The sequence below is a fragment of the Apis laboriosa genome, unplaced genomic scaffold (genome assembly GCF_014066325.1).
Source record: "Apis laboriosa isolate Shangri-la unplaced genomic scaffold, ASM1406632v1 scaffold68_cov148, whole genome shotgun sequence".
Lineage (NCBI taxonomy): Eukaryota > Metazoa > Arthropoda > Insecta > Hymenoptera > Apidae > Apis > Apis laboriosa.
Window position 1 is genome coordinate 7,464,973 of NW_025224135.1, and position 72,089 is coordinate 7,537,061.

At 33.7% G+C, this 72,089-nt stretch overlaps 1 protein-coding gene across 1 annotated transcript; it reads right to left on the reverse strand.

Annotated features, from left to right (window-relative positions):
* Positions 1-7,190: 7,190 nt before the first annotated feature.
* On the reverse strand, positions 7,191-58,750 carry LOC122718727 (head-specific guanylate cyclase). The gene is made up of 11 exons (XM_043944019.1): positions 57,596-58,750; positions 30,163-30,236; positions 28,930-29,012; positions 12,354-12,699; positions 10,655-11,027; positions 10,000-10,179; positions 9,211-9,349; positions 8,929-9,095; positions 8,690-8,833; positions 8,061-8,215; positions 7,191-7,879 (listed from the first exon to the last, which is right to left on the reverse strand). The coding sequence occupies exons 1-11, from the start codon at positions 57,833-57,835 to the stop codon at positions 7,681-7,683; spliced, it is 2,100 nt and encodes a 699-aa protein (XP_043799954.1). The 5' UTR covers positions 57,836-58,750; the 3' UTR covers positions 7,191-7,680.
* Positions 58,751-72,089: the final 13,339 nt, after the last annotated feature.

Here is a 72,089-nt window from a genome sequence, read left to right on the forward strand (position 1 = left end):
TTATATCGCTCTTACCTTACTTCGCCGAAGAAATTCTCAAGCCCTCTCGGCAAATATGGCATTCACACGACGGTACTCGGGACACGGTAAACAATCTCTTTCCAACTGTGAATACGTGTAAAGACGTGTATATGTGTACGCATTTGGCGAGCACGTGGCGCATTATCCCGAAAGCGAGTCGAATTCTACGTGTGATTGGATGAATTCACGGTTGACTATATTTTTCTATTATATAGGTACAAATATTTTCGATAAATATAATTTAATAGTTTCATTAACTTTAGAATTTATCGATCGATTCAAATTTCGGTTATGTATAACTTTGATCTCTCTTTTAATTTATACGAGAGCTCAATCAATGTAATCGATTCTTTGCATTCAATTAATCTTTGCTTTGCTCTTAATACACGCTCTTTTAACGTAATCTATTAAATCTAAAAATCTAAAAAAAAAATCTATTTTTTTCTAACATATTGAAATATTTTTAATGGAAAAAACTTGGACACCCCGTGCATTCTCATATAAATCAATAGTACGTGTCCATTCATTCGATATCGTCGATTTTTTTTCCCCATACAGGTCATACTTTTGCAATTGGATAATTGTATTTATTGCCATTTAAATCGTCGGTGAAAGCTTTGTATCGGTCGTTCTTCGGCCCCGCGAAAAGTTAATCGGCAAAATTGGCGGGCGTAAATAAACGCGTCAAAGACAATGGCCATTGTCGAACGAATAATCAGGGGAAAAAAAGGAAAGAGTTCGTTACGTTCGTTACGATTTATAACGCCTTTCTCTCCGTATGTTAATATATGTGTATATATTAATGTTCGAGCATCGAAGTTACGATTGATCGATATTTTGAACGAGTAGAATTCCTGCATTTCTCTGCATTGTTCCGAATGCAGAGGGCGTGGCAATGGCGGACGAATTTTTTAGTCACTCGTACCTACCGTGGTTCGGGTGTACGACATTTATTAGAAGCAATTGAATAAATTACGTTTCATTCACTGCGCTCCCCCTTGCTCGTGTATTTCGTGCTTCGTCGTTCCCTCGACCTCAGTCCCATCGAAATATCTTTCTGCCCGTAACGCCTCGCGTTAGAATAATTTTTAATACCTTTCCACCATTTCGCGCACGCCGACGAATTAAAACGAATCAGCTATGATTTCGCGCGTCTCCAAGAGACACGAGATAACGTTTTGTTATCCGAGTCCTCGCGAAATATTGTTCATGAAACGTTTTTCCGTGGAAAATTGCATACGGTATGCGCGATATACGGACAAACTAGAATTATTATGATTAAAATGTTCGGCGTTACATGAAAATTACGTTACGGTAAATCCGAACGCGAAATGCAGAATCACCATAAACGCGATAATTTTGCTGATTTGTGAAATATCGTGAACGTATACATTTTCTTTCCTTTTTTTTTTTAATGCATGTATTTACGTATACGCGTATTCAAGATGCGAGATGAATTTTTATTTCATTTTTGACTCTGATGATTCATCGGTAAAGGATGTATTAGCGTGAAAGAAAGGGGAAAAAAATCCAATTCTGGTACGTAGTATCCTGAATTTAATTGTTAAATCCTGAAATGCTTTCGTTTATTTATCCATTTTCGGGTTGATGACCGATGCATAACGTTTACGTTCATTTGTTTCTGTCCGAATGCAAAACGTCGGCGTTATGTATAGGTCATCAACTCTTGAACTGCTCTGCTGAAATAAAACTGACTGCTCTTGAAATAAAATTGTTACAGAGCGATTAAAACGAAGTTTCAGAGATTATATTTCTGGATTGGATTTTTTTATCGTTTAAAAATATAAAAAGTTCTAGTTTAAAATTAAAATAAAAAGAAAAAGAATTATTTTTTAAGGAATTCTTTTTACTTTTCATAATTTTTATAATACTTTTTTGTTAAACCATCAGGGATCAGGTCAAATATCATCGCGATATTTTTTTGTCAACAAGAGAAAAATAGTCATTTTAATGCATGCGACTACGTGTCCAAGCATATACCATATATTCGTTAAATATTTAATATTCGGTTTGTTTTTAAAATCTGTCGATAGTCATAGCTGTTTAATCGGGAAAAAGATAGTTAAATAAAATAACATATCTTTGCAGAATATATTTATGTTTGCATTATGAAAATATATATTTATATATTTGAAAGAATAGATATGATAGATATTTTGTGAAATTTTTGAATATTTTCTCCCATAAAAAATCAATATCAAACATTTTTTCTTATTTTATTTTTATTTTAAATATTTTGATTATTTTTCTCTTTTTCTTGTGTGTATTTTTTGTATTACGTTTGATTTTGTCTACCAAAGTTTGAAGAAAGAGAGAGAACAAGATGCAGGTGTGAAAATAAATTACGAAGTGTTTCTTAATGAAACTTTTGTAGTAGACAGTGCTGTGGTAATTTTTCAAGCCTGTCTCATACTTGTCCTATTCCCAGTAGAAAGAAGATGAACCTTGGACTGAAACGTGAAGAGTGAAAAATATTTATACTTCCTAATAAAAATCGCGTAGAAAATTAAAATTTCCTATTATTTAAACAAAGAAATCCAGTGTTTTACGAACGAAATATTGTATGTTTTTTATTAATTTAATTCTTAGTTATTTAATCTCGCACAGATCATATAATGTTTATATTCTTATAATTTTTTCTATAAGACGAATAAAAGTTGAATAAAAATTAACAGATATTTCATGCTTTTTCAAATTGTTTTAATTTTACAATTGAATACAATGCTGCATTAAGAATTATGTATAATTCAAGTCTTGATATTTAGGAACGCGATTAGTTAATTCGAAAGTATGAAAAATAAATACAGTATCTAACAAGTATTTTTTTTACCTAGTTGGTAAACTTTCATTACTTCAATTAAATACAGTGTCCACCCAAGTTTCCACTCATTAAGAGTAGTTTTATAACTACAGAACTCCGCGGTGCATAATTTTTCCTCGCTTTCTTTTCTTTTGTTCCTTAACCATAAATACTTTATTCTTATATTCATATTTTTACCGTTTCTCTTTCGAAAATTCGTCTCAGATATAGTTTGGTATATTTTTTAATTAATAAAAAATAATAACAAAAAATTAATTATCAATAATCAGAACAATTTCTAACCGATTCCAATGTTTCAAAGTAAATAAATGATTTCTTAATATCATCCAAACTCTTGGTGTCAACTTACTCGAAGCTGTTACAAACTATTAAGAGAATGTAATTAAACGGAGAATGTAGATAATGCTATGTATATTAAACTTGGGATAGTTGAAATATCCCGCCACCAGCGTTTAACCATGTGAATATCTTATTAAAATATTTACGTTATCTAGATAAAAATGAAGGTTAACTCGCTTGTTAGTTGCTATTAATTAACTTTTCATTTAACTTAATTTTCTCCGCCTCTTCTTCTTTCCTTCGTATTTCTGTCATAATCGAAATAATTAATAAATAATAAATTCATAGGACGGAGGGAAAAAGAAAGAGGAAGAGAAACTAAACCAAATTATTATGATTTAACAAAACGTATTTCACTCGAATAATTTTCATGGTAATAACATGGAATATTAAGGAAAATATATATATATATAGTTTCATTCAACGATTATGTTATTTAAAAGATATATTACGGGTTGAATTTCATTCACAATTCATTGGCAAATTCCCGTGTTCCCAGTTAAAATGAAACTTTTGAAATTTTGCATAGTCATATAACCACGTCTAATTAATAGTCTGGCGTTCGACGATTCTCGAATTGAGGAGAAGTGTTCGCTAATCGATTACCTACTTCGGTGCATTAGAGTACAACGAGCAATCTATCGCAAGGAGGCATCCTGTCACAGGAACAATACACTCGTTCAAATGGAATAATGTACATTTCGAGTGTGAAGCGGAGATACTGCAAACCCAAACAGAATATATTTACCAAATTCGAGTTATTACGAATCAGGCAGTGGAAGAAAGAAATTATCGCTCGCTCACGATCCTCCGATGTTCAATAGAGCTTAATTTCATTGTCGTGGATCTTCCGGATAAATGGACAAAACATTACGATTGTATGATATATAGTTGATAACTCGAACCAAAAATATGTCGCCATTCATCTCGAATAATATAAAATCTGATTAATTTTCGACGACCACTGTAGCTTCTATCTATACGTCGATCTCTCTTCCGTCATCTACCCTCTCTCTCGTCTGCTCGTCTCTCGCTGTCCCTCGTCATTTTGTACCATTAGGTGCAATTTCGTTCGACCATAGTCATATCTTTGAAGAGAGGAGAGATATTACACGACCAAAGTACTCGCGATACTCGTCCTGGATAACGGAAGACATTCTTCTCCATCTTTCTGCCCTATCTTTCTCTCTATACTTTTCAGTGCACGTCATCTAAGTTATTATTTCCCCTATGTCTATTCCTGCGTGTCCTCTTTTTCTTCCTCTCTCTTCCTCTCTCTCTCTCTCTCTCTTTCTCTTTCTGTATCCGTTTCTTATATTTTGATATCAGGCTCTGTCTGTCTCATCCCGCAAGCTGCTTCGTTAGTTTCAGCGGCGTTTGATTACGCGGCATAGCCGGAAGGCCCAATGTTTAATTTCTTTCTCTTTGCACGGCCGCGGGTCTCGTTGAGATGAATGGCAGCATAAGAAATAGTAAAGGTACGTTTATACAGGCGAGGCACGCGAAAAAAGCACGCGGCCAGATATATAGGAGTATGCTCGGCTCGAATGTATAGACTCCCCTCCCCTCCCCAGTTAACAGGCAACCGGTGCCTGTTCTTTTGTAATTTCTTTTCTTTTTCCGGCTTTTTAGTTTTTACACGCTGTACACGCCTCCGTTTTCTTTTGTGGTCACCGATGAAATAACACGTGCACCATGCGCCAAAAAGCCGGAACAATACGAGCCGGTGCAGGGACCTTTCGATCCGCCACGTGATTGCCTATTCCCGCGGGTACCGGAAACTTTGATCCATCGTGCGCCATCGTTTCTAAATTTCGAAAGTAAAGTTTGCTCGAACAGTTAATTTATGAAAGTGTGATAGATCATCGCGTTATTATATTTTGTTAACGTTATCGTTAAACGTTAAGCGATCTATTATTTGACGAGTAAATGAATTTTTAAGTAATGGAATTTTGTAATTGTTTATAAGAGATTAGTTTATGATTAATTATTGAAAATGTTCTTCATAGTTTTAATCAGATTATTATCGAAACGAAACTCCTCGTTTCATTATATTATGAGAAATTAATAATGATGTAATAATATGATGTATTGCAAGACTGTGATTAATTCTTCATCGTTTTCGTATTTTTGTGTTAAATTTCGTTTTGATATGGGTGATGTTTTAAAAGAAAGTTTAACAATAATAAAATCGAGGAAAATCGTACAATGAAATTGTATATAAATTGATTAAAATTGAAATTAAATTTTAAAGTGAATTATAGAGAACTTTCCCTAAATGTAATTTAGTTACATTATATTTTATTACTTCGTAATATGTCAATATATATTTTATTTACAATAAGCTGTTATTTTCATTTTAATTCTTAATGCAATTAATTGTATCGTATTCAAATGTTCACTATGTTATATACATTGATTATCAATATATTTTAATTATTGTCCGAAATGAAAAGTAAATTCTATCAAATGCGGAAAATATGTGTTCATATCGAAAACTCAAAAATCTCGAGCAAGAAGATCCAAAAATAATGACAATGATGTTAAGAGAATTTATTAAAATTGAATTTGTTCAATAACAGTTCAATAACCAAAAAAAAAAAAAAGCTATTGAATTTACGATTTGTAAATGCCTTATAAAATTATAATAAAATATCTCCTTGTTATATTTATCAAACAATACTTAATATCAAAAGTTTTTAATTGAACATCATAGAGAGAGAATTTTCGTTATTTATTATTTATAAATAAAAAGCAATTTTAAAATCAAATAAGTTGTTCAATGATTCCGTATTAATCAAAATTTTTCAATTATTTGAAATTAAATATATATTTTTCTTATTCTCTCGAATATTTTTTTTGAAAATATTGATAATTATAATATCGGATATCCCGTTACCTTTTTATTATAAAAGTTATTTTTAAAAATTTATTCCCACATCCTCCAATTTCCAATTTTTTTCCAACTTTGCTGAAAGTTATTTTCATCTTTTCAATATGGATGATAATCAATAAAAAAAAGCAGATGTCCAATATTTTTTTTAGAACCATCTCTCGCGAGAAAAATAAATTTTCATCTTGGAATTTTACAAAAGAATACATCCAATTCTCTGCCATCTCATTATTCGCCAAGAGAGTTCATACATAATTAACCATCGTGGAACGTAATTAAATTAGAAACTGATCCAACATAGATGTGCAGTTCGTAAGTTTTTAATGTTACAATTAAATATAATTGTTCCACTCGTTATTCCATTCGTTTTCCTTTTCGTTTCATCTTTCTTTCTCACCTACAATGGAATTCAGCCAAATAAAACGGCATCCGAGTATATTAACGTCACCGATAAACGTCTGAAATCTAGAAAAACCGCCGGGAAGGAAAGCGGAACGGACGTGTTCACGGGAACGTAACGTTTCATGGTAAATAAGTAATGTTTCCAGGAAAAATGCGCCACCGGTAGAACACACTCGTGCAGAGCAAAGAGAGGGAAAAGAAAAAGCTATGATCGGACGCAATGTGACAACAACAATTCGTTATGATAACCGGCTGCCTCGTTAAGGAATACGAATAGCTATTATTTCGGAGAATAAAGATCGGTGTTGTGCAAGATTCGAGTCTAGAGCGAGGTTTATCAAGAAATGAAAGAGACCGACTGGCTTCAAAGGGTTAGATAAAGAAGAGAAAAAGATTGCGACAGTATCGACTAGCGGTAACCATTTCTCGATGTTGAAAATGGGAATTGAGATATTATTTGCTGATAAAAATTGACTGCAAAAAAGTTGGATTAACAAAATTAAATGTTTTAAATTTGGACCGATTTAGGATGAAAGGAAATTGAAATTAAATTCTTTATTTCTTAACAATTTTAATTAGATAAAGAAATATTGTATGCATACGATAAAGAAATTATTGATTTCTAACTTTAGTTTAGAAGAATTATTAAATATAAATTATACATAGGTTGAATAATCATTTAATGTGAGTATTTTTGTTGTTAGTGAAGCAATACAAAGTTTTTTTTTCACTGATCTTTAATTTCTCTTTAACTTCGAATTCGACGGACTTAAGAATAACTTAATAATTCTCTTTATGCAACGAAATAATGATTATAATACAAAGAATCGATTCAAGGAGTAAGAAAATTAATCTAAACGGTCACATTAGATGGTGCACTTTACGTAATATTCGTTAAGAATAAAATAATTAGACGAATTATCATACAGATTTATTTGCTCATATAATCATAAGTATATAATTGTAACCTAAAACTCTGCGTATAAATATTATCGGGCCAGGTAATCGGCTGTTTAGGCTGGTTAGAATCAGCGTCGTTACACGGTGCCAGTTTTGTGAATTGATTGGAGAACAGACGTTTACCGAGAAATTGTTGTTATTATGGACAGAGTAGCAATTGGTACAGCGACATTCACGAACGACGCACATTCGTTGGAATGGTTCTTTTTTATTATTTAAATATCTACACAGTGCTTCCAAGACTGTATTCCCTGATCGCGCTCTGAATATGCAGATCCAACGGTAGAGTCGCATCCACGTCCTTGTGCTTGTAATCGTTCAGGAAATAAGACGTTCCTTCTATGTTAGCTGGGAATTCCTTGGGCAGAAATTCTTTCTGTCGTGGTTCCAAATCGAATCCTGATATAGGATATTTCAATAAGCTGTCATAAACAGACGACAATGTCAGTTATGTGAAATTTACTTTATGATAATATTAAATAATAGAACGTGTCAATATTTTTTTAATATTGTTTTATATAGTTAATTTATTGGAATGATAAATAAGTCGAAGAAATAAATTTTTGGATTATTATAATAAAAATTGAGATAAATATTACTTACATATACGTCGTTGGACTAACGTGTATACGAAGTGGTTCGCTTAGAGATTCGAATTTATTAGCTAAGGTAACATTGTGCCCGAAAAGGCAATACCTTGGCATTTTTTTCCCAACAACACCCGCTAATACCATTCCAGTGTGAATTCCAATACGCATCTAAAAAGATAGAAATACAGTTTAATATATTAATTTTCAATTTTATATTTATTATATTATCTAAAAGTGATAATATTCTTTTTCCAAGGCATTGTAAATACAACAAGAAAATTTAAAAACTTTAACAACTTGATATTCAATTATACAAAATGTAAATTGATACAAAGTGATAAATTACTAACTTAAATTATTAAATTATTGGGTATAACTTTTAATATTTGGTATAACTTTTGCTTTTAAAGTTAACTGCATTTACTTATCTCTGTATTATAACGATCAAAATAATTCAAATAGGAAAAGTTTTAATAATTTTAGAAATTAATCTAACTTAAATGTCAGAGAATTGTAAAATATAAATCAATATTATTTTAAGATTAAAATTAAATTACTTTTAACTGTTTGTATCTTAATGTATATTATCTGTTTGAAAGGGAAAGAATAAATTGATTATCTTACCCTATTTGATAATCTTACCCTAATTGGTTTGCCCTTGTGAGTTAGATGATGAGAACATGCTTGTATCATTTTTAAGGCCATCCAAGCTATTTGCTGTGCATGAATATAAGTGTCACGATGGAGGCCACATGCCACGCAATAAGCGTCTCCGATTGTTTCCACCTAAAATTTTGATTTTAATTAATAAAGGAAACTTGACGTTACAATATCGAATAGAAGTTATTATAATTTAATAGAAAATAAAATAAAATTCGCACCTTATAAACATCCAACTGACCGCAAAACGAGTCGAACTGTTCGTAAAGATTTTGAAGCATGTTAATGACCATCATCGGTGTCGCGGTGGAACAAATTTCCGTGAAACCGACGATATCGCTGAAAAGCATCGTTACCTCAGGATAAGTTTTTGCCTCGATTGTTTCTCCTGAAAGTAAAAATTCAATTGGAACAAAATTATAACTCCTAACAGATAATTATAAGAAAGGGAAAATTATTTGAATGCAAAGGAACTTTTCTCAGTTTCAAATTGAAATATTTACCCAACCATAAACGTTTCGCTATATCTGGAGGGAATATAAGATGAAGCAAGCTGACGTTCTTTTCTCTTTCTGCAGACACAGCAAGATTTGCCTCTTCTATGGAACTTTTCAATTTATCCATTCGTCTTCTCAAACCATCCTACGGGAGAAACTTTTATTTTATTTCATACTACATTTATGCATGATTAATTAAACAATTTGTAAATAAGAAAAAAAAGAAAAAATATTTAAACGAGTTATTAAGTTATATATCAATGTTATATATCAATATAATCAATGAATAAAGTTTAATAGAAAAATCCCTGTGCTTTCAAAAATTAATAATTAGTTGTATATTCGTGCAAAATTCATTTAAAAATTTCCTGTAAAAAAAGAATATAGTTGTGTATCGTTTTCCTACTGATAAGTTTATTTTTTTATGATCATCAAAGAACGACTTTATCAACGTATGTTTAATTCAACCCATTGAACACTAACGCCATCTGAAATGCACACTCTGCACGCTAACGCCCTCTAACTCGAGGATTCAAAATCTTTTCGAAGAGACGCGTTTTTTAAAATGCACGATATTAAATCTACTCCAATTGAAAATCCCAATGAATATTTTACGAGATTTATCCACAAATAAAATTTTCATCGAGATATGAAATTGCACGCTGAAAATCTCTCTCGTCCCGCTCCAAACATAATGCATCGTTTAACGGAACGGATAATATTACCCATTGTATGAATTCTATAAATATAAATGCTACGATACCAGAAAAAGATGATACGTGAATTTTATTATACCTGTGCCCTAGCCTGTTCCCCCACCAGGATAACGTCTCTCGTAGCGTCGTGTAATGGAATATCGGATATAAAAAGTCCTCGGCCAGTTAATCCTTCCAAGCCATTCAAAAATGGTGAACTCACGAACAGGATGGAATCTGATTCCGGACAATGGACCATTTGACCTTTCATCTCTAAACCCTGAAAATAATTGAAATCTTATCGGTTAACTATTTTAAAAATTCGATGAGAATTGCTATTTCTTATGTAAGGATAATGTATAATATTCGAGCATTTTAAATGAAGAATCTTACAACGCAATATAATTTTCTATCGATAAATAAAATTGTATGCCAATCTTCATTAAAAAAAAAAAGATTCAATTCGACCTAAAAATTTCAAATCTGTTATATAATTTTCTATTCTACGAATCGATTCGATTTTCTCTCTTATTTCAACGAGAGTGAAAAAAAAAAAAAAGCATTGGATTCTTTTATTTCGGGAAACGAGAAAATCAGAATATTCATTTGAAATGGAAATTACCATCACCACCTTGATTCTCGAAAATTAAAAGCTCGATTTTTTTCACTCGCATACGTGGACACATGCGACAAACGTTTGTTAAAACGTGTAACAACATTACTGATCTCCCGATAAGGGTAATGTATTCACGTACCTCTGCTGGATATTTATCGACATCCTGAGGTCTTTGGAGGGTGAGGACGAAGAGCGTGTTCGCACGTTTCAATATCTCGTGAAAGGTCAAAGTAATTCCGCATGGCCGTGTAAAGGTGAAATACGTCGATATTTCTCTTCCCAAACGGTTTAGATGATGGCCGAAAATCCTCATGAATCCGACTCCAAGCTGCACGAGCTCTAATTGCCGATCAATCACGAAATGCCATGGAAATGCTTTGCAAAAACTCGCTACCCCCATACGAAGATCCGTGGCTTCGGTCGACAATGGACGGAACAGGGAGGTCTCCAGATTGTCGTCGATCTCTGGTACTACCAAATGCTCGCTGTAGAGTTCTGGAGTGATACGATACCTGTCAAATAATTCGTTAAATTATTACAAGTGTACGATACAGAATGCCTTTAAGGGTAATTCTTTCATATAATTCTTTAACAAAATTTATATTTAATAAATTATTTAATAATTTATATTTAATAAATTTATATTATATATAATAAATTTATATATATTAGAAAAGTAAGGTGACTTTCCTTATACTTCAAAGTTGATTCGAATCTCTCATTCTATTAAAATGCTCTTAATTTTCTAATACGTAATCTTTAAGAATAAAAATTATTCTTAAAGGAATACGTTAATTAAGTCTAATCCAGAAACTAATCTCAGAACTCTTGAAGAAAGGCTCTTCTTAGGGAGTAAGAGAATCGAGGAATAAGAGAATTTCCCATTCGCCAGTTTTACAGAATTACAGTTTAATAGAATTTTTTATCATTGTCGAATGTGTAATGAACTCTTTAAAATCGATAAATTCGTGTGTTTACGATTTAAATGTCGGCAAACATCGTTATTTGTCCACTTCATAGTAGAGCGATTCCTAGAATTCTTTCAATATCGGTATGTAAATTGAACGATGTCAACACGGCTTACGTATCGAACGCGTAAATACTAAATATTGTTCTTTTCAACGTAGAGCTAGATCGATGCTTATCATACGTTTCAAACGCGTCGCTTTGAGATCAATGAATCGGCAATCGGCCAGATTTCGAATGCGCGTATCTTCGTTTCAACGATATAATCGAAGCGGAATAAAAAGTAATTAAACCGCTTTTCGGATTAAATTTCGCCCTTTCCATCTTTTCCATATATTTGGTATACACCAGTTTGCATACGAACTATATTAAAATTTCTATATTTAAACACACGGCATGTACACACGCTCATTTCATCTCTATATGGATTGTAACAAAGTGTAAAAAATATCTATAAAAAAATATTCATCCTTTAACTTGGTCACGTACAATTTTTCTCATTATTATGCGAATGAGCTGAACTTGAAAAAAAAAAAAAAGAAGAAAGAGAGGAAAGAATTATTAGATTTATACTACAAGTTAAACGAATATTGGCATATCTTTAATTGATTTGTTTTATAATTTGCATAATGCACATTAAATTACTCTACTTAATATTTTTTTCATCTTTTTGAAGATTCTACGTATTCTTCTACCTTTTAAATAAAACTTACAAACTTTACGAAATTCTATATAAACCTTTTGATTCTTTTATTTATTCTTAATATCCTATTATTTCGTATAATATCCTCGAATATTTCGTACAATAATATTTTACTTAGAGACAATCGATATAATAATATAGAATTTTGTAAGATTCGCGGGAAACTTACCTAAAAAATTTCGTATTGTAGGGATCGGGTAGAATGTATACATTGGCATCGTCGTTGTAAAACTGTCTTGCGATACCTTTCAGACTTCCAACCAGTAAATACGCGACAGAAGGGTGATCTGTCGTGAAATGGAGCTCGATCGCTTCCGGCGTGGCGATGCATACGAACTCTGCCTCCGCTTCGGATCCGGACTGATGTTGCACCACGTCGTTCACGCCGTCGAGAGTGGTCAGGAACGCTGTCAGATTGTTCCCAAGGCAGCGGAACGCTCGTTCCAGTAGACCAACGCAAGCTGTATAAATCACCTGCTGCCCAAGCTGATCGAAAAACGTGCTCACGTCCACGTCTGGAAGAGATATATCGTAGAAATTGGACCTCTTCCGTGCACGGCCATTTTTTCGGTTTTGTCGGATACAATACGCACATACATACGGCAGTTATGAGTAAAAATTCTTCAATCGGGTGAAAATTCTTGGATGGAGTGAAAATTCTTGGATGGAGTAAAAATTTTTGGATGGAATGAAAATTCTTGAATCGAATAAAAATTCTTGGATCGAATGAAAATTCTTGGATCGTGTGAAAATTCTTGGATCGAATGAAAATTCTTGGATCGAATGAAAATTCTTGGATCGTGTGAAAATTCTTGGATCGAATGAAAATTTTTGGATCGGGTGAAAATTCTTGGATCGGATGAAAATTCTTGGATGGAATGAAAATCCTTGAATCGTGTGAAAATTCTTGGATCGAATGAAAATTTTTGGATCAGGTAAAAATTTTTGGATCGAATGAAAATTCTTGAATTGTGTGAAAATTCTTAGATCAGGTAAAAATTCTTAGATCGAATGAAAATTCTTTGATTGAATGAAAATTCTTGGATTAAATGAAAATTCTTGGATGGAGTGAAAATTCTTGGATGGAGTGAAAACTCTTGGATCGTGTGAAAATTCTTGAATCGAATGAAAATTCTTGGATCGAATGAAAATTCTTGGATCGTGTGAAAATTCTTGGATCGAATGAAAATTCTTGGATTAAATGAAAATTCTTGGATTAAATGAAAATTCTTGGATGGAATGAAAATTCTTGGATTGTGTGAAAATTCTTGGATTGTGTGAAAATTCTTGGATTGAATGAAAATTCTTGGATCAAATGAAAATTCTTGGATCGTGTGAAAATTCTTGGATCGAATGAAAATTCTTAGATCGAATGAAAATTCTTGAATCAGGTAAAAATTTTTGGATTCAATGAAAATTCTTGGATCGTGTGAAAATTCTTGGATGGAGTGAAAATTTTTGGATCGGGTGAAAGTTGATCTTCTTTGCCCGATAAAGGGGAAAGGGTAGAAATTGCCTCATTCAAATGAACGTTCGAACGCTGACCTAGGCGCTCTAGGTTTTGAACAGATCTTGGGGATATGTAGGTCAGAAGTGACCTATAGGCTAGGCACTTACTCTTAGGTGTTCGGATGGATCGATGTCGGGCGGGGTGGGGGTGTAATTGGCGCCTCTTCGGATGTTTCGATTGTTTTAGTTTGGGATGTGATTTTAGGCGGGTTTGCGGGATTTTCGAAGATAAGGATTTAAGGAGAGAAATTTTGGACTAGTGTAACAGAGTCAAAGTTTTGCACGAACTAGCTAGCCGTAATTTTGAATGTATAGGCGGCCTGGAAATAAGAAATAGCTTTGAACCGGGGCAAAATTTAATTAAATTGCGAAGTTTTGTTCTATATTCAAAAGTTTGAGTATAATGTTATAAGAATGTATTAAAAGGATTACACAGTTTATATGTCGTTTCTTTTATATTGTTCTATATTGTTAATAATATCATTCAACAAATAAGATAACACATTTTCATTATCAAGAATATATATGTATAACGTAATAAATCGTACACAACTAATTTCTACTTCTTTTATCCGGCAATAAAATGTAACTACGACTTATTGATCGTGGATAAAACGGTATTTTATACGACTTTTATACATCCACGTGTTATTTCTGAATTCGTGATTTTATAACGAACAATATCAGATTTAATTACAGGGGAGACCGCGAAAAATCCCGCGACAACACATTCGTTAAAATGTTCTTTCAACTGCTATCCGACCACATTTGCAGAAAACTTCCGTCATATAAATCCTCGCCGTTGTAAAAACCGCATCTGGCGAACAATCCCTCGGTTTATCGGTGCGCTCTTTTTTTTTTTTTTTCTTTTTTTTCCTCGCCAATCGAATTTCCTCGCAATTACTCGTTTCTCGAAATCGCAATAACAATTCCAGCAACGAGATTCGCGATCGAGTTCGAAACGTTACTCGAAAATGGAAGATTTTCTTAGACGTTTCAACGATTTTTCCTTCAAATTTCTGCCGCGTTTCTCCTCGAATTATTCTCCAAATGCATTTTCTTTCCAAGCAGTTTACCCCGATTTCATTAATTATTTAGTTGTTACCCGATTCCACCTGTTTCAAGGGAATACGAAATATCTGGTAGCATCCTGCGACGGGCAAATATAATCTCATGGAAATTTCAAGAAGGGGATCGTGACTTCAGCTATTTGTATTTTCCAGAAGCGGATCTCGGCTTCGGCCATTCGTACACTTCTCGAGCGTTGTCATTTTTCTTTGTAGATCTTATGCATTTTTTACTCGGGAGTATATACTTTTCAGACGATTTTTCAAATGTGAAATTGTCGGGTAAAATTTTTATATATACAACGTTCTGTTTCGGGAAGATATGAGAATGTCTATCGTAAACCGCTATTAAATTTATTCACGTAACGAAAAAGGAATAAGAAAATTTTGACAAATATCATAATAATTATAAAACTTTAGAAGAAATTGATTGATACATTATCGAAAAGTTTACAACAATCAATTTTCAAATACAATTTCAAGAAAAAATATGATTTATATGATTCTCATTTACATCCTTAAAGTCGTTACAATTTCATCGATCAAAAATGGACTATATTAAAATTAAGAAATATTTTTAAAAAATTCCAATGAAAAAATTCTTTCTTCAAATGAAAATATCGTTTTAATTCATAAACATCGATCGAATATATACAAGATTGTTTTTCTACCTTAAAATCGTAAAGAAACGCGTGATGAAAAATATTGATTGGTCCAAGACCATTTCTTAATATCTCTTTTTATCCGAAAAATTTGAACGATCTCTGTGTATATGTGTTTGTGTGTGTGTGTGTGTACCAATAAATGGAGCAATTAAAAAAAGCAAAAAAAGGAAATCAGCATAGAACCGTTCGAATCTCTCGTTTCCAACGAGCTCTACGTCACAACGGGTTGAATGCGGGCGTAATTTTGCTGACGAGGCGGCCACCGACGAATTACTCGAATCCCTCCAACCCTGTGATAAAGAGCGGGCAAAAAGAAGAATGAAACAAATAAAAATTCCGATCGTTACAGCCGAGTGCTTCTAATCTCCAACGATTTCGCTTTGCCAAATAGTTGCTACGTATTGTAATTATAACTTTCGCATGTATTTTTTTTTAGATTGACAAAATCTCAAACGAGTTATGAGATGATTAATCGGCGCGTGATTGACCGCGATTGGAATAATTTTATCCCTGTATTTTTCGTTATCCGTGGAAAATATACGTTTATTATACACTCACGTTTGATTTTCTCTTTTTCTTTTAATAGTAAAATAAATTTACAATGTTTGGAAAAGAAATGGAGCAGTTTGTATATTTAAAAACTAATGAATATTAAATTGTATTTCTTTTAAATATAAAGAAAGTCTTGTACATTTTTCGGGAATGACGAAAATTTGCTTAAATCGAGCTTTCATTGCTCGTATTTGAAATAAAATAATCAAAATGGAAAAAATATAATTTGGACGAGAACTGCTAAGATTCGTATTACGTGTTTCTCCGCGATTGTACCAATCTCTCAAGTCTCAAGGACGTCGAAGATCCTGCGAAGATATTTTCGTGGGAGGGGAGGAAAGTGAGTTCGCGATTCCTAGAATCAACATTCCTAGACTTCCAGAGGAACTACTATCCTTGCATTAATTATAATCCTGTTCAAGGATCCCTTTTGTATTCCGAGAGTCCTGAACATTGCCAATATCTTCTAGTTCCACGCAATCGTCCCCCCTATTCCTGTATGAATATACATCACGTACGATCAAAATACATGGAATTGCAGTATCTGAAAACCTCGAATCTTTTCACACCGATAACACAGATTTCCTAATCGAAATCTTAAAATTTTTTTTTTCTTCAAATTATACATATTCGAAGTGAATTACGTTACATCTCGATAGAGATAGTTACTATTCTATTCTCGAGATCACGATTCCAATCGCGTGTTTCTTCCCCCATTCTTCCTTCTTTAGGAAATCCCAAGTTTTTCTTTTGGAGAACCTAAGTTTCTAGGAGAGGAAATCAACGTCGTGCACGCCAGGCATTAAGATAGGTAAGATAGGGAAGGTGGAGGGAAGAAAAAATTTGAACTGGAGATCGATAAAAGATGGCCGATAGAATGGTTAGCGATTAGCTATCTCTCTCTCTCTTGCTGCAAATCCGGAAATCGAGCCGACCTGGCCCCCGTTCGTTCTAATGGCCGCGCGTATCATTTCCCACCAAATGTCAGAAACTCGTGATAATCAATAGCGACGCGCATAATGTACGTGGCAAACCAATCGTCTGAAACATCGCGTGATGACAGTCTGGGGAATCGTTCAGCAAACGTTGACAAATCGATGATGTACCCCTTGTCAGTTCAGATTCACTAGTCGTCGATCAAAACGAAGCTAGTGTAGATATGGAGCGAAATATAGGGGAAAATTGAAATATTGATAAGAATATATTGGGTACAAGTGATGGTGAAAAACATAATATAATTAACAGAGGAAGAAAATATTTCGAGAGTTGTACGAGTTTTTAAAATAATTTTTAAGTAAAGTTGAGTAGGTGTGGGATTGGAGGATAGGGGATTTTAGGGATCTAGAGAATAAGGTCTAATTTATTACTAGGAAAAGAGGTCAAGAGAGAAGATTTAAGAAAAGTGAAGTTGGGTGAGGTTGAAGTTCGATCGCAGAAAAGTATCTGTATATTTTGAAGCGTGGAAATATTTTTCGAATCTTGTTTAGAATGTCTTGGGGAATAATAGAACCGTCTAGATAAATAGAGTTTTACATGTCCTCCTTTCTTGGAAAGAAGATGCACTTGTACCACTTTTCCGCTAAGCTCCTCGATTGATCCTAACTTGGACTAGCTTGGACGTCAGCTTTAACAGTTCTACGACAAACATTAGCATCTTTATCATTCAAGACAAATTTATAAATTTGAATCTATATTCTTAAACGTTTTATTCTTTACAAAGATTGGATACAAATATGTTTACAATTATCACAATGGAATTTCTTCCTTTCTCGTAAACCTTTCTCGTAAACCTTCATCTTCTTTTCTTTTACCAATAATAATAACGTATCTCGATAATAAAAGTATCCTTTATGATATTAATTATCAATGCATTCATACTATCTATCAAATTTTAATTCAATGTACACTTCGATTCATCCAATCTTTCATCCAATCTGATTAAACGATTGCAATAAAAATATTTCGATAACATTAGTTATAAAATGAACACGAAAAAGACACGTTTCTAAAACATTGCATTAGAACAGAATACTTTGAAGTATTCAATATTGAACATGTACACAACAAGAGGAATAATAATATATATATATATGAAAATATAGGTTGGATGTTTTCTTTCTGTTGATATTTGCCATGTTTGCGCAAGAATTTACGAGTTATTTGTATTCTAGCGACTTCGAGAAACTCGTTCATCAAAGCTAGAGCTTTGAACAGGTATACATAGTTGTTACGATGTTATCGATTGAATATTGTTCGAGTTGCTATTTCTATACTGCTGTGTCACTTTAAGTCTCTCGTTTATTTCAAAGTTACACCTATCACTGGAGAAAGAATGTAAGGATGGAACGTAGATCTAATTTGCAGATCGCTCTCTCGTTTCGTTCCGGGAAACTCCATGATCCACTTCAGATGAGAAGATATTTTTCTCGGGGAAAAGAGAAAAATATGAAAGAAAAATCAAAGTAGAATCGAGTTACTTTGATTTCGCTTCACTATCTTATATAAAATTTTTGAAAACCACATTTTCGTGACTCGTCACTTTTTAATATCGACGCGAAATCTCTTCAAACTTTGAAAATTTAATTTTCTCGGAAGAAAAAAAAAATATCCATCCTTGTGAATTCGTGATACGACTACGTATAAATGGCGCATTAAACGAACCTGTGGAAGGCCAACGAAAAATGTGATTTCGCCTGATTTGAGAGCACGCAGGGATATCTTAGAGAAGCTGCACCACCCTTTTTTTATTTTCTCTTCGTCCCGCAATCTAGTGAAACACGAAGGCATAGGAACACGCAACATCGTGTAGGAGGAAATTCCTTTGTTCTCAAACTGTGGAAATCGATATTTCTGAACGTCAGAAGAAACTACAATTTAATTACAAAACTGTTAACAATAACTAGGACACCGTTTCCTCGTTGAAAAAGATCCAAAACTGTGTCGTGTTTTTTTGGCGTATCTCTTTTTCCTTTTTTTTTTTTTTTTATTTTTTTTTTTCTTTTGCTCGAAGACGTAGTTCTATTGTCAAAGCAATGCCAGGGCAACAATACGGTCAAACGAAATACCACGAGCTTCTTCTTCAGCCTTCTCTTTGAGCCACGTTCTATTGGCAAGCAAGGGTAACAGTTCACAACAACGTTTATTCCTGAGTCGATTTCGATGAAGCTTGGGTCTACCGCCTTTGAGTGTAGGTTGTGATATTCATGATCGAATTGGGACAATGCATCGGGAGCGAACACTTTGGAAACCAAAGGCCTACCAACTATGATACACGCCTGTGCGAACTTGTGCCCTCCGGTAATGTTCAAAAATATTTGAGTTCAATGAGTTTATTAACAGGACGTTGTTTATTGATTAATCGTTTTTTCATTATTACAGTATTTTTCTCCCAGCAATAAATTTTTTTATCACAAATTCTATGCAATTATTGAAAATTTAAACGTACAAAAATTAAATGGAATGAAAAATATTTGATACATGGAAGAGGGAACAAAATATTCAAAGTAAAATTTACATAATTGATATTTAAGTGATAAGAGACAGATTTCTATTCAAATTCATCGTATTCATCTCCATGCTCATTTTACATGTATATTCTATTCATATTCAAATACATTCTGCTTAAATGCTATACTCTCTGCTTATTATATTTAACAAGGAACAAATCATCTTTAATTTTTTAATTGAAATACCAAACTTTTTTTTATATCTATATGACACGTACAATTTTCAATTCATTACGAATTGGAGATAAAAAAGTAATTATCTAAAATAACAATCATCTCTAATTTCAACGATCTTGAAATATATTATCAAGATTATCATTCAAAGTCATTGAAATCTTCCTATTCTGAATATTTATCAAAAATATACTTCATACCAATTCTCTAAATATCACTCAGAAGCGTTATCAATCAATTTTCCAATAGCGATATCAGAGATAAAGTAAATTTAATTTACAGACAATAAATTTATTAGTCAGCGATGTAAATAACTTCAATAGAAGAAGATTCATATCAAAAAAAAAAAAAAAAAAAAACGGTCACGTTATGTCACGACAAGTTTCTTTCTCTCTCCGGCAAAATGGTGTATCGATCGAGATTGTACGTGCACCGTATCCACGCGAGTCAATGCTAGAAAGAGGTCTAATACACGAGAAACGCCTTTTCAAGGCGAAACGTCTCGAGCCACTCTGAGAGGTTCCAGCACGAGAAAATCCTTTTTGCGCTTCGCCAACTCGAAAGAACGATCTCCCGCCACTCTCCCTTGTTATCTTTTATTTTTTTTTTTCCCCTCCATCCTTTCTTCCCGGTGTCCTTCTCCGTCTTTATCGCTCTCGCGGCGTCGTAACGTGGAAGAACCGCGCTTCCATCCCCTTTGGAAAATCATCATGGTGTGTTGTTGTTTTCTTTTTTTCCTTTCCAATAACGATTGTCGAGTTTTCGATTCGCCAATAAATAGCGATTTAACGCTGTAATAATGCGGAGGAGGGGGGAAATTGCGTTTTACAGTCGTTCGGAGATGGATCTTTCAGCGGTGGCTAAAAGTGGTTTTCCATCCTAATTGCGCGAGAGCCCAAGCTGTGCCGCGTACCGCAACGCGGTCACAAAAGGGTTGAGCCGTGTTATTGCATTATCGTAACACCACGTTGCGTTGAGCAAATATATTTTTCTCAATTTTCTTTCACCGATGTAGTTTCCATGATTTCTCTCGCGACGAAATCAAAAATTTTGCATTATCTTCTCGAACGATCTTAACAAAGTAAACTTTTTAAAATAGAAATTTGAAAAATATGAAGTTACAGAGTACCGAACGAAACATGTAATGAATAAAAATATGAGAAAAGAACAGAGGAAACTTTGGAAATTTTTCTAGAAATTGGATCGTAATATTATATATATAATAATATTTGATTTACTACTAGGATATATTTATATTATTTATATTTATTTATATTATATTCGAATCTTCGTCCATACAAGTCGTGACGGAAATCGTTGATAAGGTTCCGACAGACTAGTCGAATTTGAATACGTTGCCCCGTATATTGATTGTCCATGATGATTAATGAGACGTTCGCTGAACGTGCTCCAATGTAACTACGGTACTTGACAACCGAATGCAAATTAGGTTAACATGCCCTCGAAGATGAAGGATCGAAACCACCTGACAACATATATCGTATCTCATCGAATATGCTGCACTGGATTCTCAGTGGATCATTAAGATCTATCTGTGAAACCGTACCATTATTCAAAACGGGATCTTGGGGATTTTCTTTCGTATGTGAAACGGCCCGTGATTTCATAAAGTGGAAAAATTATCGTTTCATCCGTGGAGTCGGAATATAAGCTTTCTAATAATGCTTTAATTCGAATTACCGAATTACTAATTTGCACGTTGAGAGACTTCGTCAGACTAATTAATTAACTAATTAATTTTCTTCCTCGCAAAATGCTTTTCACGGTTTTTAAACAGTTTTAATATACAGAGTAAAGTGTGTTTGCTATGATATAAACAGAGGCGAGCTAAGACGTAGGAAAGTCGTAAATTAAATTATCGAAGAAGCGACGTCTGATATCTTGAGACTTGAAGACTTAATTAGGGTTGTACGTTGAATTTTCTTTTATGGTTCCTTTTGAGTAGAAATTACGGCTTGCGGTTAATGCTGTTTAATTTAATTACTATCTTGATACTAGTTAATTTTAATATTCTTAAAAAAAAAAAAAATTCGACATGATTTTTAGCCCATAACTTCGATCTATGATCTTCAAAATATTTACATAACGTCACATAGCGAACTTCTGTACATATCATCATACGAGATATCGATCCTGTATTAAAAATTCGTTGAAATTGATATCACAAACACGATTACTTCAACTTTGATTTTGCATTTTCTACGTTATCTCCCGCGTTATTTATATTCGAAAAATGTATAAACATCGTCCATCACGCCCATCACGTTCATTTGTTTGAATTATCCATGACCATTATCCCTTTAAACGGATTTTCAATTCAAAGGCGTTTGGATTGGTTTCTTTCCTACGTATCTGCACGGTCGATACTTTCATTAAGAAAGACAAAAAGCAAGAATTGGGCCACTCCATTGCAATCTTGCTTTCCATTACGGATTCCATCGTGTAATAAGTTTAACATGTGAACGGGAAATTAGATCGTAGCGTGGTGGTTAACGTTTCGAGCACGGCCATAGGTTTAAAAGTTTCTCCCTGGCCACGACTTACAACCACCTTTGAACGCGATAAATGTCTATCACGGTTAACTGGGTGGAGATAATTACGGTAACTACTTTCTAAGTGCTCTCGAACAATGTAGACTCATTTTAAAACCGGCTCTGACCCCCTCAATTAGCTCTTGCATAGATCATTGAATATCAATGATTTACGCGCTTGTGATGTAATGTATACGATCCTGTACGGATCGTAAAACGTTGAAAAAAGAAGAAGAAGAAGAAAAAAAATATGTAAAGAAACGTTTGACGATCCTTTTTCGTATCTTTTATGGACGTTGTAAAGAGAAAGGATTCGAAGTGGTATTGATTATGAATATCGTAAATTGTAAATATGTGTTTACAGTTAAGGATACGTGGAACACTATTCTAAGAGAGAATTATTCTCTCACTGAAAGTTAGTTGTTTCACGTTAATTTTAAGAACAATGTTAAACGCGTTTTTTCGATACAATTTATTTTATTTCAAGATCTGTGCTAAATCTTTATAAAATTAGGTTAGTGTATATATATATATAATTTTGGAAAAGAAATATCGTGTGAATATCACGAGTTTCGGTAAACGAGGCTATATTACGTCGAATCGATGTGATAAAGTAAACATGGTCTATGTAAATAAAATATAAATTTCTCACGACACGATATTACACGCGACTGGTGAGAACATATACAAACTTTATGAAGTACACAAAGTATGTATCTAGCCTAAAATGGATATAACTTAATATTGGATGAGAAATTGCAAGAATTATAAATCGTGATCGATTTCATAACACATAAATCGAATTTTTGAGATTTCCAGATTTTTAAATCTTCGGATTTTTTATATTTAGATTTTTCTCCAATTTTTTTGAGAATAAAAAGAATAAAGTTTGAATTCTTGGAATCTTAGACTTTCAGATCCTTAAATATGAAAATTTTTTAATTTTTTTTTATATTTTTGGATCTTTCTGTTCTCAGTCTCTTTTATTTTACAAAATATTTCGAATATTTGCAATCCTTGAATCGTTTTCGGATTTTTCGATTTTGAATTCGAATTCTTGAATTGTTTTTTAAATTCTTGAACTCTCGAATCTTGAATTTATATAATGAATTTTTTATGATTCCAGAATGTTTGAGGAAACCTTGGATTTTCTGGATTCTCAGACTTCCAAGTTCTTGGTTTCTTAAAGTTGAACTCTTGAATTCTTCGATCTTCGGAATTTTGCGTTCTTGGAACTATTTTAAACTTGCGATATCTTAAACCCTCTTAAACCCACGTATTTTAAAGAATTATTATAAATTTTTCGAATTATTCCTATTCATTATCATTATTATCATGTTTCATTCAATGTATCGGATTTTATATTACCAAATATTCCTTGTCATATTTACCAGATTAATAATAATAATTAAACGGGTCAATTTTGTTTGTAAATTACGCAATTGTGTCAAATATAGTTTTCATTGGATCGCTCGTATTATCAGACTTCATTTTTTAATATTCCGTTTTACGTTAGGTCAATGTATCTGGTAACATTCCTGTCGAATCCTATATATATTCAATAGTATCTCTAAACGGAACCCAATATCGTCTCTGTTGAGTCCTGTACGGTTCATATTGTCTTTATTGGGTCACACATGTGTCAGGTCATTTCAGAGAGACCATATGCGCTTCCTATTATGGGTTAGGTTAAGTTTACCACACCACCTAAACAAATGGCGATATAATTTGATCAAAAGTATCCGCCACATATAAGAAAAGCAAGAACAAAAATTCATATAAATAAATATGTATTAAATTCAAAAGTAAATCCTCCACTTAATTTTTGAATTCTTTCTTTTTTCTTCTTGCTTCTACATTCTACTTATACTTAAATATTATACATTCTACTTGTACTTAAATATTCTATTATACTTCTGTGTATTCTTCATTTTCTCGTTGTAGAAGAAGATCTCCATAAGGGAATAGAAAATATTACGATTTGATTTATTTCCCTTATTTTCATCTTCCACGTCTTCCGATGTTTCGATTATAAAATATTCAATTCGGATAACGTTCATTCGCTCCACTTTTCTTCCAAGGATACACAAGTTTCGGCCCCGAGAACTCTTCTAGAATCAATGGAAGGAAGAAGAACTTCCAAGGAGAGTTCAAGATCTTCGAAACATTTTTGTACATTCAATATTTTCAGTAAACAAATCAAAGTTCAAAGGAGTTACTGAACTAAAACAAAAATCTAATATTTATTCCATCGAAATTAAAATTATTTCCGAATTCAAATTTTCTGTATTTGCATGCGTTGTTACTTTCCATATTTACATTAACCACTTCCATTTCAAAGAGATTAGATTTGCAATATCCAAAAATCATTAAAATCGGAAATTCGATATCATTGACAATTCTTTTTTAAAGATCCAAGGATCCCGAGCGATTTTCTTGAAAACTTTAAAAAGTGAATCGTTTCGAGCGTAAGAGAATCGATTAAATAAGCTTCTCCTCTAAACGTAAATCGATAAACGTGGCCGATATCTCGTAAAATAGAATCGAGATTATGTTATTATCATGGAACACGATCACGGTGGACGCGAATGCAATTTTCTTGGACCGCGTTACCTGCTCTCATTAATCTTTCAGCTCAGGGATTACGTATACATGTATCGTTGGTCGTTACCGCATCGAGATGAAAACTTTGGCACACGGGATCGTTTGTTGCGGATCTACGCAACGGCCATCTCGTTAGAACGTTGCATCATCAAGATAACGCCATGAGCGTGACCGGCATAGTTGGACGAGTATCCTCGTTCTATCCGTGAAATTTGCATTTCTACGGATAATTACGGGGTCAGGTAGTTATATTTCGAATACTCGTCAGAGGGAAGAGATTCGAGGTTGTTCTCGACGAGCAATTCACGATGGGGACGCGTGTAATGTGTATGTATCCAGATATACAACGTTATAGAAATATATACAAATAAGTTTCTTCGAAAGCAAAAATTGTTTGCAAACATTTTTTTTTTTTTTTTCGTTTGGAATTAATGAAATTAATTAGGAAGAATATTGTATTTATTTATAGAGAGTATTAACTACAAAAAGTGACGGATATATTAATTTGTTTGCATCCTGTGTTTGGTATCCTGACAGTATTTATTTCGTACCTTCGTATCTAGAGAATAAAGGATTAATTCATCCGCAATTCAACTTCATTGCTCCGCGAACACGTGAAATTTACGTACGCATCTTGGGAATTGAACGAAGAAGCAATTTTGTCCTGGGTGTGAATTTAACGGGATGATGTGTGAAGTAGAAGAAAATACAAAACGTTCTTTCTTCCTCGCAAGTGTTTAACAAGATTTTTACGTGGAAAATTAAACACGAACGAAGCTAATTAACGCTGATTACCGTTGAATCAAATTACCATGAAATGAGATAACAGTAATGATTGTAATGAAATTTTGAAATTCGCGTAGAAATTTGTTTGCTACGGTTAAATCGGAAAAATTCGCCTTCGATCGAATGATGATAAAAAAATTTCTCTCAAATATCAAATTCAACCCAATAAATTTAATTCCATCCACCTAACCATACATATAATAAAACAAAACCCTACGACATCGCGTCAAATATATAAATTTCCCTCCCTTTTTCCGACGTAAGGGTAAAAAAATATCACGCGGATACCGCGTTTCAATTATAAATCGATATGTTATTCACAATAAATTTAACCCCGTCATTTTTCCATCACAAATTTCGAACAAAATTTCACATCATTTATTATACATATATATATATATTTTTTACACATGATTCAAATTCAGATCCTGCCACGAGAAATCCCATTTTTCTTCCCTTCCATTATTCCCTTCCCTCCTCCCTCGTGTCGAAATCATCGTTTTCAATATCCCTCCCTCCACCCTTATATTCGCGGCGATAGTCGATATATCGGACAAAACGCGAGAACCGCCACCGTTGTTTAATTCTCACGGAAGAGCGAGAGAGAGAAAGAGAAAGAGAGAGAAAGAGCGAGCGAGAGAGAGAGAGAGAGAGGAAGCGCGCGGTATATTTCTTCGGGCTTCGAGGTGTCGCATCGATCTTCCGATGAAGACGCGCGAAAACGAGCGGAACGGATAAAAGGGGATTACAAATTGTGCCCCTGTTACCCAAGATGGAAACGCCTTTGAATATTTTACGTCGGCGGTGGCGCGATATCGATTGGTTTTTCGCGCCATTCCCGCGGTCATTCAATTAAAAACTCGGTCAAGCCTGTATTAACGAACGGCGCCCAGCGTTATCAGCTTCCCCGTGTGAAAGAGTAAAACGGTCGAAGAAGACGCTTGAAGAGGGGGGAGACTTAAGAGGAATAGAGGAACTCAACGAAATTAGTCCTCGGATTCCCGGTTGAATGAAAAGATATATATATATAGTATATAGTATATAATATAGTATATAGTGTATATATATAGTATATATATATATACCTATTCTCTTTATTCATCGAGTTCCAATTTTTTCCTCCCCTTCGCCCTTTTCTTTCGCCTCTTTCATCTCCTTTTTTCTTTTCCCTCCCCCCTTTTTCTTTCTTTCTTCCTTTTTCCTTTCCCCCCCCCCTCCCCCATTAAAAAGTCGCCACGTCGTCGAACGAGGCGAGCACCTCGTTTTCGAAAAAAAAGGAATCGTTGGAGGTTCGGCGCCAAGTAAACTGCACATCGCACGCAAATTGCCGTCCATTCTTCGCTCGCACGGGGTAAAAAAGTCATCCTCTTTGGGACGAGCGCCGCCGGATAGAGGATATATATCGATTTTATTTTTTTACGACCCGCTCGTCGAACTGTATAACTCTGAATTGTGCGAAGCGTCTCCTTTCAAGGAATTGATACCCGTATCAATCTTGTTCCTGTTACGGGACAACAACAAAGACGGATTCCTTTTTGGGGGGGGGGGGGAGGGGGATGATCACGATAGCAGGAATACAGGGAAGAAAGGTTTCGTCTCTTTGTCAGCGATCGAGATAAGGTGGTGAGGTGGTTTCGAAAGGGGATGAAAGGAAATGGAAATGTTTCGAGAGTAAATACGCGATAAAATAGCTAAGGTTTTCTTTATAATAGAATTTGAATGCATAGAATTTGAATCGAGTGTTGTCTGTTCTTTTTTTTTTTTTTTAAACATTTATTTTATAAATAGATATTTATATATAGAGAGATGGTGTACGAGGATGATTTTTGGTTCGAGAAAAGTTTCACGCGCACAAATCTAATATTTTTATAGGTTCACGTGCAAGATATACAGTGGTTCGATTGTGTAAAAGCAACAGAGGGATCCGTAAGTGGACGGCGTCTTGCTACTTTCGTACGCGGAACACGAAGCCCGAGAAGTATCGCATAACTTTTCGAGTGTAGAGATTCGAGGGAAGATTTGCCGGGTACGGCTTCTGAAAACGGCGAAACGCCAATAATCATCGGCGCGTTCTTGATCTGTTGTAACGATTCTTGAACGAAAGATGAAGGAAGGGAGAAACTGCTTTTGAACTGAATGAATTAATTAATTAAAGTTCTCTCTGCCTCTCTGATTACCACGCAGTTTAATAATTTTTGCACGCGATTGATTGATGTATTTAATGATTTTTATTCAAGGTTTGGATTAGTAGTAGAGTGTGCGTGATATACGTCGAATATTTAAATAGTGACTCAAATTTTTTATAAACACGTATAACGATTAGAAGAAATGGAAAATAATGATGATGGATTGTTTTTAATATTTTATGCGTTTTCACGTATACATATTATTTGTGCTCATTTTATTTGTACATATTTAAATTTTCCTAGCCCATCGTATTGCAATTATACGCAATTGTAATTGAATAATATTTAGACAGCAAATTTAATATATTATGATAATTTGATTGGAAATTGCGTACAGTGTACATTAAAGAAATCTCAAAGTGATTAGCAAATATATTAAATGGAAAACTAAATGGAAAGTGAGGGATAGAATATATATATATATTTTTTTTATTTAATAAGTATTTGTATTAAAATTTCACGCGAAGAATAAAAATGACTAACAAAGCTTCAGAAATGAAGGTTTGAGCGTCTGTCGATGAGCAATCCGTCAAGCACCGACCATTTCACAAAAGTTTCGACGAATGAAAAATTGCGTACTGTGGCGACATTTGACAGTGACATTTCGCTCCTGCATCGACATTTAAATAATACTTGATATTACTAGGCATTCTCCCAAATATTTGATCGTAACGTTTCCAATAATTGCAATCGCAAAATTATACTTTTAAATAACTTTAATTTTATTACAATATGGTACAGATTACTTTAGAAAAAGAATCTTACGATTTGTTTTAAGTTTAAAAAGGAAAAAATAAACTTAATTCAAAATGGAGTTGCTAGCCAGAGGTGTTACATTTTCAAAATTTGCAAAACACAAAGCCGAATCGAACGTCGAGTATGTAACACGTTCCCTTCAAATCATTTTTCGAAAAAGAAATTTGCATTTCGTTAATGAAAAATATTTTCGAAACTATTAATATTTTCAAAATATTTTTTTTATTAACAGCAATACTAAAACAATATGTCTCTTCGTACTACCTATTCAATTAACCTTTAATTCCAGCCATGCCAATATACCAAGTGTTAGAATAAATGGTAAGTTCAACCGTACACACACTAAACACTCTGCCATTCATGCACACAGTTAACAATAACATCTTACCGCAGTCATAACTTAACGTCTCGTAAATGTCCTCCAGTAAGTTATAGTTCTCCTCGGCCTCGACGTTGCACAGCAGCTTCTCGCTGAAATATCGAGCAAAACAGCGTGCCGTTAGAAGGAAGCCACTTCAATTAGAAACTTTCGTCTGGCATCTTCGAATATCATCCCCGACCAATTCCTGCGCGCGATCTCTTTCCATATTTCGATCTCGCAAAACGCGCGGAAACGCGCGCGTAAACAAACTTTTATGGCATATTCGGACGACTTTCCAACTCGATTTCAACGAAATTCAATTAACACCAGTTCGTCGAACGATGCCTCTACTTTTTTATCGCCATTTTTTTTTAAAAAGTTATTTCGACGATGATGAACGACGAATGGAAAGAAATGAGTTTGATAGGTTATTATGGTATTCGAGAGGATATTAAAAATTGGATGAAAAAAAAAAAAAAAAAATGGTATAGATTGTGTTGCGAAAATGGTTGATCAAAGTTTCGAAACGAGCAGGGATATTTTCAATACTTTTTTTTTTTTAAAATTGAAAATAAATTTACGCGAATAAAAGAGAAAATATATTTTTGTTAAAAGTTCTTTTTTTTTATTCAAATTGGAATATACGCTTTGATTTATTCTAGTTTTTCTGTGTCGAAAATCCGCGTACATTAGGTGATCGATCTCCATAGTTCTTTTCTCGAGATGCAATTAACCTAATTATTTATCAGCTCGAACGATTTGATAAATCGATATTTCGATCGAAACGTATAATCCATTTCCTATATTTCGTCGAAAGCGTCAGTAGAAATCGATCGATATTTAGTTTGTTAACGCGTATACGCGAAATATTACTTTTTCCCGAGCAACAATTAGCTTAATTAGAGCGTATAACGAATCTTCCATTTATATATAAATATTTTACATCCACGATAATATCTTTCGAACGAATTCGGCACTCGAATAACAAAACGAGCTCGTACCATGCATTATAGCTCATAAATGTTTCATCGTAAATTTATCCTTTCGATAACAATAACCCGTTCGAAACTTTCCAACCCCCATTATTCATGTTAATTCGATTTTTCTTATTCGCGCGCAATTTCGTTTGACGACACGAGAATTTTATCAACCCTTTGATCAACCTTTCTCCTCTGCCCCTTCCCTGTATATTTTATCTTACCACTCGTTTATGCAAGCTCGCTTTCAACGCGAGATATATCTGCAAGGAGAGATACTTACAGAGACCTCGCGGTTGGGAACGATTCCTCGCCTTTGCTCAACAATGCCCCAAGAGCCACGGCAACCACCTCGTTCTGCAATAAAAGCGAAAGTCACGGTGTACTTGTCGAGGAAGAAGGTATCTTCGTTGGATGAGACGCGTACGCACACGCGACGATCGTCTCGTCAAAAATGAAATATATTTGCGGTTCGAATTATAGTTGAATTACAAAAATTGCAACACTTGCAACGTGAGGTAATTCGAAGAGGTTTTTTTTTTTTTTTTTTTTTTGGTTTCGAAGAGCGTTGGAATGAGAAGTTATTTTTATTTAAAACGGTTCGAACGATAGGTCTTTCGCGCGAGTGTGCGTGCATATACGCTTTTTATAACTGGATTTATTTTACGCCGACGCGAATTTTATATCTAATTTTGAAGCTTTCTCATTTATTTATATCTTGAATATCGACTTGATGAGATACGAGGAGGGTACGGCAATATTTTTTAAAAATATAAAATATAAAGTTAATTTTTATATTATTCCATTACGAATATGGATAAATTGGTAAATCGTATTTAAACATGGATTTGATATCGATAAATCAACACGTGACATTGAGTAAACAATTTAATCAATGGAATACGAAAGTAACGAAATTTATACATTCGCATCGTGCATCCTGCGAAACTTTCAAGACTGCTGATAAAATCCACCGAAAACTTTAAAATTCCCTAGCTCTAGGATTTTCAATTAACTTAATAATAACTCGATCGTCTCATCGATTTCGCGTAACTTACATCCCATAAATTACATTTCTTCTATCAGAAGAAATGAATATCACGATGCACGCAGCAAAGTGCACAGCACCATTTCTCCACATTTCCGAGGGGGATCGAGGGGCATCTGTCACCCTAAAACCCGCTAACCATGAGAAATGTGTCCACACTTCTAAATCCTCCAAAGAAAAACCCATAAAGTTATCCCTGCGTCAGGAACGGTTACGACGCAACGATTATTCTTTTCTTTCCATCACTTTTTCCACCTACGACACGATACCTATTAATCAAAAAGTGTCTCTCCTCCACTTTTATTATGCACACCGTGATGGAATTATATTAATTTTTTTTTATTACTCCGAATAATTTGATAGAGGTCGCTCGATCCAGCATTTAATCGTTAAATTACGCTTTGCCCCACAATTTATCGTTCCACTTGATCTTCATCTGCTAGGATATTCTTCGAAGAGAAAGGGAAAAGAGAGAGAAGAAGAAGAGGAAGAAGAAGAAGAAGAAAAAGAGAAAGAGAGAGTTTCCATTCTCAAAGAGGTTATGTGGGACGTTACAGCACGTGACCTTCGTCGATCGGTTAAATCGTTCTCTCACCGATTCTCTCTCATCCGAGTCAGATTGAATTACGATTTGCATTATTCCTATCGTGCAGCAGGAATCCTGCCCCTAATTCGGATCTCGTAACTTCCGTAACTCACGATTAACCTTGCTTAGTTGAACGCTTTCTAATCGACCATTGAATTTTCTCTCTTATTTACGATCCTATTTCCGAGCCCCGTCAACCCCCTGATATTTTAGAGATTCCATAAATTATTACGGAAATGTGGGATCGTCGGATTATGAGTCCGAATCAGTGACTCGTGAAAAGATTAAAATATTCTATTGGCATTACCAGTTGTGCTTGTTATTGTAATAATTGTTGTGAATTTCTTGTTAATACGATAATCCTTGGCTGAAGCAGATTTTAGTAATTTTTATTAATAAGATGTTAAACCCTATCATTTTATTAATGCATATGTCGTTGTAACAAGTACGATAACCGCTTACATCCATTTACGTAATTATTGAGAAAACGGAATAAAAAAGTTTGCAGAAACGTTCCTTATCCAATTGTTTCATGAATTTTCAAAAACTTTTCGAATACTACCTTTAATTTCAAAATTTAAATTATCATTTCGATTTGCTACAACTATGCGTATTACGAAACACCGACAATTCCCTAGACTTCATACATATATATACATACGAATCATATGATATATCTGCCAGAATGGAGCGTAAATTTCTAATTCGATAGCAGTGGTCCGTAAATCCTGAATCCTGATCACTAAGCTCGCGATGCACGACCTGAAATCAATCGCGATAATACATCCGTGAAATATCCTCCCGCCAAAATTATTAACTGTTAATCGAGAACGACGTTCACCACCGAAATACATCAGATGAAGAGCGGTAAGAGTTTAATTCTTGCAAAGTTGGGAAATGGCTGAGGTGATGGCAGAGTTCCCAGAAGAAGCGAGAAGGATCAACAAGGCAGGTTGGTCGGTGGAAAATGTATCACGTGGTGATGGAAAAGAAAATGTTGTCAGGTGCAAACGTTCCGATCCATCTTGTAAAAGCGGATTCCTTTATGATCCGGTTTTCACGGGGATCGTACATGGAAATGCGAGTTTTTAACGCTACAGAGTGGAGAAACTGGCGGGGAGAAACGAGAGAAACGTGGCTTGCACCGATCGATAACATAATCTTCATTGTCGTCCGGGGATCCGTTACTTTTGTTTGATTTGGACACGGTCTTGCTCGATGAAAAGTTTCTAAAGGTTTTTAAAAGGAAGTTGGCGGAAAACGCTCAACGGTAACGTCGAGTTGATTAAATTTCTTTGTCATTGTGAAACTCTCTCTAAAAAAAAAAAAAAAGAAAAGAAGGAGAGTAAACAGTGGAAGGAGCAGGCAAATGGACGGAGAATTTTATCTCTCGACGCTTTGGTCTTGGCAAGACTCGAAGAAGAGCGGCGCGCTCGCAATCGAATTTTCAGTCAAACTTTTTTCTCGATCAAACAATAGCTTTGTCCCTGTTACGCGAAATTTCCACTTCTATCGATTCTATTTTATTCTTCTTCGTACACGAATTTTGTTCTTGGGAGAAAAGAGGACGAAGGATGAAGGATGAAGAGGAGAGAGAATTTTAATTTTGAAAAAAATTACCTGGGAGAATGTTAATTTGCCAGAGAAAGTTATACATAAGTGATAATTGGTAGCTAATGGTGCTGTGAAAAATTGAATCGAATTTTAACTTAAAAAAGATTCTGAAGAATTCCGACCAACACCTCTTTTTTTTTTTTAACGATACTTATATAACAACAACCGAGATAAATTCAAATATTAATAATTCAAAGATATTATGAAAATATTATGATATTATGATATTATGAAAATTATAAACACGAATTACACTGACAGAGGGAAGACGTATGATCGCCAAAATACAGGTAAAATTTATCCAATTTTTTTGTATTCCAATCTCTCGGCAGCCATCCTATTTTTCGCTGCCTGTCAATGTAATGCATCGAACTGTTATCGAATTTATTATATCCCACGCTCTCGACGACATCTTTTACACCTTCCCCCGGGACGTGACAGTTTTTCGATCGCCGTTCGTACCCGTTTTCGCGTGTATGATTGATGAGAGGCATCGACGCGTTACGCGTTATAACATGTGCACGCGCAGTCACCGCGCCAATTCAACGGAGTCGCATTATTTTCATGGCCGTCGTTCGACAATTCAAATCGATCGATTCAGCTCGATCGATTGGTCGCGATCGATTCGAGACCAATGATTCGCATAAAAAATTCGATAAAATTTAATATTTATAGTTCCTAGATCGATATATAAATAACTTGCGAAATATTCAAAACGATCGAATTAGAGGAATTCGAAGCGACGACCGATCGATCTCGATGAAACGAGGGAGTGCGAAAATGAGGAACGAGCGTTTGGAAACGTAAAAGAACTTGAGAGTGCGATTAACTCGTGTTAACGTTACGTCAGGATGAATGAGGTATAGGTTAAATCGAATTTGGCAGAAGCAAAGATTGTTTGGGTACACAATTTGTGTCGATAGTGGTACTCGAATCGGTGGCGCCAGAATCGATAGGGTATTCTCTGGCACAATAATAGGAAAGTCGGTCGAGCCATTTGCGAGAAACACGCGTTCGTCTATGAATTGATTCTCCGGGAAATTTTTCATTTTTTCCTCTCCTTTCTTCGTTCGTTCTCTCGTTTCTTCTCTCTCTCTCTCTCTCTCTCTCTCTCTCTCTCTCTCTCTCTCTCTTTGACGCGTTTAGAGCAAGATTTTCAACAAGCTTTAAAGATATTATATACGATATACTTGGACAGGCAGCGTTTTATGCATGTATCCTCTTCTGCTTTCTCGCCTTGAATATGCATCAGGGCTTTTTGCGCTCCTTTCTTAGCCCCGGCTTTTATTAATGCGTTGAAAGTTGTTGCACGTTGCATGATTTTTATGCTGCATGCAAATGCGAACACTGTGGGTCAACAAATTATCTCTTTTTTCTTTTCTTTTCGTATAATAGCAACCGAGATTGAATGTGCAGCAATGAAACGTAATGAAATCCATATTAATCCATGGCGAAAGCGATTAATTAGATTCTGGAATTGATCATCCTTTTGCAAATTAATTTAGGATAAAGGACGACACGTACCTCGATTTTAAAACGACGCAAGAACACGATATTTATCAAATTTTGCCGTCTGATTTACAGATTCGCAAGCAATCGTGGGACAATAAATTAAATTAAATTAAATCCTAATCTCCACGATTCCACGATTTGACCGAGGCGCGAAAAGTGTCGTCAATAAAGTTCGATTTTTCGATCGCGTTCGATTCGAAAAATACACGTCAAGGATGATGCGTCACTATATGTCCCACGGATCCCAGAAACGACGTGGCCCGACGTGGGCAACGTAAAATTAATTGTTCCAGCCATCGTTGACTGACGGGGAGGCAGAGGCACTTGGCGAGGAAACCGAGGACAACCGTGCGAATTGGTCTGTTCCATTTCGTCGAATTGGATGGACAGGGGATCCGAAACTTCGTTACTTAGTCAAATTGTCGGGAATCAAGTTTTCCACGCGCGTGCACTTACGGAATCGGCGGATGGAAACGCGTTCAGGGTAACCGTGGAACGAGGTTAGGTGAACGAAAGGCGAAGGTTGCCTCGCAGAGAGAATTTCATTTCTTATCGATATCGACGAGTAATTTTTAATCCGGATAAATTTATTGCATTTATTCATCGTGCCATCTGTTGTATATACTTGTGTTGAGATGCGAGGTGCACGTACCGTTAACGAGGTTTTTTTTTTTATATTCACTTTGTGCATCGAGTTAATCTATTTGTCAGGGTGATTTGCGTAAGAGAATTAAATTGATATGTCTCTACTTCGTTGAAAGAAAAAGGGAAAAATGCGTTTACTTTTAATCAATGAGAATTTAAAATTGAAAAGATTAATAGTTGAAGTAATAAATAAGTAGTAGGACAAATAAAATGTAATAGAATGTTTGATCTTTTACTTTTAAACTATTTCTTAACTTGAAAATCCAAGTTATTTGATATAAAAAAAGAAAATATGAGAAGAGATTAAAAATTTTGTTAACCAAAATCCACTCATTGTTGATCGTTGATCGTCGAGAAACAAGAGCCTTAAATTTTCCAATGGTATTTACAGTGTGAAAATTATGAATGGGCAACCCAGTGACCTACATTTTTTCCTGGAAATGTGCACTGCGTTTTTCTAGGAATCGCGTCTATTTTGCCTGGAATTTGAGATAGGTCAGTAAAATGAGAGGTCTGATTAAGGATGGAAATAATAAACGATTAAAAATTATCTTTTTCTTTACACGACCACATATCTATGTAATAACGAAAAATATGCATTTGGAATATTCCGTCATAGTCATTTTACTACTGAAATCCAGATTAAGATAGTTGAAACCGGATGACACGAGGTTTAACTTCGTAATTCTGTACATTTGTTAGATCTACATGATGTACTATCTATCCTATATATCTTTGCATGTAAAGGGACAAGCGATTGCTCCTATGCTACACCAGATTGTAAACCTCCATGTAAAGATCGATTACAGGGAGATATGTATTCCATAGCTTATCTTCCTTCCTATCCCATTCTACAAGCCGAATAGAAGTAAAATTTAGAATAAAAATTTTTGGAAAAAAAAAAAAGAATTTTTGAACGAAGATGTGATTCGTGTAATTTTATTTAAATTTTATAAGTCTCGTTATTTTCATTCGAAATTTCGAACGAATAAAAAACAAAAAAAGAAAAGTTTCTTTTACAAGGAAACAAAAAAAATTTCAATTACTACTTCACCCTACCTGAGATATTAATTTTCCTTCAATCTCTCGCAAAAGATTCATACTTAGATCCAAGTTAAAGTTGCAAGATCCAAAATCACTGTTTTATTAACGTTATTAAATCTTCCTCTTCCAGCGTGCCGCATAAACTCTTAAATCATCCTCTGCTACCTTAAGAAGTCTTGTAACGTTGTACTACGTTAATGGATGGCCCGGAACATAGATACGGTGCTATCTTGGCCGAATTAATTTAGCGTCATTAATTTTGAACGTTATTAAATATTTCCTACATCGTGTAACTGTGCGGCGAAAAAATCAGAAAATATTTTGGAAAGATATGTACGTTATAATTCGAGTAAAAGGAAATGCAATTCTGTAACTTAAGATAAATATCTTGGTACTTTTATACCTCTCTCGTTTATTTTTCATATATTATATACGATACGCATCCAGCAAAAGTTTTATCATTTGTATTACCGTTTTTATAGTAGTAAGTACAATTTATCCTGTTTTACATAAAAATAAATCTTTGGATATTTCTTTTATTTCTTTTGTTATTACCCCTTTTAATGTTCTGATATATAAATTTTTTTGAAAATGCTCGAGATAAAATGTTAAAAGAGCAAAGAGAATATAAATCAATTCCTTTTTCTTTTCAATATTAAAAAGAAATTATGTAAATTTATTGGAAAATTGAAAAATATTTTGCAGGAATTATTTTTGTTTTTCTTGGAATATACAAGAGATAAAATTTCTAAGAACTCGATATAATAAAAGAATATAATATCTGTATTATATAATTAGTATTTTTTTTTTTTTTTTTTTTTACGTAAAACCCGTCTCAGTGCTTCTCAAAAATAACAGCATCGAGGAAACTTTTTACAAATTCCGGATTTTCTTGTAACTTTAGATCTCCTTTATTAGAAAATCCTTTCAGAAGAAATTTCTTGGGAATAAAATTTGCCTGAATAACGTAATTTTACTAACGTAAAAGCATCTATCCTTAAATGTTTCCTGCAAAAACATTGATAGAACGATTCAAAAGTTTTCAACACTTCTCCATCTCGAAGAGTAATCAGTTTTTAAAAAACTTAACTTAAAAAAATTAAAAAAATAAAAACTTTCTTAACCTTTCAATAATTATACTAAAAACTAATCCATTATTAAGACAAGTAATAAATATATCGAATTTATAAATTTTATAATAATAATCCAATAGGATGACGCAACTTTCATTAACATTTTATAAACAAATTTCACGTTTTCTCGCATTCGAATTCCATTTTCGATGTCGGGAATACGCAAATATTGATATAATAGCGCGCAGATTGCAAATTTTAATATACACAGTGTACACAATCGAGAACGAACTTGCATGGATTGAAACAGAACGTATGGAAATGCTGCTGAATCTGGCGTGACTTTGACTTGAAGATGCAGTTCGAACAGTTGCAGTTTGTTGGTTCTCGTTCTCGGCGAAAAAAAGGATGAGACGATGGAGGAAACAACAGGGATTACAATTGCCAGAGGGGCGAACCATTGTGTTCGCGTACTTTGTTGTTCATTAGAGTCGAACAGTGGCGAAGATTCGTTCGTGAAGTTAAAGAGAACGATTCAACAAAGAGTCCTTTTCCCCTGAACCAATACCTGGCTTTATCGTTCCACTTATCGTTTTCAATGTGCAAGAAGTGCATAACGGATCTTTTGATCGTAGAAGAGAACAATTAAAATCGCGTTACCCGCGACACATTTTGCATTTTCTTTTCTCTTTTTACGTGATACGTGGGTATATAATTTAAACGTGCGAGTTAATATTGAGAATTGAAGTTTGGGAAAAGGACTTATTTATTTGGAATGTTTTTATTGAAAGTTGATCGATTTGTTAGGAAGAATTATTTATAACGTGATATATATTTAAGGAAACTGTTCTCCATTTTTTCCGAATCAGTGTACGTTTATGTATGTTTACGTTGTTTGAAGTTTCATCTTCATCATCCATTGAAATAGCTTGCGATGAAAATATGAATTGTATGTATCCGGTGTGTGTGTGTGATTTATTTGGAAATCCTTTATTATCCAGAAATAAATTTCTATTTAAAAGTACAAAATAGGCCTCTTTAAATCATTTCAAGATTATTTCAAACTCAAATAAATATCATACTCGACACTTTACAACATTTGTTTCAATTGTATATTAAAATTTTAATTTCGAAAATATACATAATATTAGTACATATATATATTATTATGTGTATATATATTTGTATATATATTTAGTGTTCTTATATAACAATTTGAAAACATTTTCGTTTATTGGATATTTCATCACTATTGTTCCGAATAAGAATAATCTGAAGCTCCTTTAAATCGAATATCCAAGAGGCTAGTTACTCGAAGGCGAGTAGGTGAAAAAGCAGGCAGACGTGAACAAAATGAGGTCGAGATGATAGAATTACGATGAAAGGGATCCCTGTCCATACGTCAAGTCGGATAATACATATTTATCCAACCTATGGTTTTTTTCCCCTTCCCTTCCATCCCGCTCGAGAATGTCCATTGCAAGAAAGTCTTCCTCCTGTCTGTCATATTAACCAACCATTAATTCATTCATCAACGACGAATTACGACACGCGTAAATTATAAACGTCTGTCTATTAACCTTCCCGTTAAATACCGTCGCATAACCGTGGAAACTTCATAAATTTCGCCAATTTTCAATTTTTATGAACAATGTCCGCCGTCATTAAACATTCGAACATTATTTTCTACACGCGTGCAACAATTCCAATATTCGTCTCAACAACATTTGTCGAAATAAAATTCGTTGAAATGGCAGAATCTCGAAGAAGGAAACGCAATAAATGGATCCTGTATTAAATATCGATTTCATTATATCACGGATTGAACGATCGGTTTCAACTTATCCATCTTGAAATTCCCTTTAGAGTCATTATAATTCTCGTCCCGATCCGTGAGCCGGTTATCCTGTTAGTTTTCGAGGAGCAGCTGCGCGAAGAAATTACGCGAGAGCGGAAGGAAGACAGTTTCGAGCGCAGAATGGGAAGTGGAGCGTCGCTTGGGGCGTTTCTTCTCCCTCTCTCTCTCTCCCTCTCTCTCTTTCTCTCTCTCTCAGTGGATAAATGCAATTGAAATTGCAGTGTACGAAAAATAACGAGATCTGTCGGGGGCAGACTCTGCGAATGCAATAACGCGACGATTCCTCGATTCGTCGATTCTCTGCTGATGCTTTTATACGTCATCGGGAAGATACAGTGGAAGGTATCGTTGAACTTGTATCGTCACGAAAGGATGCAAATGTTGGAATTGAATTTTGGGAACAGAGGCGGATTGGGAAATGGAGAGGAGGGTGGGATTGGGCGGAGGCGGAAGAAACGGAGTCGAAGGAACGAGAGGTTGGAGGGATGCTAGTTTTAAGTGTATGAAAATATTGAATATTGAATAAGGGAGTGGTGCATTCTGTTTTCGTCCGATTTATTTGCTCCTTTGTTTTCGTGGGATGTGATGAAAAATTGAGAATCGATGAGAATGTTCCTTTATTCGTGAATTTTTGGGTGTTAGAGAGTTCAGAGTTAATGATTTATGATAGAAACGTCGATATATTATTCAAATAAACGATTATTCGAATATAGGAGTATATATATATTTAAATTAATGTATAATGTAATAATGTTTGTTACAGTTGAACGAATAATTGACGTTTTATTATAAATTCAATAGATAGAAAATTTAGTTATATTAATAATATTAATGTAACTTAAAAAATGTAAAAATAAACAGAATTGTTCCTTTTTTAAGATATTAATTACAAACAACGAATTTTTCTTATTCTCAATTCTCAATTCTCCAATATATATTTGTTCTCATTTAACGATTTTTAAAAGAATTCTTAAATTTAACTTAAAATTAAAAATTTTAATCTTTCATTTAATTTATTGACTACTAAGAGATATAGGTGTATTGTGCATTTTAATTTGAATTTCTAATGAATTGATAATTGGCAAGATCATCTTATTTTGCCTCGAAACAGCTGCAAAATTTGTATCTTCATTCAGAACCAGTAAAGATATTGGGTCAGTTTTTTGCTCTCATACTTTTTGTTCAAAGATATGAATCGAATACTCTAGTTTCGTGATACTATTTCTAATTCTATTCTTTCTTTTTCCTTCTAAAATTTCGTTTAAGACTTTTTATAGACACGTGACTGGTGAAATACGATGTAACGATAAAAAAATTTAATTTTGAAATTCAAGGTCAAGGATAATTTTGTGGTAATTCTTTTTTTCAACAGATCTTCGTCGATCTAAAAGTGTAAAACACGCCTGTGGCAATCGGGATACAACATTTCTTTCTACCGTACATTGTTTCTAACACATAAAAGGTGAATTCTTAAGCGCAGAAATAGCTTCAGTTCTTACAATTTCTTTTTGTGAAAGTAAGAATGCGATCAAAAGAATATTGGATAATTCTTTGAAGTATTGTACTTTTAAAAAGAATTCAGAAATAATCTTTTGTCTCAGTTTAAAAATGTAAGAACGTAACTCGAAACAATCTCAACCAAGTTAATCAGTAAATAAAACGTTTTAAAATAAAACTAGATTTATCTTAACTTTTATTTATTTGTCATATCATATTTTGTATTTTTATTATTATTTATATTATTTCTTTTGATTCGTGACGTTTATTTTAATCTGCAAAAAGAAAATTATTTTATTTTCTCATAAAAATCTAATTTATCAATAAATATTATTTCTGCATTTATTTAGAATAAGATCAAATTAAGTATATTTGGTAAAAATATCTGTCTTTCAATTTTTCAAAATATACAAAATTCCAAAACTTTCGTTTTATATCGTACAAATCACTAATTTTTAATTATAAAAAATTTCTTGAAAATCGTACATCACATACAATTTTTTATTTTTAAAATTTAATCTTTGATCCCATCCTTCTTTTCAACGCTATATTTTCTTTCAATAAGAACAAATTCAAGACATAAAACGTGAGAAAGAAAAAAAATGTAATAACACATATAAATATGTAAGCAATCGTAAGATTACAACGAACGCGCGGAAATATCTGGAAAGTTGTTTATAGCCGATGATGGATACACGCATGGAAAACAGAACGATAAAGCTCGTTCAAAGTTTCAGAGAAAAGAAGGAAGCGAAAAATTGAAACAACGCTTTTCAACGTTCTTTCGTCGAAAGTTTACGTGTAACTTTCTCTCGGCGGATAAGCGCTTCGTTATTCTAGGGGAAAAATGCGTTATAAAGTTGGAAACATCGAAATTGCTGTTCCAAATCTCCGTGGAACAATATTTCGTAGCTTTTTCCTTCCTTTCTCACTATTGCTTTCAATCGATGACGTTTCACGTTTTCGTTTATTTATCATGTAACCTAACCTAACCTAAGCTAATGCGTACGTTTGAGCGCGTGTTGGAAATACGCCTTGACTCGATAAAACCTTGCATCTCTTCGCGTCGCAATCTGTCGTGCAGAGAGGATTATGAATGTCGGAGCGTAAAAAGTCGTCCATTCGAGAAATTGTGTTATTTCCGGAGAATTAACTTATTAAAGGAGGAATTTAGTGAAATGGAACGAATAAAAAAGAAATAGGGAGAATGGTAAATAAGAGAGGATAATAGGAAGGCAGGAAATAAAGTTGACCGTGAATATCTTTGTACATCTTAAAAACGAATTTAAAAGAGAGAAGTTGCGATATCAAATTAAAAAATGCTTTATTTTCTGAATGATGAAACTTTCTCTCAGTATGATAGAATATCATTCTGAGAGGATTCGATTTTAGAATTTCTTAAATGTAATTTTGTAATAATTCTAATTTTATAAAATATTCTACGACAAAATTGTATAAAATTCTCAAAAAGAAAAGAATGAGATTTTGAAATTTTCTTTCAAAAGAATTATTCTTAATCTTTATAATAAGATTAGAAATTTTTAATTAGATGAAATTTCCTTAAAAATAGTGTATAAAGGCTTTTGCGAAAAAAATATATAAGATATATGTTGTATATATATTGTGAATATATATATGGTGAAATAGTGATGTCAAATAGTATAAATATAACTGAATGGAAATGTAACGACAGAAAAATGATACACGAGAAATATCGAAACAATATCGAAACCGCAGATTCGTCGAATTAAAGCCATCGAATGTTGTTCACAACGAGGATGACATGATGAACGATAACATTCGAGATTGGATACACACTATTAAAACAGTATCGTGAAAGTTACAGTATAGTAAAAGAGGAGCAATTTAAAATTATACTAGCATTTCGTAACAGTAAGCTTATTAGTTTTTACTATCTATTTGGTTGGTAGAGAGATTCTTTTTCAAAATTTTTGTTCAGAATTTAAAGGTTTCAAATTTTCAATATCTTTTTATTATTCTATAATAACATATTGACTTTTATATTGAAACTTTTAGTACATACATTTTTATACGTAATATAATTTTATCCATTTTAAATCTCTTTAATTCTTTTTTCTACAAAAAAATTAAACCTTGCACTGTTTCCGCAAAATTTTCGCATATCTGTAAAATCACAACTCTATGATACACAATCCAAATACCATTCTGCATTTACTCGTTTACACAAATCCATTTTCAAAAATGAAACTACTGATAAGTTTCCAAAACGACTCTTGTCGATTTTTATTTTTCCTCCCATCCTCCTTTCTTTTCAACTTCAAGAACGATGTATTTTACTAACAACTACACTACAAAAAAAAAAAAAACAATAAAACACACAAGAAAGTAACAAAATTTCCAAATTCCAAATTCCTCGTGATCAAAATATTTGACAAGAATAATTCCTGCTTCTGATATCTCTTCAATTTTCCCCCGTATCATACCCACTTCCTCTGTCCTCTTTCTTAAACAAACAGGGACTCCGGGATTCAGGCCTCCTTTTAATCGAGCAAGCATATTCGCCCCGCCGCATTTGAATATCGGTCGCGGTCGGTTGTTTCCTTCGCGCTCTCGGCAGCCTGTAACACGGAATCGATCACGACGTTTCCACAGAACTCGCCGCGGGGCCGCAATAGTTGCCCTGGTATCCGGTTCGAAACGCATCCACCAGCCAGCCGATTATTTCGAGACGTGGAAGCACCGTAAAAGCCTCGGGGTGGAGAGAGAGAGAGAGAGAGAGAGAGAGAGATAAAGAGAGAGAGAGAGAAGCCGCGTATCGATCGTAGCCGTGTATCGCGTGTATTTTCTATTTACACCTCGGCGAGATATCGAGATGCGGCCACAAAATCAGGGCCACAATGTTTTATGGAAATTTATGTCTTCTACGTTGCGACTGTGTTTTCGTATCGAGACCGAAAGTCGGCGGGCTGAGCCTCCGGGTAAATTATTCATTCGCGACTTCTGCGAGTTCTAAATGAATTAAAGAGATTCCCGGCCTTATTAATTATTACATACCCTCTTTCGTTTCGTAATGACAAATTTAATTGTGCTTAAAAATGGATCGAGGAGGATTAATGTTGAATGTGAATGATCTTGGGAAAATGGCGCGTGAATATTAGCATCGATCGTTTAAGTTTGAATGTATTTGTATGAAGAATATAATAATAGATGTTGGAATAATATTTAAGGATATAAAAAAATTGTAATATGATGAAAATAATAGATAGAATAGATATATTATATCAGATGCGTAGTTTCTTTCAATAAAATTTTTTGTTATTCCGAGTTTAATGGTTAATCATCACGCTAACATACAGCGTACTTATTAAATGTGTAATGATATTAAATAGTAACTTTTATTATATTTATTTATCTCGTTTATTTACTTATCGCACACTTTCAAATAGCTTTCTAGAATAACTGCTCGTCGTAATTATTGTCGTAATAAAAGAATTAAAGTGGAAGGAAAATCAAATACTAAGTTCGTATTCTGTAGAAAATGGCGGAGGATTTTCATTCAGTTCCGGCGAGAATCCCCGGATAGAACGATAAAGAAGCAAACCAATTCTGCTAGTCCGTGATTAGCAGCTGGTTAAACCCTTCGCCAACCGACATCTTTCCTTTATGCGTATCAAATGGATTGTAAAATTCAATTTAACGGGCGGCCCGAATAATAGAAATTTCTCCGATCCATAAGACTTTCATCTTATCTTGTTAATGGTTGAATCCTATACCGTGGTCATTCTATTTATTCGTTCCACGAATTTATTAATTGAACGCGAGTCTGGTTTTTCTGTGTTTCAGTTGGCAGACTTGTACCGCATCGGGTCAGCCGGAAAACAAACGGCCGTTGATTTTTGCTGCGTCAGTCCCAGTCGTTTTCTATCCTGTTTTTCTCGGGGAGGACGATGGATCGTCGTGCTTCGAGATTCTGTAGAATAATCATTGTGTTTTCTTTCTTCCCTCCGAATAAAGGGAAAACGATAAAAACTGTAAGAATTTTATTCCATTTACGTGTTCCTTTATCTTTTTCAAATCGGGATTCTCTTTCATTAAAAAAAAAAGAATTAAATGTTAATTTCGATAACAAAATATTGCAATGATAGATATTGTAAAAATGAAAATGAAATTCTTTGAATGAAGTTTTCCATAGAAATAATTTTAGTTAAAAATAATCGGTTTGCATTATATTGCATATTAAACATATGTATTAAAAATAAACGGATTACTTTTATTATTTTATAAATTTCTTTTCAATTTTGTAAAATTCTAATGTTTTCCCTACTTTGATATTTCGTGTATTCATTGTAAAAATTTTTGCATATTACATTTTCAAAAAAAAAAGAGAATATAATTGTTTTAAATTTTTAAATCAATGAAAGAAATAATAAAATAAAGTTCTATGCACAAACTAAGATGAATGTAATCGTAAAATGTTTTACAACTATTACAATAACAGAAGTTTATTATGATCTAATATATTATACTTAATTAATTCTTTCTTATTAAGTTTTATTCAGCGTTAAAAATTAATCAAAAGAAATGATGTAAATTTAATTATAAGAGACTGCTTTAATTGAATAAATTGTTTGAATTAATAATTGAGGTAAGTAAGACGCTCCACTCGAAGTTGAATACTTGGAACAGCTGTCTGTTAATCCTTGAATATCCATGCATTAATATCTTCCGAAGTGATAATCTATCGTCCATTTAGATAATCAACTGTTCGTCACAACTGTAGGTTATACCGATATACCTCAATGGAGCAATACCATTGTTATCTCTAGATTTGTTGGGAATTCATGGCTGATTGTACTATTATCCACGTTCCCCTAATCAAATCAATACAGAATAATTGATTCATACTCGAGCATTAATCATCGATTTATTAAAATCTTAATCATTTTCAAGCCGATAAAATATTATTACTTCTTATTTCTAATCAATCAACACACAAATGTTACGTTCTCACAAATAAGAACGATAAAGATGAAGAAGATGAATCGAAAATATATAGTTTCAACATACTTCCAAGAACCACATCTTTAACAATTTTTTCTCAAAATTTATTTCAGAATTTATTACCATTATTTATATCATCCCCTATATCACCATAGGTGGGATATGTCCACAGATGGGAGTCACTTGCATACTTTTCTCTCCTCTTACGAGTCATTAGACACACCCTTGACACGTAATTGTGTTCACTAACACATACTTATCATTTATGCTGTATTATCTTAACGTCCAATACCGAGATGATGAGTATAGACTGGAGCTTAATTCAGACAGCACTAACCAATCCATTAGTATACAAGGTGTTTAATATGTAATATCCATGATCGAAAGTGATTTTGTATACTTAATTGATCAATATGCTTATACCGTTAATACATAAGTATCGATTATCGATCAGTGTTTCAAGAATATATAAACACTCTATTAATAGCATATATAGCATATTTCAGTCTGTATATAACAATTGCTTCAAAATATCCACTATTGAGCAATCCTCTTCAATATTTTATTCACTGAATTTGTTTCGTTACACTGAAAAAATAGTTTCGAAAATCCGAGTGAAAAAAATTCAAATATATTTTCTCTCTATTAAAATTTCGACAAATAATATCATCCCTTCCTGATTGCATTTGCATCAGGCAGCCATTACCGATTAACCGGTCGAATGAAGCGAACCCTGGCGGCCATGGTAGTTAAGTAGGCGATGTAAAAGCTACTCGGTTTAATTTGCCGCGCTTTCAAGATTAGGCTGTTTAATCCTCTTAATTCCCGTTTACGAGGAGGCCGTGCAGCTTTTCCAGAAGGGAAAACGTGGTGAACGACAGCTTTGAAAAATTGAACGCTCCATCCGAAATTCTGCATCCGGTATCGTTATCTTCCTTTTTTTTTTTCTTTCTTCCATTTCATGGGTTCGTATTTCGCGAAAACTCATCCAGTTATTCGTCGATTTTTAACACGACGTTCGTTCTCGAAGGAATCGCGCAATAAATGTCACAACTGATACTTTTTCTCCCGCGCTTTTTCGTTTCATAACAGCGAGACGGAATAATGAAATACGGAATAATGAAACAATTTGCGGCGCAATGTGAATTATCGAGTGTAATTATCGAGATAAATAGAAAAATATAAATGAAAGTAAAAGATGGTACAAATGTGTTGCACGTTTTGATTATTCGTGTTATCTTTTCGTTGGGATGCAATTTTTAAGAATCGTGGCTATAGGATTTTTTAATTGTGATATTTTCCCCTCTTGAATTTTTAATTTAATTTCTGATGTTGTTTGTCGGAAAGGAACATTTAAAACATTTTCCATCAAGTACGTGAAAATATTCATGGAGGAGGATATTTATCTCATTATCTTGATGTTTGTTTTATACCACGATTTCTATTAAAAGAAAAGGAATTGATATTCCCTTCAAATATTTAAAATTCTTTATCAAAAATTCACAGTCTCTTCGATTAGATTGTTATATCCAATTTCAAATAAAATTTAATCCGAACGATATTTTTTCAGTACTTTTTCTCGAATCTCGAGAAGAATTTTTTAACATGTATAGCGATATTAAACAACGTTTTAATTATACAAAAAATACGTGTATAATTAATCTGTCTCGTTATTAAGATTTTATTATCCAAGATTTTTTTCTTTTCATCATCAAAAAGCAACACTTCTTCCAATATGAAAATAAATTTTAAAAATACCAAATTTTATTAAACGAACTAACGAATCGAAGGAATGCAAAAAGAAATATAAGATACAAAAATTAAAAATTCATCGATTCAAATCTTGCTTTTTTGTCATCAATTTTATTCAATTCGAATGTACAAAGCAAGCAATGAAATTTTCGTGTTGGTTTAATATTTTAAAACGACATTGGACGACTACGAAGTATCGAGTTCGGCCGAGAGAAACTGTCGATCCCGATGAAAAATATCTTTAAATAACGAGATTCGGTTTTGGACTGGGGTCAGAATCACCGTGAATGTTTTTTCTTTCTTTTTCTTTTTTTTTTTTTCGGTGGAAGAGGATACCGATTGAATTAACGCGCCGTAAATCTGGCGAATTAAACGGCAAAGTTGAAAAGAATACGTTTTATGAGTTGATGAAATTAAAAGTAGGAGGGAGTGCAAAAATAATATCTTGCCGGTCGTGCCACTTCCTAGGTTAATTGCTCTCGACCCTTTTCGGTCGAAGCGACCTACTCCACCGTTCTTCTTTAAAAAAAAAAAAAAAAAAAAAGAAAAATGCTCGATGATCTTTCTCTCGGCTCGAAGAATTTCCACGCTCGAAGAGGATAAATACGTTATACGATCGATATCTCTCGACTCTCTCATGGTTCCGTTCTTGCGCGAGTTACCGACTATCTTGAGGAATTTAGTTTTCCATCGTGTCGTTTAATTTATTTATAGTATCCCAACGAAGTTTCGTGTTGGCCGCCATTTTGCATCTTAATTATAGATCAATAGTAGCTAAGAAGTATTACGTCGTAAGTATTATTACGATGTTAAATTATTTAATAATTTTTAATATGTCAAGTTAGTTTTTAGTTATCTGATAATTATAATTATATTTTTAATATTCGTATAATTTTTTATCCAGTAATTCTATGACGATTATGAGCAATTCTCACATCAATTCTATCGAAAGGTTAAAGAAATATCAAACATATGACGGAATATTCAATAGACACTTCGAACCTATACTTTTAAAACTTTATCATTGAAAAAGCGAGATTCAATGTATGTTTTTTTGATTAAAATATTATTATAAAATATTATCGTTAATATTATTTTTCTTATAAATTTTTATCCTCGATTAATTTATATTTCTATAATTTAAATCTTGTATAGAATCATAGTATAAAATTTTATTCTTATTAATAGAATAATTTTATATTATAATTTCATAGTCCGTTGATTTTATCTAAATTGAGAAAAGATAACAAAAGTTGTGATAACGAGATCGTATGTGTTTCGTGAATTTATTTATCAAAGATACGAGTCATCGATTGTAAAAAAATCAGTTTCAAGCGAACAAAACGTCCGAAAATAAAGATTCGAGCGATGTGGCTGTTTCAGTTCGATCGATTGTGTGGCTAAATGTATATATGTGTATATACTATACATGTGGCAAGGTATTTTTAAGAGTGATCACTATGTAGCGAGATTCGTACAACGATAACACGAAGCAGAGAGTATATCAAAAGTTTCAACAAACATTGAAATGGATCGACAAAAAAAGAAACTATTGCATGAAATTTAAATGCACGATTGCTCTTTTTGAATTATCTCTTTCGCTGAAAGAACAATTACCATTATTTATTTTTTATACCTTGAAAATTATCTTTAATAGATTTTCACATCTAAAATCAATATTGTTCGTTTGTTAAATTGTTGTTTGAAGAAAATTATCCTAAGCTCTATATTTTAGATTTATACTTTAAATTGTTAATTTTTAACGCAATCAAATATTTTTTATACCACATTATATGATATATTTAAATATCACAAAATTTTTATTTCATATCGATTAATTTTCAAAATATCCAGAAAAATGGATATACCTCATCCCTCTTCTCGAGCTTGTTATTTTCATCATCCTTTAAAAAAATAAATTTGAAAAAATTTCAAAGAAAGATATACATTTCTTCCCCCTCTCCCCCTTTTCCAATTAAAATATTCTTATCGCGCGTAGAAAAATTCTCATTAAAATTTCTTTCTCAACTCGCGAGTCAAACCAGCAACATGTTCATCATTGTTGTTGCCAGATGTTTACTTCGCAAGATTAAAAACTACAGCGTTATTTATCCTACTCGAAATGAAAGTGCAACGTGTTCTTTGGCTGTTGTTTGCGTTCAAACACTGGCAAAGGTTCGGTTACCACGGGGAGGAAACGCATTTCGTGTCGAGATACAAATACCGAGAAAGTTAATAAAGCAATGTTCTTGGGAATAATAAGGTAAAAGAGTTGAATTTCGTTTCCCGGAAATTTAAAGTTCGCGAACCGATATCATATCTGATAGCGGTCAGATATTATCGATTCCAATTTTCCTGTGCACGAACCTTACGACCTTAACAATTAATTAACAGATAATAAAATATATTTGTCCTGAATGCAAAAGAGGAAAAATTATTCATAAATAGATTTCCCGATTAATTCTGTTCGCCAATTTGCTAATTACACGCCGTTGTTTTATGTGAACAACGTTACACAAAAGGATAATTTTCTCTTCTTTGTAAGAGATTTTGATTATCACGAGTGAGGAAATTTGATGTAAATGATTATTACCAATTCAATGTTATTTAATATTATATAATTTTACGATGATATTTCAATATCGATCTCCTTCATTCGTGAAATATCATTAATAATCTGCTTATTATATATCTTATTAATTTTTGCGAAATTTTACCGTCAATATTCTATAATAAATATTACTTTTTTTATCTTATATTAGACTTATTTAATTATTTAATTTAATTTAAGACTTTAGTCTAACATTTCTATCTTATAATTTAAATTAAAAATTTCTTAATTTTCCCTTCTTTTCTCATTTTTCAAAAAAATCTTATTATATAATCCTACAGAAAGAATATATTTCCAATCACTAGAACGAAGTGTAACAGGATAAATAACGTAATTCAAATATTACAATACGACTTTCGACTTCACCATGATGTAACCGATCTTTCGAAGTTGAACACTCGTTGAAAGTACTTGATGAATGTGTTCTATATGTCGACATTTATCTATGTAGGCCTGCGTAGTTCCATATTGAGATATAACAATCTTCAAAATAGCATTTGAGAGAAGGACTTTCAATGAAGATTGACAGTGATGAAGTAACAAGTTCCGACCGGGGAAACCTGGAATTTACCAGTGAAGAGATTCTGCATCCACGTTTGGAATTTATAGTTTGAGCGTTGTAGTGCGTTTACGTAAAGAGGATTTGCTATTGAAATGCAATACATATGCGACTGGACTGATAGTTCTTGCCTCCGTGTATCACTTTTGAACGAATGCGTAGCTATTGCGTATATACGATTCAATATAATAATATTGTAGAGAAAATAGAAATCTTTTTTCTTTTTTTTCTTTTTTTTTTTGCTAATATTATAATTTTCTTCGTGTTGTAATTGTTGGATCGTGCAATTGAATTGCAGTTGAATTTTGACCGCGTGTTTTTCCGCTTTACTTTTTTTTTTTTTTCAAAAAGAGAAAGGGAAAAGCAGGAGAAATATTATAACACATTTAATGTGGATAATTTGTAAATGCGCTTGTCACGAGTTTTTCCTTCATAAAATATAAAAGAATTCTCTTTTTTTCCAAACATGTTCACATACGAATTTTGCCGCATTTAGCACGCACAGTTGTTTCCTTTGAATTTTGTTGCATTCTTTGCCGTTTTATAATATTTTACGCTGTTTCCCAAATATTCAAGAAAAAATCGATAAGATCCTTTCCAATCTTTAATGAACGCATTGAATGTGTTAAATAAAATTCGATCGACAATTTAACTAAATTACACTTTTTCTCTAACTTTTATTTTTCACTTACTATTTCGTTACTTCCAAACTCTAATTTCAATCAACTTTATTAATTGGATATATATATATGACACGTATTTGCAATTTAAAACATTTAAAACATCATAATAGAAAGACAAAAAAAAATAAATATACAGAATTACTTCTCTTCTTTACCAAATAATTAATAATATTCAATCATTTCATCAATCATTTTCAAAATGAAATCACTGAATCTAAATCTCTCTTCTTCGTGATCACGTCTTGATATCGTTCCCTCACGCGAACTGAACGAAACGTGAACAGATCAATTGACTAATGGGCCACGTTTCCACGAAATCGCAATACAATTATGACGATCGTCGATTCTGAATGGCGCAGTTACTTGAACTTACGCTCCGCCTCAATTCACGCGTTCACACCGCACGACATGTGTATATACAAACACCGTGTGTTATCCGTTCACAACGTGGGATCCACTCGAGGAGAAGCTTCGATGGCGAAACGAAAGGCGAGGATCCACGTCTCCCTCGAAACATCGAGAATTTCGCGATACGATACTTTCATGCTTCATACGTTGGTTGAAGTTGGTAAGCACGACACTCAACAGGTTACGCCTATGGTGTATCGAGAATCAATTTTTCGTTTCGTTCGATGATCGAGTTCTTTCGACCTCGTCGACGTCGAAATAAATTTCGCCTCGATGGAAGCGAGACGTTTGTAGATTATACGAAAGACGAAATTGGAATACACGGATGTGTTGCTACTTCTCGTAGATCTCGCGGATGAAAAACGTGGATTCACTTCACACAGATTTTATCAGAATCACGAAGGTTAAGGATCGTGTGTAGATTGGATCCGATAAAGAGTACTTGTGTACTCGAGATTAGATTCGACTTCAAATTTCGATTTAATTCTTTGGATCGAATATTTGGAATGCTTTGATTGGTAATAAGTGATTAGAAAATATATAATATATATTAATTATAACGAATATATAATTATATATATTTAATTTAAATAACGAATATTTCTTTTATCATAATATATATTATATAAAATATATAATTTATATAAAATAATTATATAAAATAAATGATTTCTTTTATTATAATATATATTATATAAAATATATAATATATATTATGATGAAAGAAATATTAGTTATTTAAATTAAATATATTTATAGGATATAAAAGATTATAAGGTTGATACGAATGTATAATATGGCCATTGATAATCTTCGTTTCCTTTTAAGTGAATCTCACTCACTGACTTGCAATTAATGTAACTTATTAAGTTATTACTTAGAAGAAGGAAACGAATTTATGAATATCTGTTTGAAATGGGGATGTCGCGCAAATTATAAATTCCGAGAGTTTCCAACTTGGAAGGTTCCAATTATTTTCGAACTTCCACAGTTATTTATTCTCTCGATAAAATTCCCCTCCTGCAATTTAATATACATATATTATATCCTTATTTAAACTTTCTCTTTAAAAAAAACTTTTGTTAATCTAAAAAAAATATTATTTACCAAGTTTATTTTCTCCCGACTCTGCTTTCAATATGTAAATACAATTATTCTCCTCTGTTTCGTTATGAAAATTTAATGTCATTATAGAAGCTCGTGATAACGCAAAAATATAATTATCATTAAATCATTAAATCCCTTTTATTTCTCCCTTATTAATCCACACTTGAAAAAAACTTGAGTGTTAAAAAAATTATCTTCCAAACAACGAACGATTCCACCTTCTTCCCGATGAACAAACCAATTAAATCAAATGCCAAATTAATTTCCCGGAAAAAAAAACCGGCGACTTCGCCAGCTGGAAATTATTCAAAGCCGCAATTGAAAATAACTGGATGCAATTAAACAAGGGATCTCTTGCCGCCCTTCCACCCTTTCGAATCACCGGACGCGCCATTAAAGCGACAATCGTATTCACGTAGAGGAAAGAGGGGGAGTGCGATTGCCAGCCTTCTTCTTTCCTCCTAAAATTTGCATAACAACTCGAAAATCCGAATATTTTCGCCCCTTTCGTTAAACGAGCGAAAAGGATCATAAATGTACACATTGGATTTTTATCTCGCTCCCGACCGACGTTTCCAACCACTTGTCAACTCGCGTAAAATTGATCTCGAATTATGTAAGCGATCCGTTAATTATTTCCATTCACCTTCGGATGGAACCTTTCATTTCGGATCGATGAAATCCCCGCCATTAAGATCTTCCGCTATCCGACCATTTAAATCCGATAACTTCCAAATGAAATATCTGCGACGTGATCTAAACGTGGGATGATCAAGAAGAAGAAGAAGAAGAAAGAGAAAGAGAAGAAGGAGGAGGAAGAGGAGGAGGAGTTGTGAATATGAATTTCTGATGGATAGAAAACTTGTCGGACACTCGGTATGGAAATCATCCCCCGCGAGATAAATTCGAGGTATCAAATTCGAATTAAGTGGTTGTACCCTTGTGGAAGGGTATACAGCAATGTGCGCGATTTTAGCAAACGGGACGCTGTTTGATTTGAAATTCATATTACGCGTTACCTCGTATTAGTCATGCTCTTTCCATCTTTTCTCTTTCTCTCTCTCTCTCTCTCTCTTACTGGTTGATGGTCAAAGAGGAGTCGTTGAAACGATGCTCGTTTTACGAATGTGAATTGGTATTCGAGATTTTCTACAAAGAATGTGTGGATCGATTGTTCTGAATTGATACGTTGAAAATTAATGGGAGTTTTATGATGAAGGGGAAAGAAAATATGATATCTCGTCTCGGTTTGAGGGTCGGTTCTCGCAATGAATTCTGATCTCCGATTCGGAGCTGGAATCATGTTCTCGTTTTAATGCTTTGATGACGATTTTTCGATAAATCGATGATGTATGGGAGGGGAAGAAGGAAAGGAAGAAGAAGGAAGGATCATTAGATCGGTAGAATAAATATTTATATATTTTATGAAATATTTAAAAAATATGGAGATATAATGGTATACGCTTTGGAAAAAGACGAATGGATGAATTGTTTGTCCCGAGAAATTAAATCGAAATCTGTTGTTGAAGAGAAGTTTGTTTTGTTTGGAATAAAGTTCAAAAAGGAAGGGAAGTTAAGGAAGTTAAGGAAGATACGATAATTGGAAAATTAACTTATTAAAAGGCCATCCGAGGCAATATAATTAATATAAGAAGAAACTTAAGCTTGTTCCATAACGACAAGAGATTTAATGAACGTAATAACCAATGCTTCGTGATTTATACGAGATTTCATTTCCTTCTTTGCATCAGTTTTACTAATTGTTTTTAAGAGATAGAACAATTAAATAATAGGAAATGATTATTTTATTATTTCAAATGTTATTTGACAGTTGTAATTATTATTCGATAGTTGAAGAGAAATCTTATCAACATTATCTTATCATTATTCAATTCAAATTCTACAATATTCTTCTATATTTTACAGTTTATATCGCACATTAACATCTCTTCGTAATTTCGTAATTTTTATAAAATTGCAATACTGATGCAAGCGTAATAATAAGAAAATACATTAATAAGAAAATAAACTTTATAACGTAATAATAATTCACATAATCCACGAAATTAAAAATTAATTTAAAAAAATCAAATATATCCAATAAAGAAAACAATAAAATTTATTTTTCTCTATTAAAATCATAACGAAAAAAAAAAAAAAACTAGAAAAGCTAATATTTTCCCAAAATTTCAATACTTCCCGTGTACAACGAAATCAGTCGAATTTCACCGAGAAAATAAAAACCCTGAGCAAATCGATCCTACTCCCTGGTTGGAGGAAACCACTCTCCTCGGTATTTTAATTAAAACTATCCCCGAATTAATTCGCCAGGCACAAACCGCAGGAAGTAAAGAAACTCGCGAAATTCGTCGAATGGCTAGCTCGTCGATTATCCGCGTAAGACGATAAAACCGCGGAACGATTCTAACTTTTTTGAGAAATTGGCGCGAAAAATATTTCCTGCACGTTGGAGGAGCATAATTAAATCGGGCAAGGATTTGGAAAAACGAAGGAAGAAACTTGAACGACGATTTTTTCGGGTGATGGAAAAAACAGGAGGGCATCTCTGTTCACGTTTATTGCACATTTCCAACCCAATTCGCTCGCGAGGAAGAATTCTAATTTGTATCAGCAATAGCGGACAACGTATATATTTCTTTGGGAACGATCTTATCGCGTTTAATAACAAAACTGGGGACGATCGATGAATCGATCTTCTCCGTTGGTTTCCTGCGATTAGATTAATCTGACGCGTACGAAACGTTGGACGATTATGGTGAATTTTTCATTTTTAGAGAAACAAGGAGGATTGCGTTGATAGTGCAAAAAAGTCGAGTTTTTTGGGGAGAAGAAAGGGATAAGGAAAAAGTAAAGGAAATTTTTTGGATTTTGGCGAATAATTTTCGAGGTGAGGAATGGTTAAGGTAGTTCTGTTACGGTAATTTTTTATTCTTAATGATAAACAGGGTTGTGATTGCGTTGGCGATGCAAAAAGATTCAGTTCTTTTTTTGCAAGAGAGATAGAAAATTTCTTTGGAGAAGAACGCGTTTTTAGAGATAAGAGAAAAATAGTGGAAATTTTTTGGATTTTGATAAATGATTTCTGAGGTAAAAAATATATATATAGTCTTATTAATTTTATCAATTTTTTACATTGCAAATTTTATTTTTAAAAAAAAGTTATGAGTAAATAATTTTGTTTCTCCAAAATTATTTCTATTTTCTGTTAATGGATAATGATTTTTGAGAGATGTTTTAAATGCTCTATTAACATGACGCATAATACGCTCTTGATTCCATTTATTTAATTCGCCAGTATCGTAAACGTCATTTGCAATGAATGGAACTTGTGAATTTTTGTGAAATACATTGATATGCGTAAATTTAAGCGAATATCTATCATTTCGAATATTTATTATCTCTATAAGAAGATGAATTTACGGAAAGAATTGAATATGCTAAAAACTATTAACTTTTTAAACGATTTTATTTTTAAGCAATTTGTTTTCAATTCCATACCTCGAATAGAAACATTTAAAATATATCAAGATAATGTTAAAAAGTGATATAAATCAATAATAATGGTGATATCTGCTATTCAACTGTGTCGAAGTTGGTTTAATCGATGACAAAGCTTTGGAATAATATACTCTCTTTGAGTAATAAAAAAAAAAAAACAAATTGCAATAAATAGTATTTAAAAAATAATAAAAATACTTTCATAAAGATTACGTAAGAAAGAACAAAAAGAACAACAATTAAATTAATAAAATTATGAATAAAAAAAACTAATTGCTATCTGTTCGCAAGTATGATTGCGAGATTATTTTTTTAAATTTTAACTTTAAATAACTCATATTTTCTTAAATACATTCTTCATTAATGAAAATATTATACAATTACATTAATTAAAATTTTCATTCGTGTAAACTTCAAAAAAGAAAGATTTAATCAAAAAGTGAGAAGAATTAAAAAAGAAAAAAAACTAAAAGAAAAAAGTATTCTATAAACAAGTCATGCTTAAAAAATGTGTTTCAATTTTCGTTCTTGAGAAGAGAAACTAATTCACCCTTATTCACAAACTTTTCAAACACCTATATCTATATTTATCACGAGTCTTTTCCTTCTAATCGACGAATTGTATCATTCACATGGATCACACATACTTTTCGAATCGTGATCTCGGATGCAATAATTGCGCGCGGAATCGAGAGACGAAGGAGAATAGGTGGCCGAGAAAATTGAATTCCCGAGTTTTATGAAAAATTTATCGAAAAACGACAAACTAGGCGAGTATGAAGTCGCATAAATTTCCATCTTTCTTTCCTCGTTCTACCCAAACCTATACCAAACTTGGTCTTTGCGTTCCGCCAAGTCTTTCCAAACTTTTGTCAAGCTCGCAATACCTCCTTCGAACTTTCTCCGTTCCAAGAATTTTATCGCAAGACCGCGTATATACGAATATATTTATTTGTTTATCTCAACGTACGTGTGAAATAACATTTCGTAATCTGTTATTACAAATATCGGATTAACCATCAGTTGAAAGAAAGATAAGATATATTTATAAACACGATCATTCGATGGATTCGTCAACGCAATACTCCTTATACTTCGTTAATCTAGCTCAGGTAAACAAACCTAAGTAAACTAACTTCCTTAAAGGAAAAAAAGAAAAAAATAAATAAGAAAGAAACGCGAAGAAAAATAGATAGATGTAATAATAAAGACGATACCGATGGATTCGTGAGCACGAGCACAGCCGCTCTCAGATGCTTCAGGTTGAGGGTCTGCGTGTCCTCCGCGTCCTCGGTCTCCTCCCTCATCAGCAACGAGGTGACTTCGAACGACGATTGCCTAGACTTGCCACCATCGTCTCTTCCCAATCTGGCGATCCTCGAACGATCATTGTCCCCCCTGCCAGCCTGCTCGTCGCAGCCAGCCTTCGAGAGATCCCTCGAAAAAGGGCATGCCATGTTGTCCTCGATGCGAATCCCTTTGCTCAAAGGGATCGAGGATATGAACAGCTCGGACAACTCTCTACAACTCTGTCACACGGTGGATAAGGATCGTTCGATTGGATGGCATCAAGTTAACAAACGGACACAACGCTCGCGTTACGCGGCACTCTCATGTTTATCAGCGATCAGCTGTGCAGTTGACACCGTCTCTGCCCTCCCTTCCTCTTCTTTCCGCCGCGTTTCTTCCTCCGCCACAATTGGCCAGTCGTTCAACCTTCAACGTTCCCCTCGCGGATTCTTCCTCTCTGTCCTGTCTGGTCCTCGTGTCGGCCAATCCACTCGCATCATTGCCCTTAGAGCTCGTGCCCGGTCAGACACCTGCCGCGACCACCGTCCACCCTCGTGCACCCTCGGGCAGCGATCGACCACGCTATCATTTCACCGATTCTCCAAACGGAATCCACCTATCATCCCCCACACGTTATTTGTCCCACGTTAACGACGAAATCTTGCACTTGGAACAATACCAACCGGCGATGCTCGAACGATCAGTAACCTGGTGGCACGCGGTTACAAAACAGCAACCCCTTTGACTCAGCCGCGCCGCTTATCGCTCCCTTTTCCTCAGTCGCGGCACGCACTCGTCTTCCTCTCTCTTTCTCTCTTCCTCTTTTTCCCTCTACCTCGTTCGATACGATCGGACGAACACCCGGAACAACAAGAATCTTCACGATGGGGGTAAGTTTTCTTCTATTCCCACTCTTCCTTTCTCTTCTTTACACCCGGTCCGAGAACAAGGAAACAAGGATTGGAAGCCGGGTCGTGGTCGAATCACTTCCGTTATATCGGGGTAGAAGGAATGATTGGCGCGTGTTGCACCCGCGGCCAGCGTGTGTGTAATCACGGTGCCCGATCGGTGGCCCACGATTAAGAAAGCACGCTACGTACACGGTGGCGTGTCGGAGCGCGTAGCGCCATACTAGTCGCGGATTGACCGAGGCGCAACGAGCAGCGCCGAGTTGGCTGTGGTTCGGGGGTGAGCGGCGCACCGGGTGGGGGGGTGAACCGTTGGCGGGGTGAGCCGCCGAGGCGCCACGATGGACGGTGGTGGAAACGCCTGCGCGAGTTTTCAACCCCTCACGGGGAGCGAAGGTTGGACGGGGACAGAGAGTCAAGGGATGGAGGGAAGGGGGGGAGAGGGAGGCTTTTTCCCTTTACTGGCAGCTCTTTCAACCGCAAACGAAAACCTGCTCCCTCTGCCCTACTTGCCTGCCAGCCTGCCTGCCTGTCTGCCAGCCAGCTCGCCTGTCACCGCTATCTCCCCCTTTTACCCCCCCTGTTTCGCTCAGGATTTACAGAAATCTTTCCGTCTCCACTATTTTCGTGGTGGCCTGGTTCCGATTGGCGCGAGATTCGAAACCGATTGACAGCTTCGACTCCGGATGCCGGACGGGATTCGGGTTGGATACATTTTCTCGGGATACGTTTGACGATCGAACACGTGACGCGACGTAAGACGAGCTGGAGAAGGATAAGTAAGCGAGGAGACTATTTTAAGTCTTTAAATTTTAACCGATAGATGAAATTTGCCGATATTTTCATGTTGGGACCATCGATTTGAAAATATGCCAAGGGGCGAGGAACATGAAATTTAATATTAATTTCAATGAAGGTAGGTGCTTCTTTTTTTGCAATTATACGTCTAAAATTTGTCGTTTTAATTGGGGTTGGTAATTTTAGCGATGAATTTAATATAATTTCTGCATATTACAATTGAATTATATCGTATGAGTTTATAATGTCGTTATACATATATGTTGATTTTATGTATGATTTTATCGTTATCAAGTTGGATAGTTTTTTTTGCAGTGACCCGAAGAAAGTTGTATATGTACTTGGCCATTTTCATTTTGTTTTATTAGTAATTATTTCTAAATGTAATTATTATCAATTATATAACAATATATAATAAACAATATATAATTATTTTCTTTCGATAATAAACGAAATAAATAAATATCATAAATATCAGAAAGTTATTAAACATCTCTGTATGCTATCTGAATTATAAATAATTATTTTTATGATGTAAATTATCATTTATTTTTCTCTCTTAATGAATTAAAATACAGACAAAAGTGATTCAATATATACTCTTCTCTTCTTTAACCCCATTGTTAGGTTCGTAATTGTAATTGCCTATCTTCCCAACAAGCTCAATAAAAAGTTCATTCAGTATTTTCCATATATTTCAAAATTTCAAAAACCAATTACAATAAAAAGGAGAAATCTAATTTTGAGCAAAATCCAATACAAAAAAAAAGAAGAAGAAAAAAGAAGGGGAAAAAAATTGCGCTAATTTAAGAACACAATTAAGTCGTAGAGATCCGAGCACAATAGAAATGTCTGACGTCCAGGAAACGTCTTTAAAAGGTCAGTGGAAAATTACTAGACGTCTTTAAAACGTTCTTAAGACATGTCTCAGCTATCTAGGCTATGTATCCTGGTGTTACATAAATGGTTTGCACTCCTTTCCGATGGAACTTTGTTAGCAGTGGAGAGCTTCTCTGATAAACAGCGCGAGCTTAACGCTTGAGGCTAGTATCGGAAAATTTATCGCCAGCTGGTTCAGGGCCTAGATTCTTGGAAAATGGGATAGAAACGAATTTTGGAATTACAATTTGCAGTTTCTACAGTTTTCAAGGGAATCTGCTTAATCCCGTAATCTGATGATGCGGCGTATGAACAGATAGGTTTTCCCATTGCTCGACAAGGAATTCAATTTTTCAATCACGAATTATTCCACTTATATTGAATTATTTTTAATAAACCGAATATTTCATTTTTTAATATTCGCATATCGCGAACGATATAATTGCTTGGAGAAATTATTTACGATTAAACATTTTATTTCACGATTGTGAATTTCACTTTTAATATTCTCATTGTAACTGTACTCTCGATATTGACGTAGCAAAAAGGCAAGACTTGTATCGAGAAAAGAATAAATAATATTTTTACGTTATATACATAATATCGAAAAATATTAAATTACAAAATTTATATATTCTTCCTTACTATCTTTTTTAATCACATAAAGGAACTTTAGAATTAAATTTTTCAAATCTTACGCATTAAATATACATCTTTTAAACAATGTTACACCTTTCTTGAAATAAAAATTTAACGACACTCGTTATAACGTTACAAAATGTTTTCGTTCCATCCTATTTAACATCTTATAAGACTTTAACATCTATTTCAGAATAATCTAAAAACAGGACCAGCTCCTAATTGTTTTCTTATTCGAGAGTTGAGTAAGAGAGGTGAGTCGGTCGGTTGCGAGACGTGTAACAAAGACACGAGAAAATTGACCCGCGAGATACGTGCATGTAGGGCGAAAAAGAATTCGCGAATGTGTATTTGCCCTCCAGTATTTTCATATTTCACGCAGCCAAGGGGGAAAGTTTATTTAACAAACGTTGAGGAGGCCGTTGAATAGAATGGTGGAAAGAAATATACAGTGTGCAATCCTCTCTCTTTCTCTCTCTCTCTCTCTCTCTCTCTCTCTCTCTCTGTTTTTCCACAGTCTTCGCCTTTATCCTCTTTCAGACTTTCCGCTCTCTACCAGGAATCTTAAGGAGTATAATGTACGTGAAAGTAGCGGCTGTTCTTCGAAATGTGGGTCAGTGTGCTTCCATAAGTTTTAACATTTTGATTCATTACGCGGGAAGCACGAAATATCGAAGAATACGCTCGAATCGTCCTTTCAAGTTTCACGTTATCGTGATATTAAATATCGTGATAAAATTTTTGACAACGCGACTCGAAAGATGAAGGGTGAAGTCAGATTTTTCCAACTTTGTAATTGATCATTTCCGCTTTGTTAATTATTAGATGTTTTAAAAATATCTTTTGCGGATGATGAAAGGGATAAATGCTTTAATGTCGGATGTTCTAATGAAGGTAAGTACGGCGTAGCTATTTTTTTTACATTGTACGAGATAGTGTGAATGTTAATAAAGCGGAGAATTAAAATATAAAATATAAAAATCGAATAAAAAAATATTCACACGATTGCATAAATAAATAATGGAGAATGTTCGATAGCGCATTGTAATTAATATAATATTCTATTTGATAAATTATATCAAATATCATTAAATATAATCTTATATAATCATGTACAAAATGATTAAAATTAATAATATATTTTCATATATATCATCTAATCGTCGAAAAATAAATCTTTTTCCTAATACACACTGGAAATCGCATCGACAACTTCCTCCTTAATTTCTCTACTTTCGAAGAAGAAATTGTGAGCAACAACAGTTACTGAATCTGTTTCGACACGAATTAACTACACTTTCCTTTGTCCAGAAATAACCGCTCGAGAAGCCATTGATTGTCAAAGTTTTTATCAAATTGTTTGAAACTTCCTAGCGCGGGACAGTCCGAAAGTAATAATACTTTCACCCTCTGTTCCTCCATCTTTTATGATCTCGATGTTCGAGAGTCCTCCTCGTCTCTCTCTCTCTCTCTTCTGTTTCTTTTTTTCCTTTCTTTTTTGTTTTTTTTTTACTCCTATCACGAAGTACACGTACTTTCTTTGCATTGTATACACTTAATGACGAGATTCACGAGCGGGAAGTTCATTTCGCTTGAAAGCAATGTCTTAAAACGACAGATTCTTTTGTAACTCTAATAACTCTGTTCCGCCTGCAGCGGGGCAAACCTTTATCCGAACGAGAAATGCTTCCTTTGTGTTCGAGACTCTTAACATTAAGGCCGAGAGAGGGTTAGCGAAATAAAAAAAAAGAAAAATAAACTAAACGTGCTTAACGAATGAAAAAATAAATAAATAAATAAATAACTTACGAGGAGTAAATAAGGAGAAATTGAATAATTTAAATTAATCGATGTTATGGAATAAATTGTTATGTAACCGGTTTCAGGAGAAGTCAAAAATTAACGATATTGCGAAGTTTGATTATTAGGGGTGTAATTGTAGAAAGTTTATGGGCAGGGTGTAATTAGCTTGGAACATTCATTACGGTGTGCAAGTAGTAGCTATTTGACATTTTAACGCTCGATAAACATTTTCATCGCTTTGCACAACCCCCTCCCTCCTACTTCTGTTCAAGTTTATTAATAGAAGATAACTTGAGCTTATGGTTGATACATCGAAATGAATAATCGATTATTAGCTTATAAAGCTGAAAACTATATTCTTAATAAAATATCCCATCATATGAATCAATTTATTCGTTATAATTTCATTTTATTACTCGATTAAATTTAAAATATATTATCATCGTAATTTTGACAAAATATTTAAAAATTAAGACATACTTTATCTTGTTCGTTATTAAACGAAATATAATCGATTAAAAATTATAATTATTTTCCAAGCAAACACAAAATTCAGAAAAATTCAAAATGGTGGTTATGTAACAATGAATAATGAAACAATGAAACCTTTCTTCCAACAGAAGGAGGAAATTTTCGAAAAATTATTATTTCACGTGTAATTAAATTATTCTTAAAAATACAAGAGAATCGTGTTCCATAAATTCGATTATTTCAATACAAAATTTGTACTCTCCTTCCTAAAACTTCTTTTCCAACGCGAACGAAAAAAAAATTCCAACTTTATTAAAACACAGTGTAACCCATGATCGTAATCGATCGGTTGCACGCACCACTTCCGGGATAATTTCGAAAATAGACGTAGATACACGCCTAGATACGTGTGTGATCGACGCGTTTCTGAATATTGTCATTGGAATTCCTCCGGGCGGTAAAAAAAGGAGAAAATGAAATAAAGGTGTACCTAATGCTTCACCGTCGCTAATGGAATTCTCTGATGATCAAACAATTTTCAATAATGCGCAACGAGACGTGGCCACAACTCGCTCGCCGCCTTCTCTAAAGTACTTAATTTCCTATTATCCACCTACGGACAACGGACAAATTGCACGGCTGTTTACGATGCTAGGCGAATTTCCCGAGCTATTCTTCTGTTTACGAGTACGTCGTGTCGGTATCAAGCTAAATTTACCGTATAATCCCTGCTCGATAGTATATATATATATATATATATGTATGACGTGGTTAAACGGGGATACCCTGCAATTTTTTGAGAGACGTTCAACATTGATGCTTACTTTTAAACGAGATGTACACTGAATTCAAAAGAAGTTGATATGCTGATAAGAAATAGTTGCATTGTTATTTTATGAGGAAAGAAAAAATATTTTTTTTATTTCCATAAATGTCTCTAATATATAAATATATTAACAAATAAAAGAAAGGAGTTAAGAAAAATTGGAGAGGAATTTATAAATTATTATATAACGTAATATAATTTCCATTTACAAGGATATTATCAATTCAAATACGAAATTTTTTTCAAAAGAAAAAAAAAAGGATCATCTTGCTTTTAACTTATTCGAAACGCTTCTTTTCGATTCTATCAACTTACTTTGAGGACGACTGAACTGATTCTCGACACGTAGATACTTCTTTATCTGAGACAAGAAAGTAGGAAACAAAAGTAACGATATTTTCCTTTCAAAAGTGGAAACTTTTTAAGAATCTCGAGTATGAAGTTCGTGCGTTTGTATAAAGATGCAGTTAAATCCAAGGGAAAGGCCGAGTAGATCATGGAAGGAAGAGAAACGTGTGGCGTAGATGTTCCGGTCTCGTCGCGACAAATGGATTCGGATCAGATTCATTGTCTTATCAGAGGAATGTAATTTCTGAAACTTCGTGAACGCTCGTGCACGCTCGAAGACGTGGTAGTTTATCGCGGACGGGAATAAACAGAGTTGTAAATCGCTTTGAGAATTCTTCGGCAACGAGGCGTGACATCTTCGCCTCGTGTTTCTGTGTCACGTACGCCGTTATATACGTACGCTTGTACTACTTGAGAAAGAGAGAGCGCGGAGGCAGATCGATGCAGCCTAATTAGCGGTCACTAATTTTTACTTCTACTCAACCACCGAGATTGAAGATGCTGAAAAATGTGTTCTTATTTTAGAAAGTAATTTGATGCAAAATATCAAATAAATAAAAATATAAATTTTTAATAAATCTTAATAAATAATTTTAAAAAAATTGTATCTTGATGCAAAATATCATCAGATTATTAAATAAAGATATAAATTAATTTGATTTTTTAGAGACAGTTTAAATGATATACAAATAAATTTTAATGATATTATACTTTTAAGAATGAAAGGTAAATGAAAAAGTGAAAGCTATAGAATAGAAATTAAATTCAATGTGAAATTAAAAAATTCATCTCAAAGACAAATTGAATAATTTGACTGACATTGCTCAATTTGTTTTATTAAAAATTTCAAGCATAAAAATGTATTCCAACATTTTTATATTTGAATATCTTATAAAATATATATTACAAAATTGATAAATTCAAATGTAGAAATTATCTTATTTTTGCATTACACAACGAATATTCGGGAAAGAACTTTCAAAATTTTTTCGTAGTAGTTCTTTTTCCAACTTTTATTTAATGACGAGACTCGAGGCACAAAAGAACTTGCCAAAATACGGCAAGTTCTCATTGAGAAGCAGATAAGATATCTCTCACAGGGGAAGAAGAAGGAAAATATTTGGTAAATAAAGGAACCGGATGTCAACGTGACAACAAAGAGTGGTTTTTAGACTCGCTGTCCGCGGTCTACTTGCAACATTAGATTAATGTTGTCAGTAAGTTTATTCGGCTACATGTTGATGCTAATGGAATTTTGGATCGGGTTCAAAGTTTGATACGAATTTATTATGGTTCGGTTATATGTATACCGTACTGTATGAAAATTTGATTACTGGTCGATAAAATTCGGTCGAATTCAATTTTCCTTTAACCCGGTGTTGTGACCAGAATTGAAATTAATGAGCCATTTAATAAAAAATATGATTATCGAGAGATTTTAATTTTTGCCAACACGAGAAGATATATACTTTGTTTCTAGAACAATTACTCGAACAACATTTATTGATTATATAAAATTTTACATTTTTATAATATTAGTTAGGTATTAGTTTGGAACTAGGATCTTAACTAAGACAGCAAAGATGGATGATTTAAAGTTGTTCAGTGGTTATGTGATTAATAGAGAAAACAATGGAAGAACAATGGAAGTGGCGTGGAGGAAGGTGCTTCGAATTAGGTCAACTATCACAAACCATATCTTACGTCCCTAAAATAAATGAATCGCGATGCAACGTACACGCGGGTCAAGTGATTCGCGGGAAAAAAATTTATTTAGTCGTCGGGAAAACTCGACCAAGTATTCCTACTAAAAATTTAATAATGAACTCTGTCTAACACACCCTCTTTAATAAAGAATCGCTTAAGGCGAAATGGAAGAGAGAAACGTGAGGGTTTCCACACTACCGATTTGATCGCCCAAGGGTGATTTTCGTTGACAAAGGAACTGATTGATGTCCGCATAGAATAAAAAAGAATTATTCGCGTTTTGACTTTGTATAATAAGAATTTATAAAATTCCTTTGTCTTTCATTGGCTAACTGGCACGTATGATAAATCAAATTTATTATAATTTCTGTTTACATTAGGAAGATGCTTCAGAAGCTAATGGCCAATTTTTGGACTTAACCAAGAGATATTTCTTTGCGCTTTATAATTTTTCACTTTTTACTTTTTGGATAATAAATAATTGTGCATTTCTTACAATTTTTCGAGTGTGTACGAAAATTTTTTTATTTATCTCTATCTTTTGATAATAAAATTTTCTCTACTAAAATTTCTGTTACACTTTCACTCATCATCTGAAAATTTCTCTATTTACCTCCATTACTTTTAGTATCACAATTATTCTACTCTACTATTTTTTGACACTAAAATTTCTATTATACTTTCACTCACCAAAGATAAAAATATCAATGATTAAAAAGAAAAAAATAACTTCGCAATCCAATCGAAAACCAGAACAGAAGAAATTTATTCGTTCCAATGTAAAGCTTGTTAGTGATACTTAATTTTTTCCAAGCATAGTTACGACGGCGTATTATTTTAATTAAAAAATTAATATTTTACGAGGGAATAGAAAGCTTCTGGAGGGTTCAGTACACGCGGCAAATACGAACTGGAGCAATAATCTCTGAGCAGAATGGAATAGTGGGAGAGCGCGAGGTAAATGTAGAAATTTGCGGCCAACTAAATGGCGACACACAAGCTCGAGGATTTAATTGCATGGTCCTCACGCTTCCAGAAATCCTTTCCACGTATTCTATAAACTCGTATTTCGAGCAAGCTTGTCGTTTTGGAACCACGTATCTATGTTATTTCCGTGATAAAAAATGCAAATATAAAATAAAGTCGATAAAAGTTTTCGCACTCTCTGTAAAAATGTTATTTTTATTACTTGAATTCATATGTCAGAAATTTCATTGTGAAGTGTTGAAAAAAAACATGATATTATGTTATTACTAATTTGTATTTAAATGTATCAATGCATAATAATGTAAACGTTATTATTAATTTTAATAAAATATTTTTAATAAAAACGATTTTTCATACAACACGAAAAATTTTTTGGCTAACAGTGTACGATATCCATAATAATTGGATTACGAATTTCTATGCATTTATGAAAAATTTAAATATACAAAAAATGTATGTATGTATAAAATACCTATTATGATGTATTTAAATTTTTCACACGAAATAAATTTTTCTCTTTAAATTCTCTATAAATATTTGCACAAATATTCAAAGTCTATTAACACTTATACAAACGTAATATTCCCGCTTTCCATTTTTTCCTGCACATTCTTATACGTATAAATAATATTTTTCCATTCTCATATATTACGAAACACCTCGTAAAGATCTCGATAAAACGACTTTAAAAAGTTTCAAAACTGTATCTTACTCAACGAGGCCGGGAAAATGATAAAATATGTAGACTCTTGAGAGATTCGTGTTCATTCTTGAAAGTTCGTTTAAGATGTGATGAATCGTAGACGAGGGGCATTACCCAGGAGAATTATTAGACATTGCATCGAATCTTCGACCACTACGTGACGGGAAGAGATAGGAATATCGAGGAATCGAATGTCCTGGGAATGTTTGAACTCTTGATCTCGAATACCGTTATCAAAATGGCGGTACGTGATTCAGTATGGTTTACCAAAATGTATTTTCGGTAAATAGACATAATGCTACACGATTTCCAACAAATCAATGCTTTGAAAATTGAGGTGAATGCAAATTGAATGACGATGCGAGGAGAGGAATAAATTTTGTTTGAAATTTTGGAACCGAAAGGGAAGCGGTAATTTTCACACATTTGATGAAAATGCCATGAAAAACGAATCGAAGGGATTGAATATTTTTAATATTTGAACGAATTCGATTGGAACGAATTAAATAATTCATCCTCATGACAATTGAAAATAGCGTAAGATTTCATATATTCGTGTTGTAAGACGAAAATATAAAATTACAAATGGAGACAAATTACAGGAATAGTAGAGTGGAAAAATGGGTGTTACGTTACATTTCTCCTGACACGTGTATAAATTGGATCTTTAACTCTTGCAGTGGACATGCACGATAAGAAATAAAGTTTGGTAGTTGTGAAAATGTCCATCGAACGACGACTTTTCGTGGACGTTGTGAAATTTTCAAATTCTAATGGATACAAACGATGCAAATTTGCGTCGAGTGCATGGATATAGCTTTCCATGAATCCGGTATATTCCGTGTCAGATGTATCGGTTAATGAAAATTGCATCAGGAACTCGTCGCAATAATGGCCGTCACGAAGAAATATCGATATCGGTGCACGCGTTTCACGGGAATAGTTATTTCTCGTCAAATAGAATACGATATGCCTTTTAATTTCTATCTTCTATTAAATCGGGTTGTCGCGTGTAGATTCCCGTATAAATTTCTCTCGCTAGTGTTTGATGTATTATAGATGAGTATACAAAATTTCCAAGAACATTCTGCGCTTTCGGATCGAAGAGCTTTCTGGATCGAAGAGCTTCGTGAAATGAAATTGAAATATAGATTGATAGATCACACGAGTCGATCGTTTTAATTATTTTTGCCTCGTTAAATGATTAAATCTTTTTGCAAATTTGAAGAAAGAATAGAAAGAAATTAAATATAGTCAGCCAAAAAGTTTAATCACTAATGGAAATAATTGAAGCAGCACAAGAATACATTCATTTAAAGAATATGTAGAATATGAAATGTTCTTGAATGTATATGTATAATGCATTAGTAGCATTATATCACTATAATTTATCGATGATAAGATAACATCATTATTTCAAATTTAATTTTCGTCGACGTATCTTCCATTAATCTTGATTTTAGTAGAATTGCTTCTTAAATATTAATCATTCTCAACCTCGTGAGAAACACAATATACTTATTTAGATAGATTTCAACGCATACCAACATCATAAAAAATTGTTGATACAAATATTCTTAAACATAAGATAACCTACTTGTAATTCCTTTCCTTTCGAGATATTATTATATTTCGAAAAAAAAAACTACAGAATTTGTAATCTTTTTCATTTCTTGTTCAATTTTTTCATAACAATATAACACTCAAAGATGAAATTTCCCTCGTGCCTAAGGATAATTCCTCCCAATTTTCTCAGACGCAATTATACTTAGTGAATTCATTACTCTGCAAAGATTATCGCCGTCCATTCGTGTTTTATCCTTCTCCTCGAAAACTCTAATTCCATAATCTAGAGAGATTCGAAATACACAAGTGAAATAATCTCTCAATTTCTCCTGCAATTCAACGCAATTTCAAGCAGCAAACTTGAAAGGGAAATAAAACTTAAAAAAATAAAATTCACCCTTTTTTTTTACACCTTGTTTTTCTCACGAATTAACAAGAAATAACGCTTTCTTGAAAAATTCCTATCCCTCCTACGAACGAACGCATCAAAATAACTCGCGAGAAAGACTGCTAACAAAAAAAAAAACACCATTTTAACCAACCTAAAAGGGAAATCTCTGTTCAAGAAATAACAGAGTTTCCCACGAGCAGTCCTCGCCCGGGAAATTAACTCGTTGCGTTACGCGAAAGACGAGCTCGAAAACTCTAATCAGCCGCGTTCTGAGCGTAGGCACGTAGCGAAAGAGCTCCATTTCCGGTAGCCAGTGCTTCGCTTCTTTCACCCAGATGGCGTTGGAATAGCGCGAAAGCCTTCAAACGCTCTGGCGAAGCGAGAGAAGGGTTGGAAACTTTCTCGAATCTACTCACTTGCACACGTTACGTGTCGAAACTTTGAATTTGATCGGGCAATGGTGCAAGATCCAGGCCAAACTTTCGCCCTGCCCACGACACCATTGACAATGGAAATCGTTGCTTTGTTGATTGCTCACGACGTGCAACTTAGACGACGAGTTTCATCCGGCGATGAATCAAACCTCGAGGCTCGAGGCTTCGTTCACTCTGCGAGGGAAACTTAAATAATAATGGATAAATAATAATGGACGATTGCTTTTGCTTACCAGATATAGAGGGAGGGGGAAGGATTGTTCGATTTTCGCCTCCTTCGATTGAATAATGAATGGTGTATCGTGCGGATTATCGATCTGAATTTAAATAATCGTTGGGCACAATGGGAGAATCGATGATAAGGGGCGAACAAGGAGATATTCGATATTGCGACGGTGAAGAGGGGGTTTGTATGTGTGGGACAAATGAATTGCTTGTTTCGTTTTTCCGTTCTTTTTAAACGAACTGGGATCTGGAAATATTGTCGAAATGACAGGTCGCTGGATTTTTTTTTTTTACTTTTTTTGTTCGCTCGGTTAATGAAGACAATATGCACAAGTGTTCGTGGAAAAATTAGTTTTGAATTTTTATTGGAGTAAAATAAAATGAACGGAAGTTTTTTCTCGAAATTTTATGAAATCAAACGAAAGAGCTTAAAAATTTTATTCAATGAATGAATTCAATATTAATTTGTGATTTGTAGAACGTGATAATATTAATTTAATCACGTAGAAGGATTCAGATTGATGATTTCCAGTGTATCGCATGCTTCACTACTTTTTTTAAGCACAGGCTTGATTTATCTTTCCCTTTTTAACCTAAATAAATAATAAATATGTGCTGTATTTGTATCTATCAGTTTTTAAAGGTACACGAGTGGGTGTAAGCACTTGTGAAAGCAAATGTGAAATAAAAGAAATTGTGCATTTTAGTTAACGACAGATGAAAATAGAGAATTCTTTTTAAAAGAATTTATTGTTTTTACGTTATAGAACGATTCAAGTAACGAGACATTTTAACAGCTTTACCCTTCATTTTAAGTTAAATTGTTCGTTATTTAACAAGCAACCAATCGTTTAACAAATTGTTCCAACTTCTCATAAACATTCATGCGGGCTGGAATTGTATATTTGTCAAGAAGAGACAGTACATTTGTTCGAATTCCTTCGATCAAATCAGTCGATTCGACAGGACACGGTTGGAGCCATTTCGATCCAACCCAGATCCATTCTGGAACGCTGGAACTTTCCACCCATATACTTCCGGGACTTGCGCTGATTAGCTTCGACCTCGTCTCAACCGATCTCTGATAAATCTGAAGGAAATTCGATCCCTCCCTGTATTTGTAACTCTGTCGACAGCCGACTTGTCGAAACGCTTTAACGCGTTTCCCTCGATTTAGTTGGACTAGTTTCTTGGATTTCTTGAATCGTTTGCGGCGTGCGAATTCATTTATATTTTCTGCGGTTTAATTTAATCGAAATTATCGAAGTAATTGGATATAGTGAAGAGAAATTTAATGCTTTGCAATTTCGATTTTATTATTTATGGTTGGTGGATCAGGGAATTTTATTAATCAGGTAATATTGGATCGAGATCGTTATTCCGAAAGATTTTTCAGATTTTTTAATATGTTAATGTTTTTTATTTGATGTATAAATTAGAGATACTTTTTAACGATAAATGCAAATTTTATTAATCCAGTTTCCAATATTCTCCTTTCACCGTGTCTCACAATTAACAGCTCTTTGTACAATAACGGTTACGACTGTAGCTGTTAAAGTTGCAATATCCATAAAAATGAGTTTTAAAGAGTGACTTGGAAACTTTAGATAACGTTCTACAAATTTTATATTATTTTACGTCCATTCAAAATATACGTAGGATGTATTAAAAATTTTCGTTGCAAATTAAAATATATGTTCACGTACAAATTTACATTACATAAATAATGTAAAGAC

Bases quoted from the DNA above. Each gene is read 5' to 3' on its own strand.
- LOC122718727 (XM_043944019.1), bottom strand. From the start codon at position 57,835: ATGGCATGCCCTTTTTCGAGGGATCTCTCGAAGGCTGGCTGCGACGAG. The intron at 10,180-10,654 runs GTACGTGAATAC...AATTATTTTCAG, and splicing joins TCGATAAATATCCAGCAGAG to GGTTTAGAGATGAAAGGTCA. The intron at 8,834-8,928 runs GTGCGAATTTTA...TCAAAATTTTAG, and splicing joins GTCAGTTGGATGTTTATAAG to GTGGAAACAATCGGAGACGC.